The sequence below is a fragment of the Tubulanus polymorphus genome, chromosome 11 (genome assembly GCF_964204645.1).
Source record: "Tubulanus polymorphus chromosome 11, tnTubPoly1.2, whole genome shotgun sequence".
Taxonomy (NCBI): Eukaryota; Metazoa; Nemertea; class Palaeonemertea; order Tubulaniformes; family Tubulanidae; genus Tubulanus; species Tubulanus polymorphus.
In genome coordinates this window covers 9,471,005-9,531,732 of record NC_134035.1, presented here as the reverse complement: position 1 = coordinate 9,531,732, position 60,728 = coordinate 9,471,005, and the positions used below count along the sequence as shown (strand labels likewise).

Below are 60,728 nucleotides of genomic sequence, written 5' to 3'. Positions count from 1 at the left end.
TCTTCGAAATTGAATTGATTCCTTCGCATGCCAGGGTAGGAATCCTCGTGAGGACTAAATGAACAATTATATGTACCGAACACCATAGGCCCCAGTTTCACAAACACGTTGAAATTTTTAACTGAATTTGTGAAGAAATTATGTGTTTAAGCGACAGGGGGCCAAGTCTCACAAAAGGCCAAATAGATTAATTCTTCAAGTTAATCATATCTGTGAAACCGTACCCTAGGATTTGGTTTTTGATGCGAAAGGGTTTCAATCAGTTTCGCACACTAAATAGCGAGTACGGTATTTAATTCAGTTCGTGTCCAGTTTCACGAAGAAAGGATAAATCAATTTTACGGTTTAACTATGTTCATGAAACCTGTTTCACATAACCGGTACATAGGGTCAACTGCAATTCAACAATTCCATGTCGAATGGACCCTCGGTTACATTTTATAAAACTTCACTTTTTGATTATGTTTGAACGCAATTGGTTTGTGAAACTGGAATCTCGGCCCAAATTTCTTAAAAAGTATTCATTCATCGAATTGAATAAGTTTTTTATTTTAAGAAATTTGAGCCGAGATTCCAGTTTCCGAGATCCCCACTGGTTCAGTTTCATACAAATAATTTACTCAAAAAGTATTCATCGAGTCGGTAAACTCGAATTGAGTAAGTTTTTTTTATTTTGAGTAACTTATTTCTATGAAACTGAACCAGTGGGGATTTGACGCACTGAGTGTGTGTAATTGCTGGCGTCTGTATTCATAACTAGAACAACACAGAAAATTCATCTTTATTTCATATAAAACAGTAACGTTAGTTCGCACGAAATATTATTGTCCCATCGATTTTTCAACTTTTAGGTTTCATTGATTGCGGGACAGTCATACAAAATACGTCCATTTACTATATCACACAAGTTTATACATTTACAAATTCAAGTTTTGGTTTCATTGATTGAGTGACTTTAAATATGCCCATTTACATTATACATGTGTATCATATAAAACCAGACCAATGAAACCGGGTCCCGAGGTACAAACAATTACAAACTAATGCAGTTACATGGAGTGCGAAAATTATTTCATGCCCTTGATCCATCTCAGAAAGCCCATCATTAGGGTTTCTCTAATTCCCTCAATAGGGGTTAGCTTGGCGAGGCAGAAAACCCATTATTGCTGCTTTGCAGCTATATTCAATCTAAAATTTAACTAATTAATTTTCAATGAAAATTAAAACCCACTTTACACAAATTTAAAATGATTAGAAGACAACATTTAGGAGTCTCTCTAGAGACCATCGTCAAGTCTGAAGAAATAACTAAAACAGGAAAAAATAGAGAAGGAAAAACAAGTGAATTGAGAAAAGAAAAGCTAGAGGGTGTTAAGTGCCTAGGTGAGAGGTTTTGTTATTTAAGGCATACCTTGTTCTAGGTATTTCTTCATTAACTTTTTTTATTTTGATTCGAATTCTTGATAAATAAATTACGCCTTTTTTAATCTTTTAAATTTGCATATAGCGGGGTTTAAATCAATTCTATGCCCGAGTCAGGCTATTTATTAGAAAAAACTACGTTACAGCTTTGAAAGACAAATCAGGGGAAAACACTATTGTTTTGATGGATATGTGACACGCAGTCCATGAAACCATCACAACCAGAATAACAGTCGCCTGCCCGTGTCGGCCAGCACAATATAATACCGATCATATATTTGACTTTAAACTTTAAAATTACACATCTCGGAAATAAGTGGCAGCATATCTCCAGGTAGATGGCTGGTCCCTATCCGTGTCAAATGGCATATTGGTCCCCACTTCGTCCTAGAATAAGAGAGAAAACTTGCATCTGCAAATATGTCATTGAAAATGTTCGATTGAATTAACAGTCAAGTGAGAATTGTTTTTATGAAATATTTCGGAAACTAGAACTTTATGATTACCTTATAATTCTAGATAATTCAACACCATTATTCAATCTTTGATCAGTTTTCAAATTGTTCTATTGGATAAATTTCATGCTGCAATAAATCATTATACTATGAGAAGAATTAGCAACGTATTAAGAAAATTATAGCAGTCAGAAATTGGGGCTAAATTCCATTAGAAAATCAATCATTTCAAAACTTGTGTTGAGCAGAATTGATTCAGGATCAGCATCAGCATCAGTATCAGCTTTAGCTTCAGCAGCAGCCGCACTTCTTTCCGGAGAATCACACAAAAATTCTGTACAAAATAAACGATTGTTCGAATATTATCAAATTAGAGCACAGTGGAGTGATGAAAAACTCACCATTTCTAAACTTGTATCGGATTAGCTCAGTGCCATCTAGCAGGATTTCACTTCCAAGAGTCATTATGTCATTAAGTTAAGAGAACTGATGATTTTCTGAGAAAATAAACAAATACAAATAATTGAGCTGTTAAGTTTTATAACAAGCTAGAATCAGGTATAGAGAAATATACTTAGTTTCTTAAAAGAATAGCAGCTTAGCAACAAATAGAGGTTCTTCACTCTTTGAAGGTAAATATTCTTAATTTCTCCAGCTCCAATTAGTGTTGCATTCTGGAAGGAAAAAATATGCCAGAAAATAGTCAATGAAATAAATAGACACTGCAATTTGTTTGTATTCGATTTACAGAAAACCCACCAGGTTTAACGAGTAGTTTATCACAATGTGTTGAGTGTATGCAGATTTCTGAGGTGTTTGATCGAAGGTTTAAGCTGCGTCCTCTAGTAAAGCGTTGATAGCTGCCAACATTGACCGATCAAGAACACATCATTTTCTGGACTTGATTTGAGGAAAACCACAAAGTACTGAATAAAGCGATATAAAACTCACCACTTCTGACTTGTTTGATTTGTAGAGCACAATGTTTACTGCAAGTTCAGCTTCATTTTGGGCCCTTGAATACAAAAGTTGAATAATTTTGATGATCTGAACTTTGACTAGAATAGAAGTGATTGAAAATTCGCCTTTGCTGATTAACGTAGCTTCTAATCAGGAAATGAGTTTATAAAGTTACAGTCAAACAGAGACTAGAATCTGTAGAGATATTCACCGGTAACGTTTTTGTTTTGAGGATCTAAAGCAATGTCCATCTTTCACAAATGTGAAGTGAATTCCCAATATTTACTGTTCACAGATTCTGTCAAGGGTTCCACTTATTTCAGCTCCTAAAAACAAATGTTAGAAATTGTCAGTTAAGTTGTTATGAAATAAGAGCAGTTTCACACCAAATCAAAAACTTACCATTTTCATCAATGTTTTTAACCCTTTCAGTGCTGACTTATTAATACCCTAAAGTGCTGGAGATAATTTGAAAATTTCAAAAATTCCACCCTAGTGTGTTGAATAACAGGAATACCACTATAGTGCGTCTACACCGCGGCGCGGTGTATCGTTAGTTACTAGTATTTCACTATGTTAGACAGGTGCTGCCATTTTTCAATAGAGATAATTACTAATTACTAATTACATCAATACACCGCAGTGCAGTGTACTAGCAAAATCCATCACCGATTCATACACCGCACTGCGGTGTAGAAGCACTGAAAGGGTTAAGCCAGCAGTTTGAGGTCGATTGTTGGGTGCCAAAACCTCCATCGCTCTGTTCACTGAATATATGTATGGAAAACATAAAGATCTTGATAATTTCAACTTTGATCAGGACATAAATGAGTTTTAACGATCGAAAACCCACCTCAAACTAAGCAGTGATCTTTGAGTGATTGAATGCTGGCAACATAAACAGATAGAATAATTCATATAGAACAGTTCTCTAAAAAAAAAAATTCCTGGCAGGTTTTACCTGCTGCTGCTTGCAGTGTGTATCTCATCCTGTAAATGACGAGTTTGAGTAAAATGAGTAAAACAATAACAGAGACTGTAGAGAAATTCATGAAAAGTGTTGTACTTAACTTTTAAATGAGCCTGTTTAAATAGTAAATTCTATTGCATTTATTTCATTCTGAAAAGAAAACGAAACAATAATCAGTGACAATAGAGCAGAATGTAACATCTCAAAATTATCAATCAATCAGACAGAAACAGTACAGGATTTCTGTAGATTAAACTGCTGTACTTATTTCAATCATACTGATGGAACAGTAACAGATACATGTAACATTGTGTACAGATACAGAGTACAGATCACTGCATTACTTCATCCTGTGATTGAAAAGTGATTCATCTTCACTAGATTCCCATCTGTCTAACTAAAACATCAGAACATTTCAACTCACCTAACCTCCCGACCCGACCCTCCCAGACCCCATCCCTCCCGCCCTCCCGGATCCCATCCTTCCCGCCCTCCTGGACCCCTTCCCTCCCGCCCTCCCGGAGCCCTTCCCTCCCGGATCCCTTCCCTCCCGCCCTCCCGGACCCCTTCCCTCCCGCCCTCCTGGAGCCCATCCCTCCCGCCCTCCCGGATTCTTCCCTCCCGCCCTCCCGGACCCCTTCCCTCCCGCCCACCCTCACCCCGACCCTCCCTTTCCCCATCCCTCACCCCATCCCTCAATGCCCTCCCACCTAGCCCTCCCTCAATGCCCTCCCATCATGTCTCATCAACTCATCAACTCTCTCCTCAGACACCGCTCATCTGTACAATAACTACAAAGCGATTTGCCATTTTTCACGATCATATCAATTTCATATATAAATTGAAATCCTTAAATCAATTGCATCATTGACGGGACTAGCAGATCCTTTTCTACAATTTTGACGGCACTCAAATGATCATATGTCTAGTGTGGACTTGAAAATCACATGGCTTGAATTTTACAGATGATTTCTTTATCAATTTTCATCGAATTCATAGAAATTATTCCTATTATTTCTGCTCCCTCCAATAAGCATTCACGATATATCACAGTTTCACGGTATTTTGCAGCAGTCATCCGTAAACAGATTTCATTTCATCAAATGATGCGAGTTTGAGTTGTAGAGGTTTCATCTCCAAAACATCAAACCAAACCCGAGGAACTTAATCAATAATGTTGTAAGGTAGGGGGGGGTATACGGAGGGTTCACCCGAACCAAGGAAAAAAGCCCAAACCAAACCTCCACACTCAAAAAATGTTGTGAGAAGGCCAAACACAAACCAAGGACAAGAATGATGGCTGAGATCAAAATTAATCAATTAACTCTATTTATGTTGCTTCACAAATTCAACGTTGTCACTCTTATTATGAAACCGTTGTGGACCAATGACAGTTGATAGTTAGATTAGATATTTCTATACTCTCTACTAGAGGTTTTATATAAGCAAGTTGTTTTATGGAATCTTATTCAAAAGATTCATTAATCAATGATTATGAACTGCTGATGCTGACAAAATATATGTCATAAATAATCTGTTTGACTCTAATTTGATTGTCTTTTCAAGTTAACACTTGAACCCAGTGGAACAAATCGAACTCCAGCCATTTTCCTTCATTTGCCATTTTTCGTTTTTACTATTTTCTCTGACTTTTAGCGCTTGAGTCGAGGTAGGTATAGACCCCTGCCCGCCCTCTAAGCGTGCAGGACACTAAACCTTCGAATTGCTCTCGGACCCCACTCTTTATATTTCATTTTCTTTTTTGAGTCGAGGTAGGTATAGACCCCTGCCCGCTCGCTAAGCGTGCAGGACGCTAAACCTTTGAATTGCTCTCGGACCCCACTCTTTATCAGCATTTAATGCTGTTTTATTTTGTGGTTGTAGAAGCTTACGCATTAGCTTTATATTTTTTCTTTTCATATGGCTTTTCCTCATTTGTCGTCTCACTAGAACTCTCATCAGTTCCGGCTGGGATCAAGTTTAATCTTTTAGAGACAAACAGCAAAAAATTGTGTTAGTTGCACCAGCAGCAACACTGATACAGATGAATCTTCCATTAACTACGTCATTAGTTCCACATTAATCATTTCATTCTCAAATACAGAGTTCTGAAGGCAACACAAATAACTTGTACAACTTTTCATTCATGGCCCTGTTTTGGTGACCAAAGAGTTTAAGTTTGGTCTATGGTTCTGATTTGGTGACCACGCAGGGTAAAATAGCTCATGGCCTTGGTTTGATAACATGAGAATAAATTTGGCTCAATGGCCTTCATTAAAGGCAATTCAGTTTTATGGCCCTGGTTTGATAAGCAGTTTGGTTCATTACCATAGTTCAGTAACTATTAAAGGCTGCACTGGAGATGAATTTTCATGCGTGGAGCAGTTTTTAACCGTTAAATTGTCACTGCTGTACCAAAACAAACATACGTAACATGAGAAATTGAGTGTTGCATATTTTGAATCGGGGAATTGGACGAATCACCCATCACTTGTATAAAGTCAAGATTTACGTACGCACTGAATGGGATAATTCACTAATTTGAGTCTACGTATAAAATAATACATTGATCGAAGTCTAAAAGGTATCATAAACTAACAAATTGATTGAGCAACGATAAAATTTTAAATTACAGCGGAGGATGAAATGACTTTTAAAAACTGATGCGATCGTGAAAAATGGCAAAATACACTAGATATCTTCTCCCTATGTTGTGACGATAATCTGTATTCAACGTTCTACTCTATTCTAGTAGTCAGGAATGATAAATATAGCTGCAAAGCAGCGATAACGGGTTTTCTGCGTTAATGATTCTGCTATCTTCGAAACAATGAAATCCGTATTGAATTGATTTATCGTGCTGAAGATTCACGCATTGGCAGACTAAACAGACCAATAGCATCGCGGGCTGGTTTCAATTCTAGGGGATTTTTACTGTACGCTAGAGCAACGAATCTTTATTGAATCGCAGTCAAGCCCCGGCTGTAAATCAGATTCGCCATCTATCCATAACGGTAAGATTATTGCGTACCGTTCAGTTCACTTCAAACACAGTTAAATAATCTTAGATAATGTCTAACTACTACTAATGCATAATACGCTTTATCAAAGTCTCAATGTAGTAGGAAGGTCGCGGTAGCCTGTGAAAACTACAACTACATCTGGTTGAATATATTGTTTTCAACTTATTACAACTTTTAAATTCAGTAAAATATTTCCCGATTTAAGTATAATTAGTTCGCAGTCCCTTAAATCGCGTCTAGAATAGAATTATCAGTCACAGGTAGAAATATACGGTCATCAATAGAATATCCTGAATATAATAATAGAATAGTCTCTCCGTATCAATCTATGTCCCACCTATAAATTGTAAAGTCTATTTCAGAAAATGTGTCCTTTCTTTTCGAAAAGGATTTAACTAATTATTAAGGATATCTATCTATGAATGGTGATATACTGTGCCATGTACTGCTGATCCCGCAAATGAAGTGTGTCTGAAAATCCATACATAGTGATTACAAAACATATCACTTTTCTATAATGAGTACCATTACTCTTCTTCAAAAAATGAAGAGCTTAGGTCTTTGTCTTTTCTAAGAATCTGCAGAAAAAGAGGAAGCAGCAATGAATGTGACTGCATCTCGACTCTCGTCAATAAAGTCGTCAGGCTATAAGTTTTTTAACTAGAACCAGTATTTACAGCGGTTTCTAAAATAGCAGAGAAGAAAATAGAATACATCTTTCAGCAGGAAATGTATTCAAAAAGAAGCAGTATCAACTGTCAGATATCAACAGTAATTATTACGTATGATTGTTGTTGCATTGAATGTTCATTAAGCTGTATTTTGATCAGAGCCAAGGAGCAGTTTGTGATCATTCAACACCTAAAATAATGGCCCAAAGAATTGAAACGTCCCAATTCAAAAATCTTGGAGCAATTATCTCATAATGATTGAGAGAAGTGACGGTGTAATTACATGCGCACTCACCGGGAATCGAAACCGGGTCTCATTAGAAATAATAACCAGTAAAATAGAACTAGTCCAATTGGCTGGTGGAGCATGAAACATGACATGTTGCAGTCACGTGTGGCCGCATGATGTGTTTCATAATGATTAGTCGTTACTTAGAATAATAAAAAGATGGGACACATTTTCTGAAATATCCTGAACTTCAAGACTATTGACTAAACCACCCCAACCTAGACCGTACACCCTATACTACCTAAACCCCTCACCCGTACCCCTCCCTCCAATGTCCTACCACCACCCATTCTCTCCACTCCACCATACCCCTACCGCCCCACCCCTACATCCCACCCTCACTCCCAGAACCCATCCCTCCCGTCCTCCCTTACCCCATCCCTCCCGTCCTCCCTCTACCCCTTCCCTCCCCCAACCCTACCCCTTCCCTCCCCCAACCCTACCCTTTCCCTCCCCCAACCCTACCCCTTCCCTCCCCCCAACCCTACCAATCCTCCCCAAACCCCGCGGTTAGATGAGTTAAAATGTAATGATGTTTTAGTTAGACGGATGGGAATCTAGTGAAGATGAGAGGACATTGAATCACTGTTCAATCATAGGATGAAGTAATGCAGTGATCTGTACTCTGTATGTGTACACAATGTTACATGTATCTGTAACTGTTCAATCGGTATGAAATAAGTACAGCAGTTTAATCTACAGAAATTCGCACTCTCAAGATATATACATGATTTGATTGTCATGAAAGAACATGATTGATAACAGTTGTATTATTGACATCAGGAACCAGTTTCATATTGATTAGAAATAACATTTGAGTTGATAGCAATTTAGAAAACCTTTAAATCCGCTTACTGAAATAACAATCCCAACCACGAACTTATCCTAGCCAAATATTCACCGATATTGAGAAATTTGAAATGATTGAATAAATGCAACAGGTTTCTGTGATTTCATTTCAAAACATGGTTTATATCAAACACTATGAAACTGGTCCCTTAAAATCAAGTCAACAACCGATAAAGATAAATGTAACTTATCTTGAAATTCCACATTTAGTGACTCCTGATGTCATGAGCTGAATCCAAAAAAGTCTGATTGTGAAACACTGATTCCTTCTTGTTGACCTATGCAGAATCCAAGAGTGATTCCTGATGTTCCGTGCTGGATACAAAAAAGTCTGATTGTGAAACACTGATTCCTAGATGTCCCGTGAAGAATCCACGAGTGATTCCTGATGTCCGGTGCGAAACCAAAAAAGTCTGATTGTCAAACACTGCTTCCTGTTGTCCTGTGCAGAATCCAAGAGTGGTTCCTTGTCATCCTGCGCTGAATCAAAATTCCCATTGAACATGTTGAAGTGATACCTATAATAGACAAATCTAAGAATGTTTTCTTTCCTTAGAAATAACTGCAGAAATATCGAATTTAAAATTTGAACTTACTAATTAAATTGTTCGCTTCAATCTGCAGTTCATTAATTCACGGGGTTTTCCTATCCACAGTTTAGGTTTTGCATCTAGAGTTGAACATGAAATATAAGAAAGAAAGTAATGAAGAAACATGAACGGTGTTGGAACCGTAGTGACTGCAGCAGCGAAAGCTGCGGCAATAATTTACTGGACGTTTTTGTTTCGCGCAGGCTATTTTAACGACGCCGTAAACGGACGACACTAGCTATATTTACGACGTTTCATTGTGATTGGCTAATTCACGTTACGCATGCGCACTAGGGTGTGCGAATTAGAAAATTCAAGGCAAGTGTGGAGAATCGAGTTAGCGAAAATAGAGCGGATAGAGCGAAACTCAAACCCGGGCCAGTTAATTACTAGCGCAGCATAATACCTCTAGACCACCGAGCTCGTTGGAAACCGGTCGAATGTTTTAACTAAATATAGCCTCACCTTACCCTAATCCTATCCCTAGGGAGCAAAACGGACTCTTACCCTAACCCTAACCCTCTGGACCCTCTTCTCACCCTCTTGACACTTATCCTCTCTTCTCTAGCCCATAATCCTAAATTCAATATAAAACCGTTGTAAATATAGAATTTACGGCCGCTTTACGACGCCGTAAATATAGCCACTTTGTTTTTGTTTCTTTGAATACCAGGTTTTTGAAGAAAATTAATTTAGAATATTTAGAACCTGTCCAAAATCGGTATTTGGCCGCAGCAACCAAAAATTACTTCCAACGCGCCTGAACAGTTTATATATTATCTTGAAGCCGATGAAGACAACATTTTTAATGATGAAATAAACTTACGACGTAATCAGTCGATGGAATCATTTTAGAACAAATTCATAACAACACACCGGGGTGAAGCCCATCGCGGTCTAGAAATATCAGGATGGAAGGAATGACGATATGCTTGGCTGAGCGCCACCACCTTGCTGTAACTTGTATTGTAGCTTACACGTGCAGCGTTCGCGTTACTTACTTGTGCCTCTGAAATAATGATTACCCATTATATCTGGGACGGAATATTTTTAGCCATTTAAACCAATGTTACGAACACTTACCAAATATTGAAATACTGATTTCAGGGGTCTGAAAGGGGTGGCAATGTTTGTAATTTATTAGGTGAGGTTTTTGCTTTTCATGTTATGGTAAAGCACGCCATTTTGATATTGTATTGCGTCATAGATAGGGCGATTCCCGCGCCGCCGCGCTAGACTGGTTGCCTGTCCAATTCTGCCGCACCTCCCTACCGGAAAACAGTCCGTTGCAGGTCTTGGGCCATCTTCACCCGTCAAGGGATTCGAACCCACTACGCTCTGTTCCGCTGGTGGAAGCGAGTTCGGGAGTGATACCGGACCCCTGGCAAGCGAGGATGGTCTTGGGCAGTCTTCTCTGCCATACTTTTCGTTAGATTGAGTTTTTGACGCAATATTCAAAGAATTCATTCTTATGAAAACCATGCTCTTGCCAATGTGATCGTTCGTTTCGGGTTTCTGGAATCTTCAAGAAAGTAAAGACTGTTAATGTACGAAAAGTCAAAACTCATAAAAGATTCTTTATTGAATAATTGGCGTAGTGCTTTTGGACCGCTTTGCTCCGGTATAGCGGACTTTCTATAATTTTTTCTATTTATTTATTGAACGCATCTGATGGCGCAATCCGGCGTTACATATCAACGATCTGAATAAAGTTTTCTTTGATATTGACCGTAAGACCCTGGCAAGCGAGGATGTCAGGCCAAGGTCGTATGGACTCTAAAAATGGCTGCCGCTGCGGAGCACCAGTTCAACGAAATCCAAAATCGGATCTTAGAACTGTTCTCGTCGGCGAATAACACACCGTGGGAGTTAAAAGACATCGTCAGACATGTAAAGTGCAATAAGAAAACAATAAATCAATCGCTTTATGAACTAAAACGACGAGATATTTGCCAGAAAATACAAGATACTCCTCCGATATGGTGTCTCACGAATCAGGGACAGCAACAACAACAATTTCGGCGTTGTGAAAGCGCTTCCCGTGACGCTACAGGTTTTCCTCCTTCTCAGAATAGTTCGATGCAGTACGCCAATCGAAATAATGGACCGAAATTTCACCAAAGCAAGGTATGAAAGCGTAGAAATGATGAAAGGGAAAGTGGAAATCATGAGTCAATTTGAAAACGAAAGTGAAAGTAAACTGTGCCTTAAAATTTGAAGCCAGTTAAAGTTGTTCGAAATTATTCAAAATATTGCTTTAATCGACATGGTGTGCTGAAGAAGGGGTTTTTTGCTTTTGATAGCGATAAACTGATCCGAAAATAGGTGTTCATGTCATAGGCCTATATGTTATATCTCGGGTAGGCCCTATATAAAAGTGAGCTCGAATCCGCACGTATTGCTCGATAGATGTGGAAGGTCGTGGCTTTGGTTACAGGAGTCTGTAAATGGAGTGCAACAGCCACAGTTACGGGAGTCTGGTTAGCGCATGCGCAATGCAGAAGTAGAATTCTGACTTGCCTTAGATTCGAAACCAAGGGAAAAATATCTGGTGTTATTCCTGTGCTTTTTTAACCACTGAGCCGCAGAGCATAGAACTGCAGGCTTGATGTAATTTAATTCATTTATAGCCCTACCTTACCTTAAAAAAACCCTATTCTTTCACACTAACGCGTACGTAGATATAGTATAGACTCCCGTAACTGTAGACAGTTTGTAAACTAAAACTAGGGCAATTCTTACAGCAGTTCTAAGTTCAATCGGGTTTTAATTTTCAATGATTTATCAGTGTGACGGTTTTTATTTTATTCGCGGTCAATGAGTGAGTGCTGATTTGTGATTATTTTCTAGGACAGAACCGGCGATTTGGGCGAAAAGATCTTGGTATTCCTCGGTAAAAGCAAAGGCCCTTATAAAACTCCTTATATAGCCTCGTCCCTCGGTCAAACGAACCATTCTTTGGTCAATCGAACTTTGAACCAATTGAAGCGACGACAACTCGTTATCCAAGTAAGTTCAAGTCATCTCCGGCATTTTCTATTTTTCTGTTCGGTTCTTTACTAATTTTCGTCGACGTCGCATAGTTGGGTCATTTCAAATATTCAAAGAATTGGGTCAGACATTCGTGGTTTCCTTTACAGATCAGGAAAAATCCAGGAATTCCTACCCTTTTCCTGAAAATCAGGGAAATGCAACAAATTTGGTTTCTTGTTTTCGCCGGTGTCGAGTGTGGCACAAGGAACTTCTTGAGAAAAAAAACAGAATCCCACCAAGGTTTCTAATCGGGGAATTTTTGATCGGGTCAGGGAAATATCAGGGTTTGATTTTGGATTCCCTGATCAGTAAGAACCCTGATCATTTCGAATACAAAAAGTAGTTAAATAGCGTATTGACATAGACCACCAGATGGCGTAACGGTCAGTTTTACGTCGGTTGTTAAAATCCTTTCATCAACTTTTAATTGAATTTTTATGCCCAGGAATCCAAACACACCGGTATATTATCATACATGCTACAACACCAGATAAGGCGGTATTTCAGTTAGGTGTTTGGAAGATTTTTCATTGATAATCAAACTGAAACTAACTGGAAAAGTTGAGTTGATTTCAACTGAATTGTCTAGAAGAAATTATTAACTAACGCATTAGTAAACCCATCCTCCCCGGCAGGGATTAGAACCTGATGGCACGGTACGAAACCTGCCACACTAGACCGAGTGCGCAGCTACACGCGCAGCTTAGATGATGTCATTATTAGCCAATCAGATATCCCATTTTATTTTAGCCCGGGATTTCCCATTTATAGTTCTTCCGTGAAATTTACCTCGGCGCTTATACAACGAGCAAGCTGATTGGTGCCGCAAGTTTTCGTGTGGCAAAGCTGCGCATACCTGCGCACCCGGTCTACTGTGGCAGGGGTTCATGCCGTGGCTGAGTTTAGCGATGCCATCAGGTTCGAATCCCTGCCGAGGGAGGATGTAGTAAACCTTGCTAAAGCCCACTATCACCACATTACGCGTCTGTTTGCCATGGTAGTGCGAAAAACTATTTTGTTTTCTTATTCGTTCGTCTCTTCGCCAGGCCTCAACGTTTCCCCCTTCGTGGAAAATCCATCCAAACGCCACTCCGGAAGCCATAGCCGCGCTACTAGAGGAAGAGGAAGCCGAGATTGAACAGGAGTCCCGCGTACAGGTGCCTCAACCAGCGCAGCCTCCTGCTACCGTTTCACCCGTAGAAACTAATCACAAATCGCCCTCGCATCCTCGGCAGAACGAAGGTGTAAGAGGAGGTCCTGATAGAGATACGAGTGGTCAGTTTTCGGGGAGCTTAGAATCTCCAAAAATCAGTCCGATTTTACAGGTATAGCAATACGAAAGGGTTTATAGTGAGTTAATTGATGAGTCGATGGAAAACATTGATTACAGATGATGTGAATAGAGTTGACACATACATGTCATGACAGAAACAAGTAACCTGTTAGTAAAACTTGAATTAATTCTGGTTGTTTTGTTTAAATCGTGATTGTTTCGTTGAATATGATGATCAATTGGATATTCAAGGATCAATTCAATAAGTGTTTACTTGGTTTACCTTGGAAAAGCGACTGTCTATAATCGAATTGATGAAAAACCCACGATTATGAAGAAAAACCACGAGGGTTGTGACATTTTGACTCAACTCGGCTCGCTTGATTTATCTTGATAAATGTGGGTTTTTCTTTAATGATAAATTTGTGCTTACAGTTGAAAATTTCTTCAATCTTTTTTCAGAATTCATTTCACAATCATCGCAGTTTTCCGAATTTGCCTCCAAGTAGCACGGAAGATTTCTCGGTAGCGCCCGTGTGTAACTTACCGCGAAAGTCGCTGGCTGATGAAAATCTTGCCGCCGACGTGCTGACACTATTGCGCGAGGCCGACGGCCGAACGGTGCGCACAATGACTATCGCGCAGGGTGTCGGGAAGAAATCCGAACGAGAAATAAATCCCATACTTTTCAAACTGAAGAAGCAAAAGTTGGTTATTCAGGTAAATTTTAGATCGGTTTTCAGACGAGGCTACGCAACGTCTCATCTCACAAAAAATGAAGGATTGAAAACATGGTGGTGCAGTTCAAGAAAATCAGGGAATTCCAGATTCATTTATCCTGCTGTAGGGAAAATCGGGGAATTCTCACTGAAAAGGGTCTGGTGAATTATCATGGATATAAGATCCGTAAGAACCTTGTGTAAAAATTTGCGATTCACAAAGGAATTTCCAATTGAGAAAATTCATCAGAAATGATGAATAAGAAAATTCTTTTGTATTTTAGTACTCGAAGCAGCCTCCTCTTTGGAAAATTGACCCGGATGCGGCGAAGATTCCACAAGAAGAAGAAGAACTGTCCGAACCGACGTCGAGCGTTGAAATTTCCGAATCTCGGCCGGAAACGACGAACGCGATTAGAGATGAGATGGAAGTTGAGCCGAATTCGGAGGAGGCCATGGACGAAGATGTTACGCAAGATAATGGGTCTTACGACGTGAAAGTCGAGCCGGAAAATTTGACTCATTCGCCGATTAGTCTTAGTTCCGTCGAAACGAATAGTAATTCTAGTGAGGAGAGTGCGGAAAGTTGCGCGATGGACACAACAGCGCAGAAGTCGAACGGAATGGTGATCAAAGTGCAGAAAGGCGGTATAATCGGTAACGCCGTGCTGATGGCGATGGAACAAAAAACGATTAAAGCGAAACCGCCGACGTTCGACATGCCCGACGAGCGCGACAACACCGGACGATATCTAACGAGAGATTCCGATCGTACGTCGACGATCGCCGATGACATCGTCCCGGAACCGCGTATGATCGCGCGACCGGGCCGCGGTCGCGGTATTATGAAATATGCGGCGGAAAACGAACGCGCTCCACCTGGTGGCCGGGGTGGCGCAAACGGGCCTCCGTTGCCGCCGCATATGCTGCTCGGACAGCGGCAGAAACTCAGTCACGGCCGCGGACGACGGTATAATAGTTACAAACGAAACGACGAACTCGATCCGCAGTACGACGCGTCGTTGATTCCGTTCAGTCGGACCGAACACAACGAACCGCATCGTCTGCCCGAGAACGAATCGTACGACATGATTCCCGACGCGAAGCCTCCGTCGGCGCGCGTCGTGCCGCTGTCGACCGGTTACTCGCGATTTCACGACGCCATCGGACAGACACCGAGCGCGTCGTCGAACAGGACGATTCCGCTGAGCCCTCTCGATTTGCTTCGAGGAAATTCGGTGTTTTCCGCCGAACGCGACGACGTGGAAACGCTCGAAGATCAAAATCGATTTCTAGCCGGTTTACAGCCGAAATCGAGAACATCGTCGGCAAGTTCGCGTCCATCATCGAGTACGGCGAATACGAGTAGTATGTTCGTGCTTCCTAGACAAACGGTTCCGACACCGAACCGACGAGTGTCGCCGCCTGTTAGCGACGACGGATCGTCTGCGGGAGGTTTCCGCGCGAGCACGGCGATGGGTTTGAATTCCGATAACATGGGCAGTTCGAACGCGTCGGCGATGTTGAATTCGAACACGTTCAATCTGATGAATAAGAGTCCGATTAGCGCTTTAACCGAATTCGCGCAATCGCGTCGACTGAAACTGGATATCAGCGTCATCGGTCATTCCGGTCCGTCGCATAACCCGAGGTTCGTACTTCGTGTTTCTTCAATTATTATTTATCATGACGGAACCGGTGATATTTAGGGAAAACCGGGGGTTTTTTTTACAGATTTTTTCAAAAACCTGTAAACTTGACCACGTGTTTCTTTATCAGTACGTTATTCAATGTAGAATGGATGAATTGTAACATTTCAAACCTATTAGAATTTCTTAAGTGAATTTTGTGTAATCTCATGGAAAAATCAGGGAAAACTCGGGGAATTTATAAATGGGCGGAAACTGGCCAGCCTGATTTATATTCATTCAAATCTGCAGTTAGAAGAGATTATTTATCAATTTTATCTCCAATTAGGTTCCAAATGCAGGTGACAATCGGCACTCGGCGGTTCGCTCCGTTGATCGCTAGTAATAAGAAAGATGGCCGACGTGAAGCGGCTGACGCGGCGTTGCGACAGTTGATGTCGGAAGGACAGTATAATACGCAATCAAAAGCCGCTCCTGTAAGCAAAAATATAACTTGATATTTTGTGAGATTCGTTATTAGATATTTGCGACGATTAGAGATGTCACTGATCGGCATTCTGTCTTAATAATGACTACATTTGAAATTTATGTTTAGGATGTACCGTCGTTACAAGCATTGGGCAAGTCCGAGACCCATTTCGATCGTATGGCCGCGCTCAGTCACCAGGCGATGAATATGCTAGCCGCGCGCGTCACCGAAAACCTGTCCGGACGAAAGGTGTTGGCGACGTTGATCATGAAACGCGACGCGAACGACGAAGGTTCGGTGATCTGTCTGGGCACCGGTAACCGATGTATAACCGGTCCGCAGATGAGTCTCGAAGGACACACGGTCAACGACTCGCACGCCGAGATCATCACTAGACGAGGCTTTCTAAGGTCGGAATATGAAATATTTAAACAAATGAACGAAACCCTCTGTTGACGAATTTTGACGATTTATTTTCTGACGGTTTCGAAGTTTTGACTAAAATTCATCATCGGAGAAACGAAAATGATGAAGTTCATTCAAATCTTCAAAACTGTGGGAATAAATTGTTGAATCATCAACTGCAGGTTTTGTAAAAAATACCCCTTTATGTATTAACAGCGCCGTTGAACATTGTTTCACAGTGGATAGGACGCTATATGAATTAAATCATTATTATTTAATGTAATTTATTTCATCATCAATTATGATTACAAATAAAATGTATAACAAATAAGTAGATTGATGATGAGGGACCTGAACAGAGCCTTAAAGGCTTTACAATCGCTAGGACGTTCAGGCCCCCTAGAGAAAAAAGAAGATTAATGGTAATGATAATAGTGATGCTAATAAAAATAATAATAATAATGATAATAGTGATGCTAATAAAAATAATAATAATAATAATAATAGTGATGCTAATAATAATAATAATTATTATTTATTATTATTATTGTTTGGTTTTGTTCATTAACTCTGAAACACTGAGATCAATATCAGTCTTGCAGTCGTCTCCAAACTATTCCCATTATAAGCCACAATTACGCAAGTGTCTTGTGACCCGCTGGGCCAACCATTCATACTAGAACCGGATTGGTTCGTGCCTGTTTGGCCGAAAACGTTGGACCAGACCCGTGTCTTATTTTAGCACAGGTCAAATTATAATTGCATGTGAATGCGGATTGGTTCTGGAAGTGACTCACATCACTTGCCACAGCATCTTTTTTAAAGCATTCTACAAATGAGTGAGGGATTTACGTGTGAATACGCTCTCTCTTATTAGTCACAGACCAAATTTGATTCGGGTCTGATCAGGAGGAGTTTCACGTGGACCAAATCATCTCCATGTGAACGCGGCTATTGTTCGCTTGTCCGTTGAAAATATCTTTACGATTACGGGTTATATTTTCAGATTTCTATATAAACAGTTGGAATCCTACAACACGCAATCGAAAGATGACGAATCTTGTATCATCGAACCGACGGGCGACGGCCGATTCAGAATCAAACCCGCAATTACTTTCCACCTGTATATATCTACAGCGCCGTGCGGAGATGGAGCGTTGTTTTCACCGAGGTAAACAAATCATATACTGTCATATTCACTGAAGTCGTTGTAGTTGGGACAATGATTATGTCGCGGGTCTTACAGTCTAGGGAAATAAAAGAATTACCGATGATTTTTCCCTCCCGGAAAAAATCAGGAAATTTTGACTTTTTTCTCGAAATTCTGGGATTAGTCTGTCAGGATGTTTCAATTTTTGGTGCCTTCTTGTCCTTGCTGGTGGTAAGTGGCGCAAGAACCCCTCTCGCGAAGGAAGGGCGCACTGATGAGTGCTTGGAGTTCAATCAGAATTTCTGGTCAAGGAAATATCAAAGCATTTTGGATGCCATGACCCGTAAAACTCCCAATATGTGGACGACTTATCCAAATGCCGACTTACACTAACAAAATGTATTTGAAATACAAATAGTGAAATACAGAAAGAGATGACTTAAGCAATACAATCACTTATCCGATGATGTCAAGATCGAATGTACTCATATCTCAGTGTTGCTTACCGGTATGTTATGAGATGCCTTTCTTCTGCTAATGGTTGTTGGTTTTGTTTTGTTGTATAGAGATGCAGCTGGATCAGTCGCCGGAACTGAGGACAATCGCAAGGACCATAACCCGACATTCCAAAATGCGGTACAAGGAGTGCTACGTACAAAGATCGAAGGAGGTAAATTTAGACCCAGTGCCGTAGTTCTCGTTTAAGTCTGTGGGATCTAGGTGATGGTTTGAGGATCAAGACCCCCATCTTCTCATCGAGGTTGCCTTTTTGTCATGTGAGAGATTAATATTAAAACCTATGAATCCTCTCAGATATTGTGTCTTTTTGGATGGATTTCCGCAAAAAATATCTCACAACACCGATTGTGGAATGCTGATAGTAGTAGCCTTCGGTGTGGCTGCTTTATGCGAGGAATGCGTCCCCATGACTCCTTGATTCCTTTAGAACTCCTTCATTTATGTAGAAATAGGCTATTAGAAATGTTTGTGTTTGTATGGATAAATTATGCCTAAATAGCTACAGTTGGCGCCAGGATTTTTCTTACCCAATTAGGTGGTTACTGAATTCGAAATCGAGCTTAGGTAGTGTACAGGATAAGACTTTGCTTACAAAACCATCGAATGACGGTCTGATTGAGGAGGAGTCTACTGTAATTACGATATGAAAGTGATACGGACGCTTCCTCGAAATTTGAAATTTTCACCTTTAAAACTCCTTGAAAACTTCTTGTATCCAGGAATCACCAGTTCAGAGGAGTCTACTGTAATTGCGATATGAAAGTGATACGGACGCTTCCTCGAAATTTGAAATTTTCACCTTTAAAAATCCTTAAAAACTTCTTGTATCCAGGAATCACCAGTTCGGAGGAGTCTACTGTAATTGCGATATGAAAGTGATACGGATGCTTCCTCGAAATTTGAAATTTTCACCTTTAAAACTCCTTGAAAACTTCTCGTATCCAGGAATCACCAGTCTGTAGGGACCCAGAATGCCCTTCCTTTTCATTTCTTATCCCGGCCTTCCAAATTTCCTAGATCCGCCACTGCAGCGACCGATGGCTTAAAAACCACTCGGTCACTGCACATTTATTGAACCGCTCTGTTCACCCGTTGTCATGTCCGCCCGGTTTGTGACTCATGTTGTTTATTTTGTAGGTGAAGGAACGATTCCGATCGAAGCCGATTCACCGCCTCAGACGTGGGACGGTATTCTACGCGGCGAACGATTACGAACGATGTCGTGCAGCGATAAACTCTGTCGCTGGAATACACTCGGCCTCCAGGGGGCGCTTCTCTCGCTATTCATAGAGCCAATATACCTGAGCTCACTTTCGTTAGGTAAAGAAAAATTTCCGAATTTGTACCGAAAATATCAGTCTACTCTTCCCTACTTGGTACATATCTCTTTATGTAGGTCAAAAGTGTCTTCAGTAGGCCCCGCTTAAGGCAGATCACTTTGGCCCAAAAGAACTAATTTTGGAAAAAATGCGAATTAAACATCGTATTTTAAGTACATCTACAGAGCTGCCAACTGTTCCTGATTTTCAGTATTTGTTACTCGTTCAATAGTGAGGAATATTGATTTGATTTGTTCGATGCATACAGAAATATGAAAGATCTTACTGAGGGTCGTACTGTTGATTACCGATTAATTTGAACATATCTTTCATATTTCGATGAAACGTTACTGAAAAAATTTCAATTTGTTACTGATAGTTCATTTCAGAGGTTGGCAGCCCTGCATCTATGTACGAGTTATCAAAATCTGGATTAAAATTATCTGAATCAAACGGGTCTACTGTACTAAGTTGTTGAGTATGCATTGGGTTGAGAATGCATTGGGTTGAGAACCTCTTCATTGTTTAGTATTTTGCCTATCTCTCTTCAATCAAGTAAAAGTCTAATGCTATTTCAATCGAATTCATCCCTCGATCTAAACGGTTTCCATTCTCTCTGTCGGCAGGTTATCTCTACGATCACGGACACTTGTCTCGAGCGATGTGCTGTCGACTGGCGTTGGGCGACCGTCCGCTTTCCGATGCGGTACCGGCGAAGTTTCGTTTGAATCATCCGCACCTCGGACGCGTGACGATATACGAACCTCAACGAGGCACCGAGAAAACGAATAGCATCAGTTTGAACTGGTGCGCCGGCGATAAACACGTAGAAGTGACTGACGGCACTATCGGACAGACTACCGACAAGTAAGTGCGATCAAATCGGGATCTTTTTGAGCACGTGAAAATTGTCAGAGTTGAGAGCAATATCTGATTGAGTGGTATTGTAGACGGTATCAGGACAATTGCCCCTTAGGACAATTGCCCCCCAAATTAAATCTTTTTAATCTCAAAGTAACGCAGATGTTTACTTCAAATGAATTAGACAAAGTGAACTAATTCTAGCTAATTACTCTTGGACTGATTTAAAGTTTTGATCTTCACACAACATCAGTAATTCTATATCTTATAAATCTATATTCAGTAATACACCAATGAATTTCTAAGTAAAGTATTTAGGGGGGGGGGCAATTGTCCTAGGATCATTTTAGACTCCTCCTTCAAGTGGTGTCTACTGTCCTTCATATTTACAGTCAGATAAGTGTACTCGTGTTCAGTAAAACTAGCGTCGTTCCTCATTGAACGCTATTTCGAGTCCCAAATTGTATTTTCAATGCAATTTACTAAGTGTAGGTTGTCATTTTGGTCATCAAACTTTTCAATCTATTTCTGCATCCCTTTGCAATCACGCTGACTAAAATATTCGCTGTGGCTCAAGTGAATTTCAGTGTTGTAACCTGTTATATCTGTATCTTTGTTTTCTTCGTATTTCAGGTCGTGTGACAGTCGCGTGTCGAGACTGGCGAAGATGAATTACTACGCGAGTTTCGAGCGCGTGTGTCGCAAGTTCAACCGTCCCGACCTGGTCGACGGACGCACGTACCACCAGGCGAAACAGCTCGCCGCCGACTTCCAGCGACTGAAAACGGACATGATCGCGCATTTCAAACGTAACAACCTCAGCGACTGGGTCCAGAAACCGGTCGAGGAAAAAATGTTCACGTAGGAGTTGAATACGTTCGCGTCGTATACGCGTAGACTATTCATAACATGAATTAATCGCGACCGGTGATTTGTGTTCAAGTTCGGCGATGGTTCCGAGATTTGCGTTCGAGGTTCAGAGATTATTCGACTTGAAAGCATTCAACGGGGGTGTAGCCAGTATGACGATGTAGCGCTGTAGGCTCCGGCCTATATACGTTTTTGGTAAATCTTTGGCAAAACTTGCTGGACGAGTTTAAGCGGGGTCTTAACAAGCAGAATGGCAATATGAACATGATGAATGCACACGACGTAGGCCTATAATAAGCCTTATGATATACAGTGGAACCATCGCTATAACGAACTCGGATACAACGATTCTATGGTAGTTGTCGAATAAACACTATAATCCGTGTGTACTGTAGATAAATGAAGAAATCCCACACTTCAAATTTAAAATTGTACGATCAAATTTATTATTATGAAACCACAACGTTTCGGCTGTTGACTAACAGCCATCATCAGGTGGAATGTCTACATTCCACCTGATGATGGCTGTTAATTCAACAGCCGAAACGTTGTGGTTTCATAATAATAAATTTGATCGTATAATTTTAAATTCGAAGTGTGGGATTTCTTCATTTAACGATTCTATGGCTATAACAAATATAGAATAAGAAAATTTCATTAGTTTCATACTGTTTTGAACTGTCGGTTAAAACGAAGGTATTTTCTGGTCATGTGAAGTTCGCTGTAACGAGGTTCCACTGTAGTGACAAACGTGTACAGTATTTCATTTTTTCGCGTCTACAAATGTTTCCTTCACCCCTGTTCGAGTCTACTGTATCTATTCGCGCGTTGAAATCAAAAAGAAAATTATTGAAGTCTTTGAATTTTTCCCTGAAATTTTTGCCAGTTTTTGTTCAGATCTATCGTAAAATAACGTATGCCCTTAGTCTTGGAGAATACCATCCCAAAATAATTGTCTGTTTGCTGTAGACACCGACTCAAGTTTTCAGGACGAGTCGGTAGGTAGGTAGAAATATTTTTTTGCAAAATTTTAGTGGCAAAAAAACTAATTTATTACCATTTTTATATGGAAACAATATCACAAAAATAGAATTTATTTCAATGAATCCCAAAAAAAAGTTTTCACTCGCTACCTTTGAAGTCGGGTTGGTCGGGTTACGGTTAACAGACCATTATTTTGGGATGGCCTAAGAATGGTTTTTCAAGGTGGTTATTCTTCGGTGGGGGCCCCGTTTCTAATCGAATTGTTATCGATACAGAGCTGCCGAATGCTCTTGATTTTTCCTATTTTATAATTTTGAGAATTGGATTTGATTTGTTTACTGTTTACCCAGTACGTATTGAGATGAAAGATAATCCTTAGTTTAGCGATTTTAAGTTCAACAAATTCTTTCAGGATATGTTTTTAGAAATAGGTTCAGTTTGTTACTGATAACGATTTTCCAATATGGCTGCCTGCAATGTTATAAGTTGGCAATTTCTTATTGCATTTGATTTTACTTGATCAGGGTCCCTACGACGCCTTGGTTTCTTAAAAACCCCTTCGAAACGGAAAATGCTTTTAAAGCTGCTTGAAAGTCCTTTGATATGAACAAAATACCTGAGACTCCTTTAACACTCCTTCAATTTTGAGAAATGCAATTAAAAATGTTTGTAGTTGTACAGTAGACTACCCCTAAATCGATACAGTTGGGATTTGTTTTACCCAATCATGTTGTTACTGAATTAGAAACCAAGTTTTGATAGTCTTAAGTCCGATTTAGGAGTCTACAGTAATATGGATATGAAAGTATTGCAGACACTTTCTTGAAATATGAAATTTTCTCCTTCAAAACTCCTTATATCCAGGAATGACTGATCTGTAGGGACCCTGTTAAAACGACAACGAGTAAAGTACGCTTGACTTCACTCAAGTCGGATCTTCTGGGACCATAAAAATGTGTCCCGATTTGAGCGATATACAACTTGGATGTCGCGGCATTTCATATAGTGTTACAAAAAATATTTCAAAATATCTGAGTTGAACGGATCTGACTGGGGCGGAGTCGACTGTACTATTTTAGGGTATGGTTTTATATGTAAATACATTATGTGTATATCCTTGTTTCTGTTTCGTTTTACAAACAGCTTATCTAATAAATATAGACGCTACTATGTTAGGCCAAAAAAAATTGATACCTTGTTTCTCCGCTCTGCTGAGCTTAAATGTTGACCCGGCCGGCCGCCTATCTACCCTATACATTACTATTTTTAAAATCGTGATCAATTTCACCATAACAGACCCGGCCGCTATAGAAATGAACTGTTTATAAATTTTATCATATTTTACAAAAATGACCCGGCCGCTGCGGAGAAACAAGGTATCATTTTTGTTTAGCCTTATTAATTGTATCTAGTCTCAATAAAAAATAATGGGTTTATTTTCACGGTTCAGGTGATATATTATTCTCATTCTACTACAGGTTTATCAGGAGAACATTTTCTTAAAAGTTAAGAGTGTATAGTAGACATAGTTACGATTAACTTACAGTTCGTCGTACATGTGTGTTTGAAAATAAACTTATTTTCGCACCCGTCAGTTAATAACTCTCTGACTTGCGTCCCTGCGGGCTTGGTACGTTTAAGTGAAACCTCTACAACAATTTTCTAAACTGAAATAAAACGGGGGGAAGATTATGTTCCGTAGGTTTGTTTGAAACAATTATTCAATATGTCTCTGTCAAACAATAAAATTATTTCTTAGGAAAAAGAAATAAATTCGCGTTTGCTTAAGTTGATTTGTGCGGATCAGACCTTCGGAATTTGATATATGGTATTCGCAACAGAAAACAATACATGTATGAGTACATTTATAGGTCGTCACATTACTGAAGTCACCACTATTATCGAGTCCCTGTGAATTTCTAATTCAATTTACATGTACATGTATTAAGGTTGTGGTCGACGTAACGATCATCCCAGCTTTGATGACTTGGCGAGTTCGACTGTAACTGGAGTTTGGACCCTGCCTGCCTTCCTTCCCACTATAACTAAGGTTGCCCTTTTCGTCAAGACAGAAATAGTTGAAACCGGCAAATTGACGCTCATCGTATCGGAATATGCATCCTTCAGGACCTATTTATAAGAAACATGTTAAAATCGAGGATGGCATCCCCTGTTAGTGGCCTTCGACATTGTTGCTTTATCCTCAACCGGCAGGGATTCGAACCCGATGGCATCGAGATTGCCGTGGCTGAGTGTAGCGATTCCATCAGGTTCGAATCCCTAGATCACGAGGATGCTTTATCCGAGAAAAACCTTCGATTTTCTTCTGGATCCCCTTCCCCAGCCTTCCGATTTCCCTACATCTGCCCCTGACTGTATATGTATATTTTAGATAATTATATAGATCTTTATCATAATTTCAATCTTAGCTAATGTGAATATGGAACGATACATGCGTATTTTCTATTCTATAATGAACAGATTCTTGTGCATCTCAAAACCGGCTGTAAAATACCAGCGCGCGCGCGCGGCACATCAAACGGTTGACTGATGTCGAGAGAGAGAGAAGAGAAAATTGTTTGAAATGTCGATTCTGTAAAATTGAAACAGGCCTCGTTAGTGGGAATAAGGCGAGCAAATTAGGTTAGTCGTGGGGCATAAGGATTCACTGTTATCTAATAATCACCCGTATCGCTAGATTGCTGTCGCAGTAAAGCGTGGTGTCAACCTACGTAACTATACTATAGTTCTTGTCTCGTAAAATGCAGTCGCTCAAGTCGGATCTTTTGGGACCGTGAAAATGTGTCCGACTTGAAGCGATATCCGAGTTGGCGATTATGTATTTCAGGAACAGTGTCACAAAAAGATTTTCAAAAAACGTTCGAGTTGATCGGATCCGACTTGGGCGGAGTCTACCGTTCTTCCAACGCATCGAGTATTTTTCTCTGCCCATTGAGTCCAACGCCGAGAAACGCGGAAAACAGGAGTCAGAAACATGTTTCCGAGCGTTTCCTTGTGTCGCGTGCGTTTACGAGAAACGAGAAACACGTGAGAAACACATTATGTGTTTTCGTGTTTCCTCGTGTTTCGGATGAAACTCCAGGGGCCGAAATACCCGATTCCTTTTCGGATCCAACTCCAGGGTCGAACTACACCCACAGAACTAACGACGACACCAGACGTATAATAATTCAACGTATTCAGTACGATTATTAAATCACTGTGGCTGGGGACTGATTGTGGTAACAGGGTAAATTAATAGCGGTTAATCAAGTATAATACTGGATAGATTGAAGTCAGTATACCCTGCAGGGAGGTACCCACCTCCTTGGTATACAATATACACTATACTATATCTGGGTAGCGTACCGTGGGTAGCACAACGCTTTAGGCTTTGAATAAGTCATTAGTCTCGCAAAAGGAATGGTATTTTGCTTAAGAAGACATCGGCAACCGCTTGCGTACCAAACTACGTATCAACAGGTTCGATTCTATATTCATGTCGCATCTATTGATCATTAATCGGAAGCAAATCTCTAGAAAGCCCGACGGAAGGCCGAAATATAGTTTTGTAAACCCCGGAATCGCTATTCTTAAACCAGAATACGGTGCAATCGAAACCTGCAAAAGTCGTCTGCGCCAGATGCGACTATAAATCTATAGTGTACGTGAGCGCGGGAAGAGACTTGTCGATCGTCTGTGCGGTTACTGATCTGACGCCGGTGAGAGACGCTTCGTCTTTCTGGCTTGGAATCTATAAATCTCTCAAGAATTCAAGGCATAAACCAGGTAAGACGATATACTTTGCTTATATCGAAATTATAATATCATCATTACGAAAATTGGTGTTAGTGGTCGTTCTTGTTCGTTCTTGTAGTAAAATTCAATTTTCAATTGCAATTTTTCGTCGCGAAAGATTTGATCGTCAAATGCGTTCCATATTTCAGATGTCAGATTTCTTTACTTTTTTGTGTTGTTTGCGCGAGCGTAGAAATGCGATTGAATTCTCATTCAGGAAAAATTGTCATAAATCATGCGTTGATTATGTTTAGGTGATGAATTGAAATTGAGAAGCTTCTCTGATAGGTTTTCTTCGGGATTCTTATGCAAGAATGACCACGCTAGAATTTTCAAAAAATGGTTCAACCAAGGGTTGCGCATCAACGGCAGTCTTTAAGATAGTTGTTATAGTTTGTTTGGCTCTCGAAGGTCGGAGAAATGTTTCCGGTAGCTTGACGTGACCGAGACGGTACTTTACCTTCCACCAGCGGTGACCACAGTGTCGTAATAATGTGTGCATATTCGCTAAAAGATTTTTTACCGATAAATGCGATGGTTCTAAGATTTATGTTCGAGTTAAGAATATTCGTCTTGCAAACCGCGTTAGGTCCCACTGATTCGAACTCAAACCGATATCAAATTCAGAGCGAAAATTATGAAAGTCTGAATCTTAGGCGGTTTTTGTTTAGCAGTATCCTTCAAGATGTACATGCCCCGTTAGTTTTCAGTATCGACTTTTAGGTAATTACCAAACCTAAACATACGCATGATTTCGGTCAAGCTTATACACCCTTCTGGGCTAAGGATACCCATACCATATCGCCATTACTCAATTTGTGAGTGGCGATCCGCCTCGTTCGCTGGTTTTCCGGATACGTTTTCAAAAGGTCATAAAATAAATCACCATAATCATCGCATAGCTACTATACGAAAAAAAAAGATAATAATGATGTGCCACCTCCGTTCTACACGAGGTGATTTGTCTGTTACTTCGAGCTCGTTTGTTAACGTTGATGATGATGAGCTCCACGCTTCTTAAAACATCCCGATCTTTTTGCCAATCAATAGACGATAAGCCCGGATATCAATTACCAGTTTCAAATACAACTCACGACGTTTTCTTTTCGGTATTGATTCGGTTTTTATTGGCGAACATTCGTCGTGAATATCGCGCGCGGCAACAGGGTCGTTTACCGGGTCGATGCTATCATTAAAAAGTGACATATATCTCGTGAGATTCTCTTTTGAATCGACGCTTTTCACGTTGAACCTGTTTTGTCCGCTCATTGCGTGTCGTGTCTGCCGTAGTTTCACGTCGATTATCGAAACGATATATAATATAAACGATAGACGTTAACGACGAGGGAGCAATATGTCATCAAATCGTCTGGCGATTGAAATCAACGACTGCAGATGGTCGATATTACACGTCTATTTTCTTCGACGATATTCGCCCGCTTTCCGAGTGCAAAGCGCATCCTATACTCCTTTCGACTGAGATTAGAACGTGACCATCTCCAAAATGCCCACAGACCCCGGGCCAAACATAGCCAAGCCGGCTCAAGTATTTTTGCGCCACATTAAAGATATGTGGACCCGATATGATTATATATCTGTTGTTCTATTTCATGCGAAAGGAGTTGTTGAGGAACCGTGCTAGCCCGTTGTGAAATCAGCGAACGTAACAACAGATGTCTATTAGATATTCATGTATCTTAAAAGGTTAACTTGATTTTATTAAGAAAACAAGCTTTCGCTACGTCACATCCGGCCTTTCGTACGGCGACGGAACCTCTGGCGATATCATCGGGTGGTTTGAATTAATCCCTGCTGCCGGGATGCAAACAACAGTCTCCCATATCTGCACAATTCGCATCTAATCATTCCGTTGCGTTCAAAACATACTTATTACTTTTATATTTCATTTCATTTCCGGTAGGATTTCGCGATGTGATGATTATACATTCGCCATATTTCAACTTGATAGATTACCTTTCTAATAATATCGCGAATTAACCGCAATTATAGTCATATTTCTCTTCAAAGGGATCAAAGTCGTGGCCATTAAAGTATGCATTAAAGCGAGTACTTTGGACAATAATACTAATAAATCGAGCCACACTGAAGCTGACGTTTTGATCAATTGATCGCAATTAACGATTCTGACCGTCGTCTGAATAGAGGGTTTTTCGTATACGAATGATTTTTTGGTCGATCTTATCTCGTGTAAACATACTTGGCTGATATTATGGAAACAGGAATGAATAGATCGATCACCAGAGCTGTGAAATCAGAAATTAGAAAATCACCCGTTACGGTTATCAACGCTGGTCAGAAGATAGTCACACACGTAAGTATGACGTGTTGGGTCTGATCGTGTTACTGAGAACGGGATAAGTGTGACGAGAACTCGGAGGAAGCGTTTAATGTGTCAGAATGCGAAGGTGACACGCACGTGTTCTGGTCTAGACTGTGTCATCCTCTTAATTATAGGTATTAACCTTCAAGACGGCAGTGGGAGCATGTAGTTTATCAAGGCTTTTCGTCTGGAAAGAAGTTTGCCTGATTAAGATCGATGAAATAACCTATAAGAATCATCTTGTCATAGTTTAATGGGCGCCGTGACCAAAAATCACTCGCCGCCACGCAAGCGACTATGTTCGAATCCTGGGCAGGATTTCATAGATGTGGAAGCAAAAATATCCGGGGAAATATCCTGAAATATCCAGGTTTCTCAATGTTATAGTGGTTGTCACCGTGATTGAGGACTTACCCCTATAATGGCTAGCTTTGATACTCAATCTTTGCTTGGAATAATCAGACATCAGTCTGATAACTCCAAGGTCCTATGAAACTGGGCCCTGGTGTAAGTCAGCGCGGCCATTTTTCCACTGCATAAAAAATCTAATTTAATCTACATTTACTTCCATTTTCATCAATACTACTTGTAGTTACGTTTCCGACAGATTCTTCTTTTGAGTCATCTATTTATGACTTGTCACATCCTCTGCACAAATCATGTTCTTTGGTGCCATTTTTAGACTAAACATGATATATATTGCAGTCCTGCTTTGATTGACATTTGCGAGCCAGAGGTTACTAAGAGGCGTGTTCCTGTAACGCGTTTTACTATTTTCGAATCCATTATCGCGTTTTCCCGTCGATAGCGATTTTACTTAGAAAATCACTTTCTTCATTATGTAGTTTTTCGCTTAGATTTTTATCATTTTTCAATCTAAGAATAACGCCGAAGCTACAAATCAAATTTGCGATACCGCACACGGCATAACTATCAAGGTATTGTGCCATTTGTCAACCGGTGACTATGATAGATTGTCACCGTTCGTTTAGAATCCCGCGAGATTTTGTATGCATTTATTATGAACGCGTCGGAATAAGTACATATGTTTGCCTCTGGCGTCACGGGGCGCTCACCAGCGCCGCGAAAAATACGACGTACGCGCAACCTGTCTTTAACAGGTTTTACACTCGTGTATCGATGACAGTAATCTCTCTCCCTCTCCCTGCCTCTCCCCGAGAACTGAAGTGAAAAAATATCAGGTTTTATGCCTTTGATCTATACCGCGTGTCTCGTCGCTGTGAGTTTACTCGGTTTGGGAGATGACAGGGGTAAACTAAGAACGTTTCCAAACTAACTATGTAAACATTGGATTATCCTCTGATCTGACCGTCTCGACATCTCTTACATCGTGTTTGTGCGGTTCTAAAAAGTACCGCATACGATATTAGATACAGCTTTCACGATTTTCGACATTTCCGCCCGTTTAGGGAGAGAGGTCATATGATTAGAACTTGGCTTAGATCTGCCGTTCCCAGGAATTGAACTCACGAACCCGGATTGATGAGACCAATACGTGAAGGTATAACGAGCCTGTTATAACAAATTACTCAGTTGCGGATCCAGGGGTGCCCTTTTTCCGCAGAGTGACCCAGGAATTTTCTACCCAATACTTTTTGTTTAGTAAATGGTGAAATTGTGAACATATTTCATTACTAATTTCAACCAGGAGAGTGCTCTCCGAATGCATCTAATATTTCAAAGTTTTCTGATGGGGCATTGTATACCCAGACCCCACCCCATATGTAAGTAGTGACCCAAGTAAGCGTACCCGCCCCCTTTTCCAAAAAGCTAGACCCAACCCGTCTGAATTGGACGTTAGGAAATTGGAAGGAATTCGATTTTTGAAGAAAAGTCAACCACCACCGACCTTAAAGTCTTTTAAAAGGTAATATTTCAGATTCGCGTCATCTCAAGTCACGATCGTATATTTCTTACATGTCACAGTAAATATACAGTCATTTCAGGCTTATCGCTCCGTGTTCATACGTTGAACCTTCGAACTCCTATTCATTTCTGGTAGATGATTAACAAACTCGATCAGAAAAATAATTATTGAGGTGCATCGGTTGTCACGAGATCGGCGTCGACAATCAAGGTCCGTGTGTATACGTGGGTGAAATCGAAAATGAACCCGATTTATCTGCGTTGTACAGAAGGCTGCCTGAGTCCTGTTTTGTGATGGTCGCTTGAGGCTGAGTCGCAAACCTCAGAAATACTTCTAACAAATTAGATATCCTCAACACTTAAGAGAACATAACGCTCCAATCTTAGCTTGAATTGAATAATTTCATAAGATATATTTACTATAATTGTAAAAAGTTATCAAACTTCAACAACGTCACCTCTGTCACACTAACTTGCACTATACACACACCAAGCCGCTCATTACGATTTTCCGGAGAACTCCAGTCCAAACGAATCAGGCTGATGTCGTTCTTGAAGATCGCTAGAGATGCTGCTCCACGCACGTGGAATAAGCTCCCCTTCTCTGCCAGGGTATCAGACGGTTTAGCAATCTTCAAACAACGTCTAAAAACACATTTTTGTATTTTTAATCTGGTTATATACCTGCGGTGCCTTTGATCGCATCCTGTGGATACAGGCACTATGAATACAATGATAATGATAATCGTAATGATAGTGATATATATCTGGAGGTTTCAAAACTTTAGCGGTGCCTACTTAGTTATACTTATCACATCTAATCTCCATATATCACTCCTTTGCGACGACCGCTATTCCATTTGCGATCTGCGAACTCGAGATTGTCATCATCATTCTAACTGTTTCTGGTATTGTTCGGCGAACGATTTGTTTAGGTTTATTTGAATCACGTTCTTCCTTTGAAAACCGTTCTTTCCGTTCATGAATAATGGTAAAAGCGACCGTTTTAGAAGTTTAGAAGTCAGCACGATCGGAATAGCGATCAAGACTCGTAATAAGACATTATAAAGACGACCCTGACAACGTCATATCTGATATATCCATCTTTATTTCATAAAATAAATAATATACATGTACAACGAACGAACAATATAATAGTGACGTGACAAAGTTTGGTGTCTAAAGTGAATTTATCATCGGTGAGTTGCAACAAGATGTTTCAGTCCTCACCGATAAATTAAGTTAAATTTCATTCAAAATCTTGCTTTGTTGGATTATTTTAAAAATCAGCGTATCTCTTATAAAAGAAAGTGGCAGTGTATAGTGCATCGACTTTGAAACATTGACTTATCAATAGCATCACATAGTAGAACTGTAAATTGCTTCAATTTTATTTATAGGCCCTATATACAAAATGATTAAATCTAACTCGATTTGGGTCTGAACGATTGTTCTATGATTTCGCCATTTTGGCATCTCTGTTTACGTACGGCAACGACGTCATCTACGATTCCATAGATTCGAGATGGTTCTATTGCAAAAACGGATCGGATGAGAAAATCAATTCGCTAACTTTACTGGTGTACGTAATATTGAACGACGATGATTATACGGAAACGTAGCGTCTATAGAATTATTTTCATCGATAAAGAACCCGTTTCATTCTTTTATGGCAAATTGAGACGCGACAAAAGAAACACGACGTCGCATCGGGGATATTCACAGCGAATTATCCTGTCAAATCAGATTTGATTTTAACTAAAACCGTATCTATCCTGGCATAATCAAATTTGATCGCATATCTTTTTTCAGGGAGTCAATAACTTTTCTTATTGATTTTAACGCGGCATCGATTTAACAAATCATGAGGCGATTTGATTTTAATGACGATTTGATACGATTTAAAGATGGCGGACTAAACATTTTTATTCCATACGAGGTTTCCGCTATTTTCTTAGCAGTTAACCTGCTCTTTACTGTGTTTGTAAACACGATACACGTGGAATAATCCATCCACTGAACTTGTTTTTAAGAGTCCATAATCAGTGTAATCGAATTGCAAAAAAACCTCGACCTAGCTTTTCGAAAACTGATCTGGTCAAAACTCAAAGTAAAACTTAAACTCAAACGTAGAAGATATTATGTCGAAACCTCGGGCAGTTATTTCTTGTCAGTAGTTCATCTAATCATCAAATTAATCTTCTTGAGCAAATCTTATTTGATTAGATTGCAACTCGTGACTAGCAAATAACGATTTAGAACAATCAAATCTGGTTTGAAAGAATGAATTCGCTGTAGAATTCGGTGTATGAAATCGCAGACGCGTCGAACTCGTATATGCGAGGTTCGTTTTAAATGCTGCTTACAATTTCATAATATCTGATAATAAAAGTCATGATTGCGTCAAAGATCGAAGTGTCGACAGTGTTTTTTGTATAGGGGTCGTGCGTGTTGATTTCATCATTTGATTTAATGACTATATCGCCAATCAATATGGCGGATCGACCCAATATGGCGTCGTCACTTGGAGTAATCACACGGATGTGGCTCAACCTCGAACCTCAACCTTACGTTCATTGCTGTTTTGACGTAGTTCAATTATAGTTTCCGCTGTGGTTTATTCGTTATTTATACGTGAAACGGCGGAGCTGAGCGTTTTGCACGCGTTGCACAAACACCGGATTTCCACCAGACTCTGAAACAACCACGCCAAGTCTTCTTCTCACGATATCCACATTCTGACTAGTTCACGCGTATAGCGCCTTGGACCTTATCCAGGCGCTATTTCCGATTTTTGCACGACGTTATCCAACTATGAACGTCTTGTATGCGCTCTCGGAAATCTTTGTGGAAATATTCATGAGCGTCGATGACCGGCATTAGGCTAGCCGTCAGCGGTTCGCGGCGCCGCGTGTACTGCAGCAAATACTGTACCGGTTTGTCCATCGTCGCCAGCCAAGCCAGTCGCTCGACCGTCGACTTGCGGAAAATGCATACCGATCGCAGCATGCGCCTGTGAAACGACGGAAACTGCGATCGCGGCTGGTTGATCAGTTCGTAGGCGTCCAACAGCCCGCTCTCGTTGTCGAAGAACCACAGGCTGCCCGTGTCGGCGGACCGCCGTAGATTGCGGATTGACTCGTGCATGATGCTCGGTCGGTTCTGTAAATACGCGCCGTCCTGCATGCTGGCGATTCTGCAAAGATAGAAATGAAGAAATTTAAGCGGGTGCGGAATGATAATAACCAACGATCCGTTCGTGTTGTGACCGTGATGTAGAAAATTCTACACTAAGATTGAAGAATTAAGTTCGAAATAATTAGTTGAAAACCCATATACAAAATGTAAAAGATTAAAAGCGAATTTCATTAATCAAAAATTTGAATTAAAAGACACGACGTGGTTTCTGAGACCGTTGCCAGTTTAAACTTATTTATTCTCCATGTGGCCATTCCATTATTGAAGTGCTTTTTAGGGCCAGTAATTTATTCGCCGTTTTGACTATATCCTGATAGTCACCTTAAAATGAATTATACCGTCATGTGGACCACGGACGTATAAACTGGTTTATATGTCCATGCGTGAACTTCTATTAGATGTGTAAGAGAATCGCACAATTATAACGAAAATTATGGTATACTCCGAAAATGTTTCGACTAGTCATCATCGGGAATACTGAGTTCAACAAAAATTATGAATATAATCCAGAACTAATAAGAATAAGAACTAAGAAAAGAGATACCGATCGAAATATCAGAGGTGATATAAACTAAAGGAAAATTAACATAGAAAAAGTAACAAGCTAAACGGATTAAAAACATTTTCGGACTTCTTTACACTATTTTCGTTATTATTGCATAATATTCTCTACAAACCATCGTTCGAACGCGGATATAGTGTTTTATCGAAAGTCTATTAAACGTCCAAACGAATGAAACCGCACTCTATTATGCGAGTAACGTCGAATGCGGCGACGAGGGTTGTGCGGGTGATGTTTCGCAGGAAATTGTCGCCGTCGCGAATTAACGAAGCGGATATCTAATGAATCGGCGTAAACTAATGCGGCATCACTTAGTTATATTATAACAAACACGATACGCGCACACGATCACTTGTATAACTACGTTAGACGCGTAAAACCACACGAGCTGGATGAGCATCGGAAAACGTTTATAATTCGATTAAACGTCGAAAAATTCGGCCGTTCGTCGAGTAGCGTTTCTTTGAAAACTTCTAGGTTTCGAGAGAATCCAGGAATTTTTTAGAATCCCGCTATAAGGAGGAAAAATTAAGTCCGGAAATGTTTCCTTGAGCTCGTAGTTTATTCAACGTTTCGACTATATCCTAATAGTCATCTTCAGGAACACTAGGGCAGGGGGGACAGGGAGGCAGTTACCCCCAACCCTGTAAGGGGTTAACACTTATTCAAACGGCCGAACATGTTTAGAATTTGGCTTTCTGAGACGCATTCTGAAGTGTAATTGATGGGGCTAAAGTAACTAGCTGAAGTATCTGTCGGTGGGTCTCTAGATACAATAAGTTCATTTTCACGCTCTTAAGGTTGAACCCAATATTCTCTTGGGGCTTTTAGGGGGTTTCATCGGCAACAGCACGCCGGTTGTTTAATTGTGAATTTGATTACCTTTTTGTGTATAAACTAGTTTTTAGGGGTGATAAAATTATTATGCCACTAGCATTGCCTTAATTACATTTTCCCTGCTGCTGCGTTATGACATGTACATGTATTTATACCTAGAATATCTAATCTTCAAAATATCATATTCATCTGTAGTTATGATTTATTCAGGAAAGGAAGTTAATGATTAAATGAAAGTTAATCCTTCTGGTGTATCATCTAGTTTTCTAGGGCGACATATGCCACGAGCATTGCCTTAATTATAATTGCTGTTGCGTAATAACTATATATATTACTTAGTCTTGATTCATTTTTTTCTCATTCCATTTAAGAATTTTCAACGCACTGCACGCGTATACCACAACTGCGGTATAGAAAATAGAATTGTTATTATTATCGTTATCGTTACCGTTACCGCCACCACCACCGCCATCGTCATCGTTATCGTTATCGTTATCATTATCATTATCATTATTACTATTATCATTATCATTATTATTATTATCATACTTATCAATATGGTTGCTCGAACCAAACGTTTTGATCATTAGCTTCCTGTGAAGAACCGTGTTTTGGATAAAGTGATTATGTTTGATGCAAGAATGGCGCGGCTCATGACAATTTTACAGTTCAGCTCAAAGAATATATTTCTATTAGGTCCGTCTAGTCAAAATCATTTAATGTGTCCATTTACAAATCTAATTATGGTGTCAGATATTCTGAAGTTTGTGAACCAATGTGTTGGAGGATTTTACCCGATAGTTTAAAAAATATCGACAACTTTAAACATTTTAGATCAGCTCTTAAAACCTATCTTTTTATTCAAGCTTATATGGTTCTAGCCACACTTTCATGATGTATCAATGTTTTATGTAAGTGCCTTAGAGCAATATTCTATTGAATAAGGCACCAAATATAGTAAAAGATCATAATAATAATAATCAATAAACTTTGTATGAAAACAAATAAATGTTGCTGACTCAATCGTCGAGAAGTCGTAACAAAACGCCTCGCTGTAAAAGTGCTCTCGGCGGTTTCATGTAAAAGCGACTGTCGCAAAATTCGCTGTAAATCATCGAACTGTAATTCCCAGGCTAACCAGATTAAAAGATTAAAAATACGACGATATAAATCCGTCATTTATGTCTGAATACAGGATATGAAATAATTAACTACGCTATACTAGGAAGATTAGCTTGGCGGTTGCATTTTCAAGCGAATAATTTGAATACACGCTGGCCGGGTCGGTGACATTTTCGATAGTAGTGCTGCGCTATTCCATCGAGATATTAGCACAATTACATTTTCAAAATTGGAAAAAAAGTCCACAATATAAAAAAAACTCGGCGAGAGTATTTGACGTTCTTCGTGGCATAGCAGAAAATCTCCGATACGACGGTATATTGCGTGATCAATATTCAATGAAGTGCGCGATCGATGATTCAAGGTCAAGTGGCGCCCGGTGGTCAATCCGAGGCTACGCCCTGTGCGCGTGTGCGATTATCCGATAGCACGTAAACTATATATAAAGCGCTCAAAATGGTAAATCGTGACGGATGTCGAACCCCTCCTCAACTTATGCGCATAGCTTATCGCCGTCTAATTATACCGATCCTCGGTGAACTCTGTGCGTATGACAGTGACATGCACTGCGGGCGAATTAACCACTATAAATGACGGTGAAATCTAATTGCGATGTTGCCCAGTACGACATTGCCTATTATTGAAAACCGAACCTACGCGCGCATTGCACATCGCTTCGGGCGTCTCGCAGCGATTTCCGCGGCTTTCGCCAAGTGAGAGATAGATGAATCGTATGCGTGGTTGTGAATCTTTCATTTTTCGCGACATTAAACGACGGCGGCGAAAGGTGTCCATCATTACGTTAAATACGAAACAATGTCTACGAAACAGATATAGGATTAGTCGCGTTTTTCATAAGTAAGGATTAGGATTAGGATTAGGATTCTATTTACACTCCAACCATTTCTATGTCGTATGGAGAGGGAGACCAGTTCGAATAAGAATACGAATATTTATAAAACTTCTACCATTTCCATGGTATATGGAGGAAAAACACTATTTACAATTATTTACAAAAACAGAAAATAGAAGCATTTCAAAACATATAACAAACGTTATTTACAATACACTATTTACTTACTACCGGAGGAGGGATCTATATATATCTAGACCTACGGTTGGGTAAAAGGCACGCCCCCTGCAGCATGTGGCAATTCTAGTATCGTGTTAAAGGTAGTCAAGGTTAGGCCCATATTGATGAAAAACATTCAGTCATAGCGTGGCGTTTAGATGGACGGCTTTTTTATAGAACCTTTCGTCCAGATCATTTCATTTAGCTTTGTCTTCGATGAGCATATAGACATACATTGACCAAATGAACACTAATCCTTGAGCTCCGCATACGCATTCAGATTTTCCGACCATCTACTGCAGCAGGGAATATGATGCAGTTTTCGGTGCGGAGAATGGCGTCTGGAATAGTTTGGGTATTCCGCTCAGTTCGGCAGCGCGCGAGACCGAGTAACAACTCGTTTATGTATTCATGAGTCTATTTCACTAATTATCTTAAGATGGTTCTATTAATGGTATCCAATCACCCGAACTCCAACGGAAATTGGTGTTAAACAAAAACAATGGTGGCAAAAAACGGTGGTGGTTCTTGTGTATTTTCTGTTTACCGATTGAAATGACCTCTAATCGTTATACGAGATCGCCACATTTAGAACGAAAAGAGTTTTGTTATAATGCTTGTATTCCTGGGCCCAGTTTTATATAGACTGGTATTTATTTCAACCCGGGGCTAACTCAATTCATTTTCAATTGATTTAATGCCCGGGGCTAAAGGTAATACCAGTCTATAAAACCAGGCCCTGAAGATGAAGTATCAAAGTCGAAACTTAAATAAATCATTAGCTGCTAAGGGGAACATTTCAGACTAGTATCTTTCACTCTTAGGTGATGGGATTTTGATCTTCGTAACGAAGACGAAGTGTTTCAACAATGCTTGTTGTAGTTAAACCTTGATTTTGCAAATTTTTCGTAAAAAAATGATCTCCCCTCAACGCGTAATTGTTCAGAGTTTGGGGGATTCTTCATTCGGAGGATTTTCTGATTAGCTCGTCTTGTCAGACCGGATAACGAGATTTACGCGACGGAATTACCTCCGCCAGATATTCAGCTTTACTCTACAGGAAAGAGAGTGTGAGAGAGTGAGAGTCTATAGCCCCCGGGCTGAAATTACCTGATTATTCCGCGATTCAATCGCAATAGCTTAAAATGAATTAAATCCGAAATTTCATTCAACACTTTCCCGACTAACGGTGACTCTTTCCCCCAGCGCAGATCAGGCAGGCGAGTAGCCCGCCATTATATCGGAACAGCTTTACACCGGTTAACAAACACATATACGTATTTAAGATAAGAAAAAATCCCGATATTGGAAAAAAATCTAATTCTTTAAGCCGAACGCACACGACGCAGAAAACGCAGGAACCGGAGACAGAAACATGTTTCCGGGCGTTTCTATGTGTCGTATGCGTTTATGAGAAACGGGAAACACGGTTTCGGAAACAGCGTTTCCGAGATAGATAATGTGTTTCCGTGTTGCCCTGCGTCGTGTGTGTTGGGCCGAGTGATGCAAAGCGAAGGCTTAGATTCATTCATGCTCAGCCTCAGTAAAAACATAGCCAATACACCGGTCTTGTCTTAATACATTGCTCTTGATATCTTAACTGTGGCTAGAGCAGAATGTGTGAAGAAGATGTTCTGATTTCAACTAACCTGTCATAGTTTGCCGTAATGTAATCAAACAATATAAGATCGGTCCACTGGGCCACCTGAACTAACGTGGTCCACGTCGTGTTAGCCAGACTCGACGAACGGAAATCTAGTGGTTCCGACTGCTCGTACGCTTGCAGTAGGATACCGGGAATCTTCACCTGTGACCTGAAAATGAGATGTTCAAGTATTGAGGCATTTGTCTTACAGTCGTCTTTTACTGACTGAGTTAACACGTTCGGGGCGATGCGATCAATTATCATTGATTACAGCAATTACGCTTCGGAAGTTTCTGAAACTAATTTCGAAGGATGAAACAACACTCTTACTCGTCCGTGTTCAGATTATTAATCCAATGGATGAACGCGACTAGTTTGCCCGGCTGCCACGAGATGGCGGTTAGGTTTCTTTTGTACCACTGCGAATTCGGCTTCGCCGGATTGACGTACGACAGAACGACGGCGGGCACGTTGTTCAGTCCGAGTAATTGAGACAAATGGAACGAAAGCAGTTCACCTGAAATACAGAAATAAAATTTCAGAAGAAATATCCCAAAGTCTAGTTCGGTAATGGATCAATTACCTTAGCTATACTAGAACTGTAAAAATACGATGTACGTACTTTTTAGTTTGTTTTTGCTTAACGTTGTTCGGACTAAATACAGTTGAACCTCGTTACAGCGAACTTCATGCGACCAGAAAATATATTCGCTATAGTTCGTTATATCCAGTATGAAATTAATTAAATTTTCTTACTCGGACGAAATTCTATATTTGTTACATGTGATGAATCGTTGTATCCGAGTTCGTTATAACGAGTTTCCAATGTAGTTTGAATGAATTAGATATTTTGTTGTGTAACTTTCACACAGTTTGGCATGTAGCCTATACCCATCAGTTTGAGGGTGATATCAATTCAATGTCTTCGATTTTTTATCCATTTTTAGTTTATAAAGCAATTTTAGGTAAAGCCAGGTCTATCGGTCTCTATACGTTTCCAAAATACCTGCTATGAGCTTATCGTGTGGAGATCGGTTGCGCGCGCACACCTCTATTCGCCCGTGAAGAACCAGATATTTATTATTTGGGCCGCCGCATCTGTTCCACAACGCTGGCAAAATCTTATAGACGGAATTTCTTCGCATCTTGTTGGTGACCAGTTGTATTTCATTGGTGTCCGTATACCCTATAGAATATTGAAATTTGAGTACGATTATTCTAAAGCATTCGTTTAGTTTTAAGTACCAGTTCCACAGTGTTGTAAGTTCAGATTTGACCAGAGTTAACCGATTGATGAAAATGGACTAACTTAAACTCAGAGTTAACTCTAACTGACGACTGTGGAACTAGATCGTGGTTATTAGGCGTTTGATAGCTTGAGCATGAAAAAAATAGGGACTGGTGGTAGACCATTTCGCTATGTGGTACAGTCTTCCATTGAATCTCTTCATGGGCTAACCCTGGTACAAAAAAAGCTTTCTGAAGTAAATGAAGAATAGGGCCTTGTCTCGTTTTATCGGCTTTCCCCCTTTCACGGAAAGCCTTCTTTGCTTTGACTCGGTGAAAGAAACGTCTTTGTCCCGAGTAAAGTTCACGCTTATCTTCCCGATCTAAGAACACGAAACCTCTCTCAGTTCAGCGCGTTCTCTACCGGCGCTAACTGTGTTAAACGCTGTCATCTGTTTTCAGTCAAACAACGACTATCAGATAAACCGCCCGCGAACAGCGTCTAACTGTTAGTAGTCGGTCTAAAGTTAGCCGACGGAGACAAAGAGATTATTAGGTGTGAGAGTTATCACGTATTTTTAATCCGTCTGCGGCTGATAAGCTTCTCGAGTACTGGCTCTTCGTACAGAGCTCGTCGCTAATTACACAACCGTATAAACCCGCTCGTCTGCGAGAAAACATCGAAAATGACTCAGCGATTACTGCTGAATCGAACGGCTTAGGTTTTTTTTTTAAGCAGAAAAAGATTTCTTTAAAAGAGCATTTTCTTCGTTCTCGAGAAAGAGAGAACTTAGCGATTCTAGATCATATCAAAGATATTTTTAACAATATTGACAACCTTCGGCGTTACTCAGGCGGTGTGGCAAGTGAGCATCCGCTAGGCTCGCTAGTAGTTCATCGATCTATCGGTCTTCAAACAACTTTCACTATCAACAAAACCAGGCAGTAAAGTGAATGAGTTGAAGGTTATACGTTCATAGCTTCTTTTTTCGTAACTTCTCGCAAAGTCTCGCGAGACACAATTAACAGGCGTGTTTACGGCAACCTGTTGAATCGGATCCGAAGATAACAACCTGTTCTATTTACCGCTATTTATACGCATTTTTCTCATCTTTTCAGGCAACCTGAAAGGTTTTTAGCGCTGATAGATTGATTAGGCCGCGCTACGCGTCGAACTCCGTAAAGTAATTATTCAAAGGAAATAGGCTTCGTTAGTTGTGCCGTCCTGGCGTTTTGTGCCGGCTACATTTAATTTCCTGTCTTCGATAGAATTTTGTGTTTCGACAACTTGTTGTATCGATTTTCGGGGGATTCTTCTTTCATCGAATTATTTACAAAGCTACTGACATTTTGCCGAGCCCGTATCGCGCGTACATGCATATACAGAAGGATCATCCTGAATATAAAAAGGACGTTTCCCCCGAAACTCAATTTACTCGCAACGTTCTGCAAATGATAATCAGATAAGTCATTACGCGATGACCGTTGCACTTGGTGATGCATCAAAGCCCATCGTTTGAGGAGCCCCTGTCGCTCAGAGCTCGAATTGTAACCGCCATTCAGCAACAATCTCTGTCCTATAGCGCGAAGCAAGAATTCTTTCATACTTGCAGTTTTAGTCAACTTGGATACGTGCATAAAATATTGACATCTTTTAGTATAAATTCATAGTCCAGGGTTAAAAACCTACCAAAATAAACTTCAGAATCTTATATTTATTCATTGAAAATTCGGGCTTTGAGGTATTCCAGGTAAGCGAAATCATATTTCTGGAGTGTTTTGAGACTTTTGAGCCTGGACTAGTTGAGGATTTTTCTCAGTGAAATATACGCATTGACTTGAATATATATATATATATATATATATATATATATATATATATATATATATATATATATATATATATATATATATATATATATATATATATATATATATATATATATATATATATATATATATATATATATATATATTCAAGTCAATGCGTATATTTCACTGAGAAAAATCCTCAACTAGTCCAGGCTCAAAAGTCTCAAAACACTCCAGAAATATGATTTATATATGTGTTGGTCGTTAATTAATAAAGTGATAAGCTTTGGCGATCAGACACGTATTTATTGATAAGTGCGCTGATACCATTTGAATCGCAGGGGGGAAGGCTGTGTTTGTATGGTATGAGTCCCTTCATTCATTAACGTGACAATACGCACGGATTTTTATATTACTCAGGCGGGACCTCGGATATATCCATGCCTGATATACATACCCGATGGAATGCTGTCTTCTAATTCTTTGGTCCAGAATATTTTCTCCTCGACTAGGGGTATCCCCTTACTCGTGTATACGGTAACGTTCGTATATTTACGCGGGGTAACTATTCGACTGGGAACGAATTCATCCATACGATTTGCATTGTTAAGTATCACTCTAGCACCTTTGTGATTCGTCTCTGACGACGATGGCAGTTTTGAACTGTTTTTCCCGTTGGAATGTTTCGCGGTTCCGTCGCGACGCGGTTGCTCGACTTCTTCGTAAGACATCGTCCTCGCCGGCTTATCGTCCGGTTTCGCCGGCGCGAAATCTCCCTCTTTAAAAGGTCGGTTCGGATTGGCGTAGTCTTCGTCGTCGTCGTCGTCGTCGTCCTCGTCACCGATGTCCGGATCACCGATTCCCAGAGTATTGAGGTCCGAGTCGTAGTCGTCGTCGCTTTCCGGGTGAAATTTCAGCGCCGAGTTCGATGACGATGAACGCCGACGTTGCTGAATAGCGGAAACTTTGATCAGCTGCACGGGCTTGTGTTCGATGGCTCCCGGGTTCGAGTCAGACGCTCGCGCGGCGGCTACGTACAGTTCACCGTCGTCGTATTCGTCTTCGTCGAATTCTAAATTGTAACCAGCCACGTGAGACTTCATGCGCCTCGGCAGCCGACCGTTTCGCGAGGAACCGGCCGCCAACGGAAGCACTCGGTCCTTGGCCGCCTTCAGTATGATATCACCAGTGCGGCCGTGAAGATGTAAAACTAACACGATAATGCCGAATATACTGAACGCAATTAGGAGACACTTCTTCCGTCGATAAAGATGGAAGGTACTGCACGATGCCATGGTGACGACTAGCTCTCTCTCTCTCTCTCTTCTCTTCTCTCGCAAGAATTATGTCCGGCAAGTCATTGCCGATGATTGTCGTTGAGTCCACAGCCACGTGACCTGTCACTCGCTAAGCATTTGTCATATCCTAAAAAACAAAAGAAAAACATTAGAAGAATAACGTGCTGCGTTTTAGGTGTTGGAAGCTCGCCCTGGTGAATGAACATATAATAGCTGTGATAACACGTGCACTTTTTGCCCGGGCCAAATTTTACCCGTGCCAAAGTAGACCCGGAACAACCGTGCCGAAATGGGACCGGTACCAAATTTAGCCCCGGACCAAAAACATTGGCCCAGGCCAAATCCTCTTACGATATAGTTTCTATACTCGCAGTAGTTACAATATGTTTCTACTCGCAGTTATCCTACCTATACCACCCATCACTTTCTGTCGTATTGTTCAAACAACGATGAACTTACTCGTTTCGTTTATTAACGCCATTTCGACGTAATTCAAACGCACAGAAAATCCCTCGCAGCACTAACAGACGCTGGAAACTAATAAACTGTCGATATATTATAGTTCATAATGTATTTGTATTGATTCAGCGAATAAACGCTTTGTTCTTCGCTCGTGTTTAAAAACGGCGGACCTGGCACATCCGATGGAAGTCGTTGAAATGTCATCGTGCGTCGCGTATCACATAGTCATCAGCGATTTTCGCTCTATAATTCATCCCCGGAGAACGATCGAAAGATTGTTTTTGTCCATCGGCGAAAAACGAACACGCCCTGGTATATTGCGATCGTAATAAGCTTTGCATGACGCCGAGACCTTTACGACGCAATATTACCCATTTCAAAATTAATCGTTTTCCATTAAACGTATATGATCTCTATACCTGGAGATACAGCGCTTGACAATAACTACCGATAACTTGGAATAAATTTTACAATATAAAAGCTAACCTGTTTAGATACATATTTCAGCCATAACTGTAAATCGAGACCACTCTGAACACAACGCTGAACAAATCGCTGTATTATTCGAGAAAGTTATTATTTACTACAAGTTTGCAATCTTGTTAATCTCTCACTAACACGTCCCTTTCCGATATAGATCTCGGTTTTGAGTATGTACGCGATTTAACGCTTGGTCGAGTCAGTAAAATTACCGCGTTATAATCGAAGCCACTGCAGGCTTGTCTGTTCAATTACCTCGCGACGCGCTAAACACGTTGAAAAGTTTTCTTTGAAGACGCGTTCGCCCATAGTGTGAGACAACGTGAGAAAAAAATAGGCTATAGGGACCGTCTCGACATAATGAAGTAAAGCGTACAGCGAATGTAAAAATGTATTCCCACTCCGGGAATCGAACCCGGGCCACCTGGGTGAGAGCCAGGTATCCTAACCACTAGACCAAATGGGATATATGTGTCAACCCAATCCAATCTACTCACAATTTAGAACATTGCCCAGCATTAAGGGCGGTAATAGTAAAATCCCACAATAAATGAAGAAATGATAGACTGAAGAAGGGTGGTAGTGACCACGCGAAATATTTATAGTATTTCTAAGATACTTTTTTTAGACAATTCTTCATTCAATGTAGGATTTTACTATTATCGTTTTATCGCGGATGTTGTGAGCTACAACTGATTCATTAAAAGCGGTGTTTTATTTGAAATCCTATAGATACAACGGTTTTTCAAGTCAGCGCTATTTAAGATTTATGCTCAGGTGTGCTACGCTCTTTTCTCCTCAATGACCCGATTGTTGGGTTTAGCGGATGTTTAAGGAGACGTTGACAATAGCTGCCCGCGTTCACAAAAAAATAATCGCTTCGCCGCATAAATTGTGCCCATAGCACGTTTTTGTTGTGGCTTATTTTCCGTTTATCATACAAAATGTGTCCCGGAGCTGTATATGTCCCATTTTGTTATTCTTACCGTTTCGTGCATAGACGACCGAAAGATTTTTCTCCAGACACAAACACGTATTGTGACCCGACACAAAGAACAACACACCGACGAGGTTCGTTTTGTAGATAACAAGTTTGAAAACCGATTCTAAAAGGAACACGAGTTGTCGTTGTGAACGCGTTTTCAAAAACAAATTGTTAAAAACATTTTCGTCTTTAGAATGCGGGATGAAAAAACTAGCCGAAATAGTTTGATCACGTCATACACTATAGTTCGAATACGTTCGAAGATGCAATATTCCGAACGAACTAAACCATATCCTCGCTCTTCGAACTTGGAGAACAGCGAGGTGGAAGACGCCTTGGTAAATCTGTCGAGTCAAATCAGTTTGATAACATTTTCAAGATATTCAAATTCCCGATACTGAACTGGTTAAATTATTGCAACCGATAGAAGCGGGATAGCATCATGTATCAATCAATGTATGTGGTTATTCTAACTCGATGAGTTTTTATGAACTATACAAAAACACTAAATGCCTGTAACATTAGACATTTGTTTCTTCGGCTTAAAAAGGTCTCGATTTTTACTTTCTTCTTATGTATTTATGGGTGTAAAGTACGTGCCGAATGATTGACGAGTATTTGTGAAATGTCTATAGGCGCCTGGATATTCATTACAAACTGTTGTTATCAGCGCCAAAAGGGCAGCAGCGTCGTAATGTTTCAAATTGATTTATTCGTTATTATGCAAATATATACACGGGTCATTAACAGAAGTTAATTAATGCAGGCGGATCCGTTGACGACCCCGAGTGACAAGTGGCACAGTTTCGACATCGGCATTTTACTAATTATTTCATTACGGCGAACAAAAGTTTGATTCTCATAAATAGTTCGACATCACGATGAAATTGCCGCGGTAATCTCGGTATCTTATACATGCAGTGCGTATCTATCATATTTCTAAAACAACATTTGAACAGGGCCGCTGCAGATCGGTCAGGGCCTGGATATTGAGAAGTTGTTAAGGGAAAAAAGTTCAAATTTCGAAGAAGTGTCTGCATCACATCATATCTCATACTGTGCTTTCTCCTAAATCAGTACTGTTTATCTTGGTAAACCGTTATTTCGGTGGTTGTGTAAGCAAATTTTTATCCTTTGCGCACTAAACGCGATTTCTTTTATTCGGTAACCGCCTAATAGGGTTAAAAAAATCCTCGTCCCAACTGTACATATTTAGGCATTCATTTACATACATTAAAAAATTTCTTATTGCCTATTTCTCTAAATTGGAGGAGTTCTGAAGGATATTCTGACAATTTGCTCAAATTAAAAGAGTTTCAAGCAAAAGAGCATTCTGTTTAGAATGAGTTTTTAAAAGGAATCAAGCAGTCCTAGAGACCCTTATTAATTCAGCCAAAATCTCAACAAGTATTCACACAAGTATTTCTATGGAAAGCCTATATAACAGTCACCGTTATTCGTTACTGGTGATTCATCATCAAATTCATTCATTCATTCGTTTTGAGTCATCGCTCGCTTCAGATTTGTATATAGTATATTCAATAAACGTCGTGACTATAACGGAGTAATTAAGATGAAATGAAATGGCTCTTTTGAATCTGAGAGAGTGCGCGCGCTGCTGCCGCGTTTTTCAATTAGTAGTTGGTGTAATTGAAGTCGGATAATATTTCAAACGAAATGGTAAAGGGCACCGAGATGCGCTAGGCGATCGTCGCGCGCCGAACTGTATTTTCAGGGATTACGCGTGTTTAGTGCGGTCCGTTCTGTGAGTCACCGGTCTGAGTTGTAACAGCGCCGAGCGTTTTCTTATTATTAAGCGAATCATCGCCGCGTCTTTTTTCTCCGTTCACGGTCGAATCGGGGCGAGATTATACACGATCACGACGAGTGATTGGATTTAGGAAATCGAATATTCGCTAGCGTTGCCCGTTTGTAAGTTGCGGCCATCTTGAGATGAGTGTATAAAGTATCACCGACACAACTAAGTTATGAAGATATGAATGCCATTTTATTCTTGGACAACAATATGCCTAGATGTCAATAAGACAAGGCCATCACTGTAGCCATAGGTTGAGAAATACGAAATACGTGTAGAGAAAAATGGGTAACGCCAAATGGAAAGCTGCTGTTTTGAACAATCGACGAAATTTGAAAACGACAATGGTGACCCATAAACTTTAGAATATGTTATTAACGTCGATGATACCAAAAGCAACGCTTTCCTCAAAACACAGATCAATTTTAGTAGCGCTTCGATTTCGTTTTTAGACTACACAAATCACCGATCTGATCGTAAATGGTAAAATCGCCGACAGTCGTATAAACACACAAAGTCACTTCGACAAATGCCAAAATTTACTGACTTTTCTTGCATCTTTTGAAGCCGATTGATTTACGCGTTGGTGAATGAAAATGTCACATGTGAATGAAATAACTCAAACGGTTTTACATGTTACGCCCGTGCGAACAACACCGAACCACTAATAAACCGAATACGACTAAATATTCGCGTGTGCTCCGAATCGATCGGAAATCCGTTGATGAAACGACGATTGCCGACGCTTCGGGCACTGGATATTCATCATTTTGTACGTTCGACATTTAGATATTTGAACGGTATGTGATTACAAATATTTGGGTGGATGTTCGCGAAAAAAAAATTAGAAAATAACGAACATGTCCACGAGCAATTTCTGCTTTTGTTTTTTTTTTCTTTCGACGAGTGTTAAAAAAAAAACTCGTCAAAAATACACGGAGCCACTCCCAAGAACAGCAAACAGCGGTATGGCCATTTTTGGTCTGATCCAGAAGTTATATTTATACAGCGAATGATTTATCGCGGTTTGGTGATCATTGTCGATGACGTGGTATATTCGTGTTTATGTTATTCATCTCGGGTGTTACCTCACAAACACCGGCAGCACGATCAACCACCGATACATAATAGTAAAAACATCACGCCTAATTTACTCATTTAACCGATCGCTTTTAGGTAATAGTAACACCTTTGAAATCAGTAATTGCGTATATGCGCGCATATCGCTGCTAACTACAATCATCACGTTTGATTTTGTATAAGCCTTCAAAGAGTCTTTCAACACTTAGCCTTTTGGCGGTTACATATATTTCACGAGTAAACTTAAGAATTTCACTTGATGTTCCGGCGACTAATCAAAGAGGAAAATTAAGATCGTGACATCGCTTATTCATGGCATGGATCTCTCGAGAAAATTCGCCGATTTTTTCCCCGGTTAAAAGCATGCACAACTATGGATAAATAGAAAAATAAGGTTTTAGGCATCGAATATTAAATTCTCGATTTACCAACCAGTAGTAATCAATATACGCGTATATTGCATTTTCTTAATCTAGCAATACCCGCAGTCTCATGTCTATTTTGATATAACTTGAACGAATATCGGGTGTCTGTTCAGTCAGTTAAGGTAGTACATACCTGACAATAAAAGTCTTAATGGGACCAGAATGGACCGTGGACGTAAACTGTTTATTCGTCCATGAATGGACCATCATAATGTACCACCAAAACTGATTGAGCTAGGCCAGCCGATAAGTTGAAATAGTCATTAGAACGAATTTGCCGCGGCGAAAAAATCTAACTGATAACCGTCCATAAAAAAAAACTATATCCATGTTGTCAAGTCCGAAAATGTTTCCTTGAGCCAGTAGTTTATTCAACGTTTCCTGACTATAATCCAATAATCATCTTCAGGAATACTGAGTTAGTCATCTATTTTCTGTTGTAACTCAGTATGACTATTAGAATAGGAAACGTCGACTAAATTACCAGCTTAAGGAAATATTTTCGGACTTGATTTTGTCGTTATTATCGCGGGATTCTCTTTATAAAAATTAAATTCATACTCGATGTAGAAATCCTTCCTCATTTTACAAGAGAATGAAATGAGAACCGCGAGCTTGCATGACAACCAAACATCTACACGGTTAATGTGATCATGGCGTTTCTTTCGTTTACCTCGTTATTTGAGATGTAGGAATTTTCGTCCGTCGTCGGCCAATTATCTACTTTAGACTGCCCGTGAGTCAGCTCCGTTTATAAAGATCTTCCGCGGGTATATTGTTCTAGCTTCTATAAGCCGTATTGTTTCTCCGTTTGAATTACCGAGCCGACGTTGAGCACACACCGTCTTGACGAGACGAATATGCGTGTTACGGAAAATTGACATTTCAACCACATGCTCACCGATGCCGTTTTCGCGTACGAAACATCTAAATACGCTCTCGGGACTAAAACAGTTTATAGGGAATAAATTGGTCGAGAAGTAAATCATTCTAATTTTCTCAGCGGCGGGTCCAGAGGCTTTAGCGCCCCTGCCAAGATAACATTTCCACAACCGGGCTTAAGAAAGTTACACACAGTGTTAAATTATTGTCGGTCATTTTTTTCTAGAATCACTCGCTATAGATTCGCCGAAAATGATCTATTTTTACAAATCATTTTGTCCACCCAAACCCCCTCAAGACTTTGCGTCTACAGCGCTCTGTCCATGTACCAATTACTTGTATGTCTCGGATATTTTGGAACCCCTATTCAAAATTTCTGGATCCGCCCCTGGTTCTAAAGGGCCCAAAACACGTTCGATTAACTGGACGTCGAAATGGGTTGATAATCTTTGCAAAACTTACGTGATATGTGGTCCGAAAAAATGAAATCTCACAGCGGCTACGGGAGGTAAATCCAACAGTCATCCCATATCCCTTGTACTGACTGACGAGTTGAACAACGACTATTCGTGAATGGTTTGACGTTGACGAGGTATACGGTTATTGTGCGTCTGATGTGGAAGAGACAGATGCGTCGTTGTCGTCGCAATATGAAATAGCACCTCTAGCTATGTTTCCATTATGCGCCGTTCTTGTCGAATGTCCGATGTATCTCTCGCGCAACACGAAGCTTTTGTGCGACTCCGTTCGTGCGTCGTTTATTTAATCCCATCACAGTCGGCAGGAGACGGAGTCAGAGGAATAGGGGCTAACCGTATCCAGGGGATATTTCTTTCAGGTGCCATAATCAACATCGATTAAGGTTTTATTCATATCAATATTTAGGGAATTAGCGTCAAATATGAAGTCACTTTCTGGCTCCTAATGGCGAACATGTTGATTATGTTGAATTAAATGTGATAATGAATTTTGTGTTTCTATTTGTAGTTGGTTTATTGGTTGTATTTTTAGCATTTGCAGAAATGAATTTTATTAAAGTGTAAAATATCCTTGCAAACTTTCATTTTCTATAGGTTTATCAAATAAGGGCAATAACGACCCAGCTTTGATGGATACCAGTCTGTTCCGGCTAGACTGTCGTATAGATTTTGCCAGGCAAACCGTCAATATCATATCGGCAGATAGCGGTGGATTTACTTGTCATTAATCAGGTTTTAATGTTGCCGATCAATTCATGTACACGATGGATAGTCCGTCACAGAGTGTCGCCTCTGGCAATCGAGTGTTCCGAACGTTTCATCGTTTGATTATTGGTTGTTGAACCGTGTCTAGTATTACACACGGCTCTGTGGCGGTAATACACGTGTTCATCTCTCAGGGCTTCACAGATCGACATTTGATAAATGAATTCATTATAGGCGACCAACCCAAAACAGATCGAAGCCGCCAATACTGGCCCCGTAAGCTATTCGACAGAATATTCGAAACCCGGAATTATAAGCTACATCTACACTGTTGAACCCGGGTTTCGATGTACACGGGTTCGACGAACCCGCGTTGGCGGCGAGTTATAGCGTCTACGCCCAGCTTCGGAAGTATGAATCCACGTAAACTGGTTGCCTGTCCAATTCTGCACCACTTGCATTCGCAGTCAGAATAGAACTGAAGGTAGACTGGCAACCAGTCTAGATAGAATCCACGTCCGTAGTTCAAGTTCAAGGTCAATTGTGGAGCTCGAACACTGCATTGAATGCGGGTTTACCGTCTACACTAGAAAAAATGCAGTCAGATTCTAATGCTGTTTCAACGCGGAGTGTACCCTTCATTTTGAAGAAGGGTTTCTAAAACACGGATTTTCGCATAAAACTCTGCATTGAGCCGGTGTTTGCGTAACCCGGGTATAAGAACCAAGTGTGGACGAGGCTATTATAGAGGTCACGACAAAATATTTTCAAGCGCTTGAAAACTTGCTAATTTCAGTAGACTCAAGGTTTACCCGGTTGTCGAAAGTCTCTAGGCTACAGTTGCACTCGGAGCTGGTTCTCGTCATGAGACACGAGGACATTTCCCTTGAACACCTACTTGTCGGATATTATAACACCGCACGGGTATATCGAATTCCAAGCTCGCAGAAACAGTCAAAGCATGGACGCGTTTATGAATAAATAATAATCGCCTATATATCGACATTCTGTCATGAGCAGAGTTGTATTTATAATTATCGTTTGAACCGCTGGGGGCAAGCGATTACCGCGTCAAAAACACCGTTATAGAATACTCGCAAACTGCCGCTTTCATTGTGACCGAGTCGAAACCGGAATTCGCGCACAAATTATAGGCTTTCATTAGTTTGTATAAATAATGCGGTAATTATAGCGTTAAGTTACGCTTGACGAAAGAGGAGCTAAGACATTTAAAAGTGCATATTTATAGAAAGTATGCCGAGACAAAACCTAATATCTCCACGGTACATGCGTAATCAATGGCTACTCTCGTCACTTCGCTCGCGCTAATTGTTGATTTATATCATCGGCTGATTGGAAAGCGACTAATTGATTTTCGTCCGGTTAATTCTCGTTAACTAACTCTCAGAGGTGACGACTTCCAATCAATGCGCGTGGCCATTAATGAAGTCTCAGACAATTAACGTCTTCGGTTGGCGAGTCCGGTATCTGCGAGGTGTGTAGCCGTGAAATTCACCACCACAGTTAGACATGGTCCACAGTTAGACACTTTTCCATGAGATTTCTATCTCGTGAACTTCGTCAAATCATTTGTCAATTTTATAGACGGGATTGGAACACGATATAAAGCATTAGTATCATTAGCAAATGTAACAAAAGCTCTTCGTAATTCTTCAAATTGTGCAATAAATCAATCAACCATGATAGAAACTGCTGCAAATCAGCTATAACGGGTTTTCTGCTACATAGTTCGTATTGTACGACGATTTTTCAGTCAACGTCAGGGGCGGATCCAGGGTCCTATCTTGAGGGGGTTCCGAATTCTATCAGGGCACTCACTATTATGGGGGAGAGCATCACTTTCTATGTCAAATCACGAGAAAGGGCACTTAAAATCAAACTTTTCAGGGGCACTTACTACGCCAAATCATGCCGATTGAGTGCGCTCCAGGGGCACAGACAAAGCTCGATGGTATTCCAGAACACTCGGAACCTCCCTCCCCCCGGACTCGCCCCTGGAAGTGGTCATGAGACAGTGGTAGCTCGAATGAAGCGCCACCAATGAGGTCGATATGTGAATCAACACAGGCGGAACGATCCACGTACCAAGTTTGGTCGAAATAGGTTTGGGTTAATGAAGATACAATACCGTTCACTTTATGATCCCCTGGTGGCAATTGTATATACTAAATATACCGGGACACAACATGTTTCACGTATAAATATATGTACTAACACCAAATACTGGAATCTATAAACAATGATCGATCAATTACATTTCAAACGCTCTTTCCGACTATTTATTTTATATGGCGAAAAGCGATCGAAAACCGAGTACAAAAACAAGCATCGAACTCGGTTGGAAGTTAAGAGCAAACACTCAGACCACATGCATTATAGAAAATCGAGACGACTAAAAAGCATTCATCATCGCGTTCGAAAATGATGGACTCAAGTTGCTGTAGGGCTGGTTTATCTCGTACGCGATGAGTTGGCCGAGCGTATTTATCTTGTTTAAAGATGCGTGTTAACATCGGCGGGAACACGGTTTAAATCTGTGCGCGCTTGTACAATTTTACGAACGCGGCTACTCGGAATCGTCGATTTTGCGTCGGACAAAAACATAATATTCTCGCTATACGGTCTTATATTTCCAAGATTCGGATTCATTTTCACCGGGTAAATCATCGCCGTCGTGTCGGGGTTTTTTTCCGGCGCTGTCGAACGCCGGGAGCGCAACTTTTGATGGAGGTTTTTAACAACGCCGATATACGCGTATGTCAAATCGTGAAGCGAAGAAATGCCAGTTCGGCTCTTTAAGTATTCTCTCCGAGGAAAAATTCTCCGAACTGTATGAAAGGCTTACATTGCAGATTTCACTCCCTGAGGGGTATTATTTAGGATTAACGCAGGAATGCTATGAACACAAGTGGTGCATAAGTATATCATTCACTTAAGGTTTAAGCCACCCCGGTTTAAAATTGTATAATCCGCCAAATATATGCGGGGCATCCGAACGAATGCATAATTCAAGTAGTTGTTAATTAATCCGTATAGTAGATTATCTGTCTACCGAGATAATCCCATATGACGTAACTACGTCTATTGCGTGTATAGCACCTCATTAAGAGAAGGGTTCGCAGTCGAAATCATTGATAACTATGATGGAAGATGATGTCTTTATCTTAATACAGGAATCCCTATCTCTACTGTCTGGCAAGACCTCATTAAGTGTTACGTAAATAGATCTACTTGTTGCAACGATATATCAATTCATTGTACGCGTTTTATTAGATTTGGCTTCGTTGACGAAAACGTAAAACAAGAAAAGTAACTTGAAGTTTATTCCCGCCCTGTAATATAACGCGTACATTGCTTAATAATATTGTCGACAATCAATAATATAACATAAATCGTAAGAAGTCGTAAGTTATTTTGGATTTGAATATATCGACGATTGAATTGAATTGACCGGCAACCAGTCTAGCCCCGAGTATAATGATCATCCTCTCAAAAAAATCATTAAAATCTATCAAAAATAAGATAGGACTATATCGAAATATATCTAATTACATAAATGCCAAAATTCACAATTGTACGGTAATTGTTATTTGAAAAGCCAATATTGATGACGTGGTGCACATCGACTCATTTAGAACCCAATAACACGTACTAAAAGTATCAAAGTGTAAACATTTATTGTAACGGTTTTACGGCGTCAAAAAAATCCTATACTACATAATAAGAACATTTTAGTCAATTTATTGGGAAGGTGGCATTCGCCAACAAAAACTCTATAAAACAAGGAGAAAAGTCGATGGTATTACACTGACGAATGAACTGGTAAATGAAACGTTGACTAGCGAATGTCATTATGTTCCCGAGTTCGATTTATTCTTGGATATTCCACGGGTTAATGGACTAGTTTTGTTACTTGTCGTTTTAGCAGCAGCGAGCGCCCGCGCGTCCCTTATATCGTTCCCATCGCTGAGAACTAAATATCAATAACACCAGTATACACATTAGCGGACATGAAACGAGAATATTAATTCCACCGTCGAATGAATGTGAGCGGCAGGGCTGAAATTGGGACGAAAGGAAGGAAGCAACTTGAAACGCGTTTACAATGGATTCGTAAGACGCGACTTATGCAAAAATATCTTCAATGAACTAAGAAGATTAGAACCACCGTGGTACTCTCTCCCTCTCTTTCCCTCTCTCTCTCCCCTCTCTCTTCCTCTTTCTCTCCCCCCTCTCTCTCACTCTTTCTCTCTAATGCATTAGAATAGTTTGTTGTGAATGTCGTCGTGATAAATGAAACTAAACTCGGCGTAAATCGCCTTTTCAATCTTAGGCAGATCACGATGTGGGGACATAAAATTTTGGAAAAACTGCGCCATTGCTCTTGACTGCAAAACGCCTCCTTATCCGTCATTCTCTTTGAAGAAAGGTTTAATTCGAATCGGGATTCCGCGTCGGAAGAGGGCCGATTGCAATTAATTCCTGCTAGAAGAATCTGTATACGGATATTGGCAAACTCGTTTTGCACGCGTGTCTCTCGCGTTGTATTTTATGACTAAATTCCCAACGGAAATCACGGACCAGAAGTCAACGACTTCGGAATGCAAATTGTCCCCCGACGCGGCGTTAACGTAGACGCCATCACGCGCAAAGACTTTGATATATCGCGCGATATCAACATGTAAATCGAAGGAAATGCGGCCGAAAATACGTTAGTAATTGGCACGCTTAAGTGCTACTTGAAACATCTCTTCAAAGTCAAACAAGTTTCACGTAACATACTTCAATTATTCGTCCTTTTGACGTAGATGAGTTTCGTGTCTATCATTGACACAATAAGGATGGAAATGTATCTAGCCCAAGTTCGAATGTGTAAAAAAAAAAGGTTTTTACCAACACCGAATGGTGTAGGATAGGTGTCATCGTAAAGTCTTCTTCGCCTCTAGTGTTCGCATTTTCTGTCGAAAATGTCAACAATCATTGAAAGCTGGTTAAAAGGACCCTATGCAGTTACTTATGGCGCATTTCTAGATCCAAACTCGAGACTGTTTTTCGCAAATCCGTCTATTCGCAAAACCAAATATCGCGCGTCTTAAATCCCGATCTTCGTCCCTCGTAAATCAATGGATTCGTTCTATTGAATGTACATAAAAGTGTCTGGTCGAAATGGTGCGAAAAGTAATGAAAATCCTCGCCACGAATACTATCACTAACAGTGTCATACACAGCGATGCCAGTATCAACCATTGATATTTTATGAAGCATTAATTGAGATGTCCTATCAATATCAGCGTTTAGTTCCCCTTACGCCAAGTGTTCTACACAATGAGTTTTAGAGGGGTGTCCAACCCTTTCATTTTTACATCCACCCCTCTGAAAATCAGCCACCCTTTATAGAATATCTGCCGCCCATACTAGAGTGGATGTTGATATTCTATCAATGTTGATAACTGCTTTGAAATACATAGAGCTAATGTGAGATGTCACCAAAATTAAGCTGAATATTTTTCTGTATCTTTTGGAAATCGAAAGCCTCGCTACTTCAGCAGCCACGAAATCGATGAATGTAGCCCCTTTGAAATTGCAGTACACGGAGAACACGACGCCGAAACTGATATCGAACTATGGCGGACGTTAAGAGCCGAACCATCAGAAATGCTGATATCGGATTTTCGTGCGGGTCTATTTAAATATCCAGTATTCGCGCTTGCTTTCCTGCGCTATCGAGTTCTCCGTATCTAATATAAGATCTGATATTATTTTTCATATCGTTACATCTACTATGCGCGAGTTTTCATTGGCGCGTTGTGTATCTTTCAGAGATTGCGCGTGGAATTCTCAAAATATATAACGCGATACTCGGGTATTTCCTGTACAAACACGGCCCATCTGGTCGGTCTGTTGATGTTCGTGGCGCGTTTTATGCCAATAAAGAATTACGGTTAAATTCGCTTACCGGCGAATGATCGAATATTTTCGTATATACCGACTGCTTGAATAAGCGAGAGATTAAGTTAGTTTATCGCGATTCGAAATTTATCATTCCGCCAACGTCGTAACCGCCCATGAGAGAAAATGACTAAGATCGCCATTAAGAAATCGTACCGCAGCCAAATGAAATTAACCTAACCGTACTAAGAATATTTCGTATTTTTTTCATCTTCAATCAATTATAGTGACGTCACAGTGCTTCGTTGCACGAGGGTTTTCAAATTCGATTTCACCGACTTCAACGACGAAACCTTTAGTTGTTATGACACAAAATGTAAGCACCGATGTAAATAAATTCATATATTCGCCGTATGATACATCTCTGTCGGCTCTTGGCACATGGTTAGCGAGTCGTTGAGTCCCCACTTGGCGTGTCTCTCACGTCAAACGGCTTGTGCATTATTTATGAATTTCATCATCACCACGACATATCCCTAGACGGCTCGGCGATAGTATAGCCGTCAACTCTTGATAGAACTGAGATCCCACAGGTGAGGCTTATATTACCGTGTTTGGATGGGTTTAACCCTTTACATTCAGTGCATACCCCTTATATATATACTGCACCATCCAATAAGCTTCTCTTTGATTAGATACAGATGACGTATTCGTGGGGAATTTTTTTTTATCCGGACTCTTTGACCATATTAGATCGTAACATCAAAGTACGTATACTGCAACCAGAATTACCGAGGTTTCAAGTGAAGCAATGAACTCGGCGAATCATAAAAAGCAGTCATATGCAGTCTGTTCGACAACAGAGAAGATAATTAATCCCTTTGAAAGGAGAAGTTATGAAAGCGAATAAAGGATCGCGCATGAAACAGACCTTCAAATAGATAGCTAATAAAGACCGAGCATGAAAGGGACGGTTTCGACGGTTAACAAAGCGAATATGTAACTGAAACAGCCATATTTCTTCTTACCTTCTGAGCCGAGAAGGACGATCTGATCTTATCAGCAATCCGACGAGATCATTATCAACGCTACCGTGTATATGTGTGTGATAGGAAAAATATCTATGCGTCAGTACTGCGCGCCTTACGTCGACGGTGTGTGCGCGCTACTGGAAACGCTGAAACATCGCGCCGTGCTAACAACTTCGATTTCGATTCGGATTCGCGCGAATGGATATGCGCGCCTCGGGGGTACCGTTATTCTCTCTCTGTCTGTCTCAGGTAGTTATAGAAGCGTCGGTTTGTTAAATCAATACGCGTCGGGTTCAATTTGCAAATAAACTACGACGACGTCGACGCGTTAGTGTACGAAGCGATACGGTTTATATTTTGGGAAACCTTCAGGTTCTATAAAATGCCAAACTCCATCGTTGCCCTTGAACTCAATATTTTCGCCGAGCAAAGAAAAAACGAAAAGATAATGGCGTTGGCTTTTTATACAAATCCCCTTCAGTCAAAGCGCTTTGATAATTGGTAAAAGATACTCTACTCGACGGATCAAATATAGAAAAAAAATAATTGATTTTTACGGCTAATTATGTACTTCGATACTAATATATCAAAGGGTGTCTTTACTAGCAGAAGATACCAGTCGTTAATTACTGCAGATGCGACCAAACCTCGATGTCTTATCTGAAAGCGTTTCACGGGGTATTAGACTACAAGAATGAATTGATGATCTGTTCGCGTCACCTAACCAACAACAGACGAGAGTCTGAGAGAGTGATTTATCATCTTCAATTGATTTTCGTTAATTGGATATTGATGTATAGCTAATTATCGCACGGCACCGGTCTAAGATGAAAGTGCAAGCTATTGTTCTTCGTGGCGGCGCGCGCGGCTGATTCGATTTGTCGCCCTCTAAAACAAAGATCGTTTCGCGCGTCTTGCTTCGTTAATGGCGATGTCTTGTCGCGGCAAGATGAGTAACGCACCGACAATAATCGCGCTAACATCGCGTAACGACTTGTAAAACTGATGGCAAATGCTTCACAATTTCTGGTACTATTATTACTAATTGCCTTCGCGTATATCGAGAGCGTGTCAACAACTTAATGCTTTTCAAACATCAAGCAGCCAGTTGTGAACAAGAAAACTAACTTGGAAGTCTATTGACTACTTGAAAAATAACACTTAACATTGTCGACAGTGAATAATTATCACGGATCGATAAAGTTATTCTAAATTTGAATATATCGATAATTGGATTGAATTGAACAGTCCAGGCCCGATATATTGATGACGTAGTGCACATCCTCTCAAAAATGATTATTAAAATTCATCAAAAATAAAACAAGAGTAATTTTTCAATATACTCACCTAAATTCACAATTGTATTTTGTTATTTTGAATCATTACAATTATTGATGACGTAGTGCACATCGACTCATACAGAACCCTTTGAATGACACATACTAGGTATCAATGTATACAAACATAATTGTAAGGTTTTTGCGGCGTTAAAAAAAAATTGTTGACGCAGTTGTAATAGATATACATGTATTAACGCTCTATACCATATTTGATAACCATAGTTGTGCGATAAAATGTCGTCCGGAAAAAAGGTAGTTACGCCCACAATTTGCGGCGCTGTGTATATACATTACGTGGATTCACGAACCAGAGCGTAATTTACTAAACCAAACACAGCGTTCAATGTTTTTCTAACGGGCAACTGTTTATGAGCGCTAAACTGTATACGAAGCGTAGAAAACAGTTGCGAATTTTGTCAAGTTGAAGTGTAAAACTCATTAATTCCTAGCACTGCTTGTGTAAACAGTTTACCCTCGGGTGCAAACTCTAATATTTTACAAGTATGCCGTTGTCAGTCACACACACACACACGAAAAAAAAATTCGTGAGAAAAACAACTCATTCCAAAATGGTTACAACCGAAGTAATTATCATCGCAAACAACAGTGTTGCCTTTTTCCGGGTATTTTTTCGACCGCGAGCCAAACGCGGCTCATACCTAAAACAAGTGTTTCTGCTATCACAAGAGGGCATTAGAAAGTAAAAAATTCGGCCGCACCTCGCGGTGTATAACTCAGGAATCACCCGGCCTGCATCCTCTCATCAGCTGCTCTCAGTGAGAGCAGTCCTCGTATCGGAATGTTAGTAGTTCATATTGAGAGGGAATCATTCGCTAATTTCCTCGGTTGCTTAAATATTTACCGCCAGTTGCCTGAATAGCACTAATATTTATGCGTAATATCTCACGGGCCGGGCAAACAGCTAACAAACAAACACTTTACACGCTGTTTGAATACGCGGTATGATATTGTGAAGACCTCGATTTTGATGTAATCATTCGAATAACCCGAGAAATACCCCATGCTGTTAAAACCATGGGCATAACAAAACCGTGAGCTTTTGGCACCTGACTATGTCGACACTTTATGAGTGCTATGTTTTAAAATTACTATCATTTGAAACAAACAATAAACGGTTTGAATGTAATTCGCGAATTCTTTCCTCTAGGACTAGGATGACAACATTTTCGCCGCAAGTTTTGTGAAAATGTTAACTGTGACATAAAATGACTGGCTTAATTAAACTTCCCCTCGAATGTATATGTTTGTGTGTCACTCCCGACGCGTCGATAGACACGATGAAAGTCAAATTGATTCATTAAAGTTTAATTACCTTGTTTCAGCATGTAGCGCGCTTAGAGAGCGGCTGGAACTCCTGCTGATGCTGCTCAGACGCGGTATCCCCGATATACGACTGATGAATCAGCAGCATCAGCATCAGCCTCTAGTACTGGGTCGATCCGGTTCCAGTATGTCTGGCTCGACGTGAGTCACCTATTGCGCATCGTTGCGCACTTTTATTGGCTGTAAAATATTTTCAGTATCGGATCGGAACTGTTCGATTGTTTTCGAGTGTAGACGAGAGCCACTGGGGACAGCTATTCTCAAGGTCGATGGATTAATGCCGAGAGAAATACGTGATGTATCCCAACATTGCGTGACGAGTCCGTTTTATAACTTTAATAAGGTGCTGCTTGGTCCTGCGCCGTTGCGTATGCGAACCATACCCTGAGATTCGATAATTGAAAAGCGAATGGATATTACGATCGATTATGATGCAATAATTTGTTAATAAAGAATTTGAATTAGAATTCTTCAGTTTTCAGTTTTAGTTTATTCCTCCACAAGTTATGA

The 60,728-nt window shown here is 40.3% G+C and overlaps 2 protein-coding genes and 1 non-coding gene across 6 annotated transcripts; 1 reads left to right on the top strand and 2 right to left on the bottom strand.

The window, feature by feature from the left end:
• Positions 1–11,011: 11,011 nt before the first annotated feature.
• On the top strand, positions 11,012–21,962 carry LOC141913040 (uncharacterized). The gene is made up of 12 exons (XM_074804479.1): positions 11,012–11,356; positions 12,080–12,238; positions 13,309–13,587; positions 13,998–14,255; positions 14,539–15,905; positions 16,232–16,379; positions 16,499–16,782; positions 17,784–17,948; positions 18,494–18,597; positions 19,584–19,766; positions 20,392–20,632; positions 21,260–21,962. The coding sequence occupies exons 1-12, from the start codon at positions 11,012–11,014 to the stop codon at positions 21,489–21,491; spliced, it is 3,765 nt and encodes a 1,254-aa protein (XP_074660580.1). The 3' UTR covers positions 21,492–21,962.
• A 9,643-nt stretch (positions 21,963–31,605) lies between these two features.
• Positions 31,606–60,311, bottom strand: LOC141912665 (four-jointed box protein 1-like). 4 transcript variants are annotated; one of them, XM_074803989.1, is made up of 6 exons: positions 60,208–60,311; positions 42,439–43,406; positions 39,949–40,128; positions 39,273–39,459; positions 38,947–39,111; positions 31,606–33,702 (listed from the first exon to the last, which is right to left on the bottom strand). In XM_074803989.1, exons 2-6 carry the CDS (start codon positions 43,274–43,276, stop codon positions 33,288–33,290), a joined length of 1,785 nt encoding a protein of 594 aa, XP_074660090.1. In that variant the 5' UTR covers positions 43,277–43,406; positions 60,208–60,311; the 3' UTR covers positions 31,606–33,287. The 4 variants fall into 4 exon arrangements, with proteins under 4 accessions (XP_074660090.1, XP_074660091.1, XP_074660092.1 ...); XM_074803990.1 differs by lacking the exon at positions 60,208–60,311 and adding an exon at positions 49,201–49,231; XM_074803991.1 differs by lacking the exon at positions 60,208–60,311 and adding an exon at positions 44,228–44,275.
• Trnae-cuc (transfer RNA glutamic acid (anticodon CUC)) lies at positions 44,616–44,687 on the bottom strand. Its single transcript has one exon. It is a non-coding gene; the product is annotated as a tRNA-Glu (tRNA).
• Positions 60,312–60,728: the final 417 nt, after the last annotated feature.

Bases quoted from the DNA above. Each gene is read 5' to 3' on its own strand.
- LOC141913040 (XM_074804479.1), top strand. From the start codon at position 11,012: ATGGCTGCCGCTGCGGAGCACCAGTTCAACGAAATCCAAAATCGGATC. The intron at 14,256-14,538 runs GTAAATTTTAGA...TTTGTATTTTAG, and splicing joins AGCAAAAGTTGGTTATTCAG to TACTCGAAGCAGCCTCCTCT. The intron at 19,767-20,391 runs GTAAAGAAAAAT...CTCTGTCGGCAG, and splicing joins CCTGAGCTCACTTTCGTTAG to GTTATCTCTACGATCACGGA.
- LOC141912665 (XM_074803989.1), bottom strand. From the start codon at position 43,276: ATGGCATCGTGCAGTACCTTCCATCTTTATCGACGGAAGAAGTGTCTC. The intron at 39,112-39,272 runs GTAAGAGTGTTG...TCTCATTTTCAG, and splicing joins AATAATCTGAACACGGACGA to GTCACAGGTGAAGATTCCCG. The intron at 33,703-38,946 runs GTTAGTTGAAAT...CTATCTTTGCAG, and splicing joins ATTACGGCAAACTATGACAG to AATCGCCAGCATGCAGGACG.